General features: G+C 39.7%; 1 protein-coding gene across 1 annotated transcript; it reads left to right on the top strand.

Moving 5' to 3' along the window:
• Positions 1–15,847: 15,847 nt before the first annotated feature.
• Positions 15,848–49,111, top strand: SLC30A8 (solute carrier family 30 member 8; the record flags this gene model as incomplete). The annotated part of the gene is made up of 8 exons (XM_082601272.1): positions 15,848–15,918; positions 27,547–27,746; positions 33,569–33,715; positions 36,859–37,012; positions 40,910–41,060; positions 42,711–42,816; positions 47,291–47,425; positions 48,711–49,111. 8 exons carry the CDS (start codon positions 15,848–15,850, stop codon positions 48,854–48,856), a joined length of 1,110 nt encoding a protein of 369 aa, XP_082457398.1. The 3' UTR covers positions 48,857–49,111.
• Between the last annotated feature and the right edge of the window lie 22,978 nt (positions 49,112–72,089).

Genomic DNA, 72,089 nt, shown 5'->3' with positions numbered 1-72,089 from the left:
ACCCCCTCCGTTCATTCACTTTGTGTTAAGGAAACATTTGAGACCAGCTCTGAGCTAGAATTCTTTGGGAGTCAGTCCATGCTGCCTCTTTTCCATGTTCATAATTTAGACAGAGTTTGCAAACAAGAAAGAAGACTCCTGGCCAATGCCTGGGTTCTGGCTGCTGAAGTAACCCTCTTCATTTGCAACATTCACTTTAGTCAAAGAGGAAGCTAAGGGAAATGTGAGAAGAATACGTTCTCTTAAGAATTATTCTACTGTCTTAACCTGACCCCATTCAGCTCTTCTTCCTTCCTCTGTACTGCGACCTTCCCTGCCCCACAGTGTTGTTTCACATCATCTGGTCCTAAGTGTGGTCCTTAAGCCCAAGTTTCATTCTGCATGGCTTACACCCCATCCTTAAGATGCTCTCAGGAGGCCTAGTGTCTTGAGAAGTGGTAGAAGCTATAGTACTGGGAAGGCACAGTGCTATATGAACATAAAATGTCAAGTGTTCTTACAGCATCTTCTATGGCATGTGGACATTTACTGAAATGGAAAGCAGGGTATCAGAGTTATTTACATTTGACATGAGTCATTGGGTATTTATACTCAAGCTAATTACTTATTAGTAACTAAGGTTTAGAAGCAATGATAAGACTCGCTTTTGTCTGGCCTGTAGACTCACTCTAATTGGTCTACAGTAGGGACCTTAATGTGGGGAAATGAGATCGAGAGATCTATTTGCTGCTGCAAAGATTGGGCCCTGGCATCTTTAATAACAGGCAACGTATTAAGATCTTGTTTGTGGAGGGTGAGGCAATATTCTAAGCACTGTTCATATATTATCTCATTTAATAATCACAACAATCCAATAAATTAGATTTTATTATAATCATTGACATTTTACACCTAAAGACACTGATTACGCCACTTGCCCAAAGTTACCTAGCTCATGCGTGGCAGAACTGGGATTCAAACCCAGGTTTTCTGCTCCCAGGGCTCATACCCTTCACCACTGCCATACAGACCCTCCTTGTCTGTACTCATCACAGCCTCCAACAGCTGGGCTCACCATCTATAAGGACTCTACCTCTGAGGTTTGACATCCACTGAGGGCCCCAGATGAAGTCACAGTTGAGGCAGGAAAATTCAAAGATTCTCACACTCTCATTTAGTAGGACTTGGTATTAGGATCTACACCACACTCAGTCTCTGTGTGTTCCACTGAAGACCTCCGAGCTGCCTGAGCCCTGCCTGATCCCTCATCGAAGTCTAAGTCTCCCTTCTGACAAGTGAGGACCACAGCGCCCTGTGTTCCTGTTGAGGCTCATGCTCTGCCTTTATTCCACAGAGGACCTCGGTCTCCCTTCCCCTCCATGGGGCACTGCTCCTCTGTATGGGAATCCTTGAATCAATTGCTCCTTAAATCATGACTAAGTTTGCATGGTTTTTGACATTGTCCTGGGCATTCCTCTTTACCATTAGAATACACACTCCATAGGAGAGAGACCTGCGGACTTGGTTACCACTGCAGGCAGCAGTGAGCACATTTCTTGGCATAAAGTAGGTATGCAACAGACATTTGTCAAATGAACGAAAGGGAAGCTTCCGCATCTTCTGTCTCAAGTTAGAGGGCAGGCTTCAGGCCAGGTTCTGTCTCCTCTACCTATACTATTTGCTTCTTGCCACTGAGAAATTAACCACTCTCTCCTGGGCCGAAGTTTTAAAACATGACAATAGACAGAATGTGCCAATACTTAAGCTTTCCCATTTTACTCAGATGACACAGAGACTAAAGGTCTATTCCCCTGACCACAAGCCTTCATGTTTTAAAAATGTGACCTCCCTGATTTTATGCAACGAATAAACAGATGTCGGAATAAGACTAACGATGACATTTACATAAATAGGCCATCAATATTAAAATAACACACGATGGATGGAATCTTTAAATGTAAATTAATTAGAAACCTGAACTAATTTCATTCCTAGTCATTAATACCTGGGGGATATGAACATACTTCTTGAAATACTGAAATGAAAGTTTATGGTATCTTTTGTGTGTAAAGTAATATGAAAGTTTCATAACATAAAGCAGTATTTGGTTTTTAAAATTATACTTTTTTTAAAGAAATCATATATTTCACTTTGTCATTTTTAAGATTTTTTGAGCTTTGATTTACCACTTGTTTTATGTAGTCACTTCAAGGCTTTTTAGTACATCTATATATATATGCAATATCATCACTTTCTAATTTAGAACATAACATGTCATTCTTAATATACCTCACATACAAGATAGTTGCTTACTTTAATTTCTCAATTCACTTTGAGATGTGGTGGTACAGAAAGGACACTAAGACATCGGGAACTACTGATGAAGAAAATGAGCAAAGACTCTGCACTGGGTATTACTGGCCAGTAAAAATGTATATTGACTTGCTGTGGGGAAACCTCCCTTCTGTTCACAGTTGAGAAGCAAGTGCTTGGTTAGTTGCAACTTGATAGGCTCTTGGTAGGCAATGTCCAAAGCAGAAGCAAAACTCCGGCGGGGAGTGGATGGGCAAAAAGATCCACTAATTCCCGTGAGCAAATTCTCCAAAAATGATGCCTTTTCAGGCCTTAAGACTCAAAGAGAACACTGTCAAAAGGTAGAAACTGTTTTAAGTGCTCATTCCCCTGAGAGTAAAATCTGGTTTAAGGGGATGCGGTCTTTTACTGCAGGGAGAGGAGAGTGAGGTTTGTGTCAAGCCTTTGTGATAAGAACACTGTATAAGTCAGAAGAGGCTAGGTTATGCTGTAAAAACAAACAAGCCACAGATCCTAGAGGCTCACAGTAGTGAAGATTTGTTTCTCTTTGTTTTACAAGTCCAGTGCAGGTCAGTAGGGAGGCTCTGCTGATTCACTGTTGTCATTTAGGTACCCAGGATGAGGCAGACTCAACTTCTACGCAGATTTTTGTGGTTGTCAAAATCACAGGGCAAAATCAATACTGGGGGATCTCACACTGACATTTCAATACCTCAAACAGAAAGTAATTCATGTAACTTTCACTCTCAGCCCATTGGGCTGAATTAGCATCGAGTCTCAAGAGGGCAGAGAAGTCCTCCCCTGTGTCCAGAAAGAGAGGAGAATAAAAATCAGGGAATGGCAGTAAAGACTGCCACATATATAGCACTATTTAATGAACTGGGGAGGGGGGAGTTGTGATACTAAAATTCTAGCATCAGAATTATATTCAGTGAGAAAACTCTTCTCATTTGGGAAAATATCTTGATAGGCATCTCAGTGTGAGGGTTGAGAGCTGACTAATCAGGCAATAGAAGATTATCCCTGAATTACTCTGAGTGGGATAAATTTAAGAATTTGCTGTGATTCCAAGAGGAAGAAGAGAAAATAAAAGAAAAAGAATAAAGAGATAGATGTCAGCAAGATGCAGAGATTGAGACAAGATGAGTAAAAGATCATGGAAAACCTTAAGTCCTTTAGTAAGATAACTGATGTATCTTTTCAGAACAATGATGACTACAGGTCCAGTTTAGATTTTTTACATAGCTGAAATTTAACTTCTTTCTTCATTTTAGCCTGCAATCTTCAATAAGTCTGCTACATTCATCAATGCACTGTGTGCATAGATTTCTTCTGTGAAAAAATGAAGGAAAGTTTCTTTTCTGGTTTAATACATGGCTACATAGACACAGAAGCTGAAGGCAGACACCCGCCTGAACCTTATGCCCAAGAAAGTTGCCAAAATACAGGGGAGACTTTGGATGCCCATAGGCCATGGAATTTGGGATTAAAGCCAAATCTTTCAGGGAGCCAGGAGATCCCAAATTGGTTGTATCAGTATATACCCAGGATTTTGTCAGGATAAGAAATGTAGGTGTTTAAGAAAGTTCTTTGTTGCATTTATTGAGATTCTGGAATCTAGTCCCCAAATTTGGATATGTAAAACTTTGTCTTACGGGTTTTGGTTCTTTCCTTTAAATTTTTCCATTCTCCTATACTTTCATTATTCCTTCTCTACTTCACATGAAGAGACACCAGCCCAGATTTGCATGACTCTGATGTGATCAGTGGAGGAACCAGGAGTTTATGCCACCAATATTCATTTCTACGTCTGGAGTCTTAGATAACATGTATATTTTAGGAATTTCTTTTCAACTCAAAAAAATTCCCCAAATGCTGGTATAACTGGAGATGCACATGGAAAACTAGTGCCATCAATGGGGTGACATTATGGAGAGGAATGACTTCTATCACAGTGGTTCTTGAGGCTTGGGAAGCCAATGTGGCTAGGATGCTGGGAAGTGCAAAGCTTCCTGCTCCAGATTTTGCCAGGTGGTTGTGCCCTCTTTTAATTTCAACTGCAATTATAAGGATGATAAAATGGAAAAACAAATATTTGTGCAATGAATGGGAAAAGCCAATTAGTTCTGCACCAATGAGAAATAATGTAGAACTCCTCGCGTCTTATAATAAAATTGGCTCTTTCCACATACATTTTTAAAATGCATATATACTGTCCAAATGTACTTAGAAATTTAAATAGCACTGGGATAAAATATATTCTGCAAGGTTTTTTTTTTTTTTTTTTGGTGGTACGTGGGCCTCTCACTGTTGTGGCCTCTCCCGTTGTGGAGCACAGGCTCCGGGCATGCAGGCTTGGTGGCCATGGCTCATGGGCCTAGCCGCTCCACGGCATGTGGGATCTTCCCGGACTGGGGCACGAACCCATGTCCCCTGAATTGGCAGGTGGACTCTCAACCACTGCGCCACCAGGGAAGCCCCTGCAAGTTTTATTAAAAGAAATCAGCAATAAAGTTTCTGAATTTTAAGAAGAAAAATAATTATAATAGGATCTAGGTGTATAATAATTTAGTAAATGTCAGATTGTGTTTTTTTGCTTCCATAATATGTTCTCACATGATCTTCTCTTCCCTCTTGCTGTCTCCACCCGCATCCAAAGGAAGCATAGATATATCTAAGACTTAACCAGTTAGCAGTGCAATTTCAAGCTTAATACCCCTGCCAGCTCCATTTTTTTTTTTTTTTTTTTTTTTTGCGGTACGCAGGCCTCTCACTGTTGTGGCCTCTCCCATTGCAGAGCACAGGCTCCGGACGCGCAGGCTCAGCGGCCATGGCTCACGGGCCCAGCTGCTCCGCGGCATGTGGGATCTTCCTGGACTGGGGCACGAACCCGTGTCCCCCGATTGGCAGGCGGACTCTCAACCACTGCGCCACCAGGGAAACCCTCCAATTTTTTTTTTTAAGGTAGAGAAGTCCAGTCTATTATAGCTTTTTCTCCGACTTAGTTGAAACTTGACAACTAGATCTGAAAGTACTTTGTGTTTTTTTTCATATTTGATAAGACAAAAATTTCCTATGTGACTACAGGCTGGTTTTATATATGAAGTATTAATGTGGATATCCTTTATTTACTAAGCAGTTACTATTAGCTTTATATGTGAAATTCATTTTATATAAATTATTGCATTTAATCTTTATAACAGTTCTATGAGAAAAACCTAATTATCCCCAATTTACAGATAACAAAACAGGTTCAGAAATCTTATGATAACCCAGCTACTGAGGAGAGAGATACACAAGTCTACATGAGTGCAAAAGGTTTACTCTGAATCACTAGTAAGTACATTACTCTGAATGTAATTCTTACTAGTATCTTCTATCCACCCATCCATCCAATCATCCATTCAATCATTCCTTCATTTATTAATTTCTAAAAATTGTATTATTCACCCATGATATACCAGATACTGTGTACCAAGAACTGGGGATACAACAGTGTGAAACAGCAAAGCCCCTTCCCCCAAGAGCTTACATTCTTATAGGAATAGGTGAGGCCAGAAACAAAAAACAAAGAACGTAACACAGACAGTGATAAGGGCTCTGAAGGGAATGAAGAGTGCACTGTGGAGGAGAGAAACTGGATACGGCTGAGACCCCGCTGCTTTTCACAAAAAGATCTGAGAAGGACTCTCTGAGGAGGGGATATCTGAGCTGAGACCCTCAAGATGAGAAGGTGGCATCCACATTCAGGGCCAGAAGGAGGAGTGTCCCAAGAAGAGGATACAGTCTCGGGGAGGTGCCTAAGAGGGCCAATTCCAGGTAATGGAAGCTTCTCTTTTAAGCGCCTATTTAAAAAACCAGGTAACTAGTTCAGTGGAAATGATCCACAATCAATACCACACCATGCTGCTTTCTAGAAGAGAGGTCACTGGACTAGTCCTCTGGTTTCTGTTGATTACATTAAGGCCAGTATTACATCTTCAGGTGTTCATTTTAGATAACTCTCAAGTCTATTTATTGTATGTACCACATTTGTTTTTGAAACTTAGGAGAAAGGAGTCTCATGTGGAAGTTCTTGGGGAAAATGATGGGCAAGTCACACTTCTAATTAGTCTTTTCACATTACTTAATGTCTTAGTTAAATTACTTTTTTTTGGTATCCTTCCCATTTCCTCTCATCTACTGAATAATAATTTGCTGAGTGTTTGTAAACACTATGCTGAAGAGTAATAACTGAAATTCTCCATAAAAGAGATGTGCCATGTCGAGTGACAAGGATAATTTGGCCCTTAGGGTGTTGGAAGAGATATTATATCTTGTGCACTACCATTACTTCCGCAATAAGACTAAGCCAGACGAGATTCACCTTCTTGTGACATTTCCCTGAAAGACAGGAAAATATCTGGACTCATATGACAAAGTAAGCATTTCATTTTAAGTTGTCTAACTCTTCAGAACAATGTTATAAGCGTCAGTGTCTGTAATTTCAGGCTCCAGAGAGTGAGATTTTCTTTTAAAGCCGTGAGCAACTGTAAGATAACACATGATGTGTGATACTGTTTTTGATTGACAGAGCCAGATCTGATAATCCAAGGGGCTAAGATAGGAGTTCTAATTTTTAATGTTGGCATGGAAAGTGACTGGGGCTGGTGATATTCACCTTAATATTCACTCTGTTCAGGTTTTGTGAATAAATGCTATATATATTCTTCAAGTATAAATATGTTGGCAGTCCTGGGACATGTTTGCTGGTTTGTGATGACCTATAGTATGTCACCCAGTACGGTACCGAATGGATTGCTTTGCAAAGGCAGTTCTACCCTCGATTGTACATTCACAGAGAGTAGTAATTTGTCTGTATAATTCCCTAGAGCTTAGGATAAGCTTGGAGCTTAGCTATTAGCATCAGGAATTTCATCAAGGTTTGGGAGGAAGGGGAGGATGAGATGGATGCCAAATGTTGGGTTGAACAAAAAGCTGAGGTATCTCGGAGGGCTTTTTGCTTTCTTCTTTAACTTTCCTCCCAACGAAAAGCAACTGCTGGGAATTTTAGCCTGTTCAATTTGCTGTTAAACAAGACATGAGGTGGGGCATGGACCTGGACCTGCTGACTTGTGGAGGTCGTGGGACAGGAGCCACAACCATCGAATCATCTTGGTCCAGTAGGTGGAGGACAGGGCTGGCAGTCTCCCGGCAAGAGCAGAAGGAAGGAAAGGAGCTTTATTTTGATGCTACCTTAGGATTCACCAGACAGCAACCTCATAAAAATCGGGCAAATTTGGTGGATAGAGGTGTGTGTGAAAGAGTTTTTAGGTCAGTGAAACTACTGTGTATGTTACTATAAGAGTGGACACATGTCCTTATACATCTGTCCAACAAGAAAGATACAACACCAAGAGCGAGCCCTAATGGAAACTATGGACTTCGGGTGTACTACAGATGTATCACTCTGCTGGGGATGTTGATAATGGGGGATGCTACAGGTATGTGGGAGCAGGGGGTATATGGGAAATCTGTACCTTCCACTCAATTTCTCTGTGAACCTAAAACTGTTGTAGAAAAGAAAGTCTATTAATAAGTAAGAAATGACATGTAAATAATTAACTGTTGACAGGCTTATAAGTCATTCCTAAAATACACATTAAGTTGGACTGTAAAAAAAAGTTCGTGCATGTCTGCCCATAAATGCACAAAGAATTCCATGAAGATATTCAGGATATTCTTTAAAATGGTTTATTCCCTGTATCTTAGCCTAGGATCTTAGGTAGGAGGACTTACTGTCCATGTCTACCTTCTTAAATTTTAAAGATATTTTGCTGTGGATATATGTTACTTTTTAAATTAAAAATAGGCTAAAATTTTTATGTAGGTGGTATTCACCTTAAGGTATGTTTCTTTGATTTTTTTTTACATAAATGACTGCTCAATACTTAATGTGAGTATTTAACAATATTAAATACTTCGGAAGTGCTTTTTTATATCTGAAAGAGGATGGGGATTATTTTTACTCAGAAGAGTCTTCTGAAGTAGCTTAGTACTGTCATTCAACATTTTCTGGTTAGGAAATTGGGGAAGAAAGATGCAAACGTATTCATTGACACACTGAAAATTTGTAAAAAGGACAGAATTAGAACTCGCAGCAGCCAAATCACAAACTGGGCGCATTCAGCATGACAGCATGGTCAGTGTAGCAGCAGCATCAGTTAAAAACGGGCGGCTGGGCTGGATGCAGGTGTCAGATAAGCTAGCCCTGAGGGGCAATATCCTCAAACAAGAGTCCATCACAGGGAAGTATACCATGCTGTCTAAGCCATTAGGCAGAAATTAAATAATTGCATCTTCCTAGCAAAGAGTTTGAATTAGTAACAAATGACCATGTGGATTAGAGTGGAATGCCTGAGGCCTGTAATCTGGCCAGCCAATAGTGGAAAGGGTATATTTGAGCAGACAATGAATCCAGTGTGTTCAAATATTAGGTCTAACCAGTCTACCTCAATTTAGTTGGGGGCCTGGTCTTTATTAAAAAGGAGAAATGACTATGTATGATAAAGCAGATTAAAAAGAACTATTCCTGATATATTTTGGATAGTAACCCCTTATTGGATATATCATTTGCAAATATCTTCTTCCATGTGGTAGGTTGTCTTTTTGTTTTGTTGATGGTTCCCTAGGCTGTGCAAAAGTTTTTTAGTTTGATATAGTCCCATTTGTTTATTTTTGCTTTTGTTTCCCTTGCTTGAGGAGACATAGCTAGAAAGATATCGCTAAGACATGTCAAACAGCATACTGCCTGTGCTTTCTTCTAGAACTTTTATGGTTTCAGGTCTTACTGTAGCAGTGTTTACAATAGCTAGGATATGGAAATAACCTAAGTGTTCATCAGTGGATGAATGGATAAAAACGATGTGGTACATGTACACAATGGAATACTAAGCCATAAGAAGATGAAATCTTGCCATCTGTGACAACATGGATGGAAATAAGGGAAATAAGTCAGATGGAGAAAGGAAAATATTGTATGATTTCACTTTATATGGCATATAAAAAACAAGCAAGCAAACAAACAAATGAACAAACCAAACAAAAGCAAACATGTAAATACAGAGAACAGAGTACTGATTACCAGAAGGAAAAGGGGGCAAGGGGAGGATGGAATGGATAAACGGGAACCAACTATATGATGCTGAATAGAAACTAAATTTTTGGTGGTAAGCATGCTATAGGGTATACAGAAATCAAAATATAATATTGTATACATAAAACTATATAATGTTTAAACCAATGTTACGTCAATGAAAAATAAATTGAAAAAAGAACTATTCCCCATCTGCTGACAGCAACATCCATAATAACAATGTTTCTAAGAAGTGGTGGAGAACTAGTACTCACTGGGACATTACATTAATCATAGAATGGATTTCTCCTTCTGTTTCCTTCAGCTGAAAATGGCCAAGGGGCATCTGAGTTTACTATTTACCAGCTTTCTTGGAAACTAACTTGTGACTAGGAAATGCAGGTTATGACAAATCCCATTCTAGCGAACTTGTATCAAAAACTGTTCGTACTGTTTTGTCATGTTGATTTTTGTTGCATAAATAATATTTAAAATATAGGAGGACATTGATTGCCAGTGTCTGTGTCTTGGGGATCATTTTTGTAGCAGTTTAATCTGAATGTTTATACTGTTTAAAATGAAATGCTTATTCAGTGAATGATGAAGTATCACAATTCTGGTGAAGACTCAGAAAAATCTTAGTTTCAGATTCTGAAGGGTAAAGGGGAATATTAGGCACATAAAAAATCTGTTGCCAAACAGAATATTTTCAATGATGTGTTATGTGTTAGCTTGTTATAATTAAATATTTTTCTTCTCTTTCAGAGTTAGCTGACGGTGGAGCAAATGGAAATTCCCATCTTTTTCTCACTGACCAACATCTGGGTGACTGAGAGTCTTGGGGTGCAAAAGGTAATATGATGCCTCACTTGTCTTACTGGATGCAAGTTCAAAGAACTCATCCCCTGGTGGTGGTGGTGAAATTTGCTACAGTTGGATTAGCAGCATTTAAAAATGTGGACTGGGCTTCCCTGGTGGCGCAGTGGTTGAGAGTCCGCCTGTTGATGCAGGGGACACAGGTTCGTGCCCCGGTCTGGGAAGATCCCACATGCCGCGGAGCGGCTGGGCCCGTGAGCCATGGCCGCTGAGCCTGCGCGTCCGGAGCCTGTGCTCTGCAATGGGAGAGGCCACAACAGTGAGAGGCCCACGTACCACAAAAAAATAAATAAATAAAATAAAATAAAATAAAAATGTGGACTCACTGGATGCAAATTCACTGATACCAAAAGAAGAGGTGAGTTAGCTGTGATGTCTTGTGGTTGTGCTTCCAAGCAGAAAACCCTGCTGCTGTCCTCTGATGCACTTTGGGTTTGACATAAAAAGTGATGGCTCAGCCTTTCAGAGGAAAGCTTCGAGGCAGCTTTTGTCTTATCTCCTGGACTGTCTCCTGAGGCAGGCTTGTCAGCTTCGAGTCAAATAAATCCAGGCTGTGAGATTCGGAGGAGAAAATGAGCTATGCCTTTGCTCTCTTGGCAGTCATCTGGGGACTTGCTGTGAAAATCCTTTGCCTAAGATGAATTATCAACCCCTCAAGACTTTCACTAAAGGAAAGTAAACTGTACTCATGAAAATTAAATGGTGGCATTCCGGATAATGACAAGAGGGTACTTCTCTCTCTCTGTTTTAAATTCAGGAATTCAGTGCTTTGGTTTTCAGTGATGCTCTGTGCATTTATAGATCAAGGAGCTGGAATATTAGGAAGAGTGTTTTTGTCTGCCTTTCTTATTCCAATGCCTTAAAATCATGGCTTAGGTCCTTGGAACCTTTTCCTGCTTGCCAATGTAAATAAAATAAAGAAGAGAGACACATACTGTGGTGAGAATATGGAGTCAGCAGAAAACTGCTTTGGAGTTTGCAAGACACAGTCAACTATATCTAGCTCAGAAGGTGCATTTAAGGGTTAATTAGTTTAAGTTGCAGAATATTTGGAAAATGAAGCATGAGGCATGGAGACTAATCAATAAAATATACACTTCGTAAACAGTTTAACCACCTAGCCCCAATATCTCTCCCCACCGAAACAGTTTATTTTTATATTATTTATTTGCATCTATCAGCCTTAATAAAATATTTCTTTTATTGATTTAGTATCGATATTTTATCAAGTCTTTCTTTTCTCAACAAATACAAGCTGTATTTGCACTGGAACATTTCTATAGATCGATCTCTTTAAAAATAAAAATGCCCCCCCCCCAAAAAAAAAGAGTTAGTGCCAATTTATCAAGAAGAAAATAAAACTCAGATGGCTTTCAGTCCATTTTCAAGTAAAGTATGAAATATCAGGAGATGGTTTGTGTTTTATACATGTTCACTTTAGATTAAAATGAAATTTTTATAATGTTCTTTAAAATACAATCCAATTAAATTTCCAGTGTCTTTGTTTACAAGTTCCTAGATGGAACTTTTGAAAAGCTCATACTGTAGTAATAACCATAAAGCCACCTTGCTAAGAAAATGTTACCCAACTTAGAAATAATGTCTTTATAGTCTGTGTGGGAATACGTAAATCCAGAATCTTTAGTAGGTGGTTATACTGATTGAGTCTACATTTTCTCTTCTGTTGTGTCCTCTTTATTGAGGACACATTCTGAATGGCACTCTACTACCAAGTGGGGAGCATAAGGCAGGCACAAATCTATTATTTGAGAAAGTTGAGCCCTGAGAATTTGAGGCAGCTACTCAAAGTCATACAGCTGATGGCGGGTTCAAGTTCCCAGGTCTTGTTTTCAGAAACCTCTACTTCTATTCCTTGAGTAATTCTTAGCCTCTACTAAGGCTGGGGTCAATTTCTCAGGGACAGCCAAGGTATTATACTTAGACTGGCCAAGTACATAGCAACTCACATCTAGATAAAATTGGTTACATGGCAGATACTATGCTGAGAACTTTTATACACAATATCTCTTCTACTCTTCACAAGAAGTCTGTAAGATGGATTCTATTAATGTCCCCATTTTACAGATGAGAAATTGAAAACAACAGAGGTCAGGCAACTTGTTCAAGGTCATATATGTAAGAAAATGGCCAAACCAGAAACTGAAACTAAGTCTGTCTGTACATTTGAAAGTCCATACATTAAACCACTCCACTCCATGGCCTCTACACATAAACAAGAAAGATAGAAACCGTATGAAAATCCACATTTATTATTTAAAACAAGCACATTTTCAAATGTCTTTTTAAGGAATAGTCATATGCAAACAATGACAAGATGAAGTATTCCTGAAATACGAGTTTAAATTTTGGGAATGCAAACAGTGAGGACTCAGTACTTTAGTGTGTAGGGATGATTACAATGGTTCTGCATAAATACACACATCCTTTCCGCAAGTGAAATACCAAACTATGTGTAAGACGTGTGTAAATTATTCTTGCATACGTATTAGCTACCACTTGTAAAATCCTATTAAGAAATTGTTGTCGACAATAGCCAGCACTGGGGAGCAGAACAAGGTCTTTGGGTGTGTCAGTTATGTTCTCGTGGCTGACAGACTATTTATTCCCAGAGTTAACTGTTAAAAATTGTATGTTGCCCCTTCAGTTGCTACAAGCTTGTGATGGAGAGTGGGCAGAGAGGACAACCTGTAATTCAGGATGGTCTGGAAGCTGGTTGCCTAGGAAACTGGGATGAGCAGCAAATGCCCACCAAAACTGACTTGTCAACAAGATAGGGGATTTTCTTTTTTGATCTGCATTGCTTTCTGAATACATATTTTGTGACTCATGTGGAGTCTGATTTGGGCCATTAGCCCTTGGTGGGCTGTGTATGCCGAAGTGGGCCAAAGGTTAGTCAGGCAGGATGGGAAATTTTTCATAAACATTGTGCTGACAAAGTACTGGGGGGAAAGGGCATGATGGTGCAGTTAAAAAGGGGTTTATAAGATAAGCTAGTCAACTAGATGAATATTTTACATAACATGTTTACAATTCTTACCATAACTTTACATCTAAATTTGTAGTAGCAAAACTTACTTTTCTTTAACATAAAAGTTTTATTTGTTGTAATCCACTGTTCCCTGCTCTTATACCAGAAGCTTTGATTTATAGTAAAGTAGTTACCTCCAAGGGTAGCATTTGGAAATTCACAAAGCTTTGAGGAAAACAGTATCTAATTTCCCTATAGTTTTAAAGCATGCACACTTTATTTTTAAATGTATCACACATGTACACATATACATTTTATAAGTATGTATACAGGTGTGCATATATATTTAAGTAGAATCGCATGAAATTCCTGATTTTAGACTATATTGGGTCTACAAAAATGGCAATTATATATATATATATATATATATATATATATATACACTTCAAATTATAAACAGGAGAGATCATAGAATACATTTTTTTTCTTGTCCTTTTTTGCTTGGGGTCCCATTTCCTCTTTTCCCAGCTCCACCTTACTCTGTCTATATCAGCCCTACCCTGCCCTTCTCATATATCCTCACTCTATCCTTGCCTCACAAACAATTCACATTAACAAACTATCCCTAGTATATATCTTCATAGTCATAGAATCATAAACATATGTGCAGCTATATACAGGCTAGCGACCAAACTTGTGGTGTGGAACCTCAAACTTCCAGATTGCTTTTCCCCTGTTGAAATCTATAGCCAAATATTCTCTTTCCTGCATTTAAATAATACTTATCTCCTCTGCTTTGCACTAATCTTTAATGGATTTCAGCCTAGTTTTACGTAGTTTCTTCACTTTTTGACACTCATTCACTTGAATTCTTTTTCTATTATGTGCTAGAAACTACTCACAATTGATTCAAGCTGTAAAGTATGGCAACACATCACACGATAGATTAGTAATTGTTTTCTGGTTTCTTACTTTTGCCTCCACAGAACAACCTATTATTTTGCAAAGTTAAGAGTAAGAATATAAGAGAAGGAAATACTTTACTAGACCCAGAATTTCTCCTGCAAAGAAAAATGGCCTCCCAGAGCCATTTCTACAGTGGAATTCCATCTGTCAGAGCAAAGTTAATGACCAGGTAGGCAATGGGGACATATGAAAAGACCTTAGAATTTATGTTCCAGAGGAGAGTGTTTGAAATCTTAAAATCGACAAGAGGTACAGCTTCACGACGGATATGACAGAAGACCTGGCGTTCTCACGCTCAGCCAAAGGTGACTTCTCCCCTCATTGCCTACAGCCATTGCCAGGGAATCCCATTTTCCTCCAGGAGATAATATTTATTCTACTAGGTCATTGTGGGCGATCTCTGCTCAGCCGCATGGGCAGATTCCCAAGATGCTGAGCCCCTGGACCACTCCAGGACTACGCCACTCTGAATGCTCTCCCTAGGGAGTTAGTGTCAACAGGTGAAGAAGGAAAGGGGGACTTCGAGGGGGAGGGTCTACGCCCTCTTCTCCTCTCTGCACTCGCCTGCCCCTGCATGCATCTCTATAGGTCTTGGATGCTCTCTGGCCCACATGTAAATGCCTGCCGTGTGACGAGGCTGTTGTCCTTGGACTACAGTCCTTTCTCTTATTTGGAAAGGGAAGTTCTTTGTAAGGAAATAAAATTCATAGGAGTGTGGGGGTTGAAGGGCTCTTGGGATCAACTCAGAAGAGCCCATTTCTAAGAGTTGTGATGGGTTTGCCTGGTAGGGGTTCCTTGGGCTGGTCTTTTGTCCTCAGCAGAGGGTACCCTGGCCAGGGAGAACACAGCTCATTCTGGCTCTTTTGTGCTTGAGGGCTGTTATTTATTTAGAAGCTGAGACTGCCCTTCTCCCGTCTGTCAAAAGGGTTTCAAAGCTGCTGCACCAGGAACTGTTTCAGATTAGAGACTTCAGTAACTAATGATCCATGTCCTCTTCACTAGTGAAATCCCCAAATGGTCCTAGGAGAAGAGAAGTAAATCTTGACAGCTGCTTAGAGGGCATTTTTGGAATTAAATCCTAGGAGAAATGCTTTTAGGTTCAGAGACAGACCTCCCCACCCACCGCCAAAAAAAAATTAAACAAAAAAGAAAGTTAAAGAGGAGGGAAAAGATATTAGTGTACAGAAAGGCAGCTGTTTGAGCTCGCCCAGGTGTGCTCTGAAGACCAAACCCCTACAGCAGCAATTAGCGGGTAACCCTTGAGCTCCTCTACCTCCTAGACAGCACAGTGGAGTCAGATGGCGTGGGAAGTGTGCGCACACGTACACACACACGTCATGTGATCCTACCTGCAGGAAGGTAGTTTCTGTGGGTGAGAGAATGAAGCCAGGTAACATTCCAAACAGACTGTAGTTTTAGCAGATCTATCAAGAACATTGACGTGGGAGGCTTGTTATTGTAATCCCGGAAGGCTTTTCATTTTTTCTTTGGAAAGTTGTGTGAATAATCGTAATGCTGTTTGCTTCCAAAACTGGACAGTTAGTTAAAGAGCAGCAGCCGTCGCCACAGTAAGAGCACCACCACCATCAAACTCTTTTATCCTGGCCACCATGGAGTTTCTTGAAAGAACTTATCTTGTGAATGACAAAGCCACCAAGATGTACGCCTTCACACTAGACAGGTAACAGACATCTGATACTGCTTCACAATTCTCTGTGTCTTGAGTATTCACTAAGTCCCTAGATCCTACTGCTTCAGAATTGGAAAGTTTTGCTGTTGCAACTTGGGGGCGTTTTGTAAAATTTGATAAACTGTTGGCCAAGTTATATAATTCTTATCCTGAAAAAGGCAATACTCTGTCTAGTTGATTTGCTTCCTTAAATATCCTGAGTGTACGAAGGACATATTTTATTAGTATATTTTTCATCTGTAGACTTTCTTCTAAAAAACAGACATACACAATCTGATGTGTTTCCCTTTCTTTTTCTCAATTATTCACACTTTTAAGATAGACAGTAAATTTTATTAAATTATATTTAGAAAGAATTAAGGCTTTTCAACTATGTGGCAAATTGTGGTCACACTGATCTTAAGCTAATTGCTATTTTCTTAATTATATAATATCATTATCACATATACTCACCTATAATAAATATAGCTAAGCTTAATGTTCTACATAGCTCTAGTTCTTTTTACTATCTCCCACAGTTCCATGTGCAATATATTCATTCATTTCCCCCTTATTTAACAATAATTGATTGAACATGTGTATATATACTGGAGACTAAAATATTCCTAGTCCTATATCTCTGTCCTCTTGAAAGCCTGAGTCTAATGTGGAATGCATATAAGAAACAGGCAATTACAAAATAGCATGTGTGTTATTCTGGGGGTATACAGTAAGAATTTCTCAAGGGAACCTAGGTCTTTGCTGGACTTTGGGAGTCAGAGAAAGCTGTTCAGAAGTGATAGGCTGAGAACTGAAAAAATAAAAAGGAGTTAGAGTAGGGTTAGGGAAACCCTACATAGGAAGTAGGGTTTAGGAAAGTTTTCCTGACTGAGATAATTTCCTGGTAAAGACAGAGACAAATAAGAACGAGACTTTGGTGCATTTGGGGAATTCAATCCAAGTGGGGAGCAAAGAGAAACAGACTCAGAATACATAGATAAATGAATGAGAATCTGAAATAAATTCATGTTAGAAGCAGAATTTAAGAGAATACTTACCCATTAATAATATGTGTAATGTTTTTGTGTGTTTCATGAAAACAAATTAATATCCCAAAGAGTAGCGGCATTGCGTTTGATAGCATCGAATGTTTAAGCAGCTGCAAAGGGACTTTTTCTTAGGATATCTATAACTTTGCTTAAAAAATATATATGACAAAGAGTCTAGCACATCTATTATCTCACACTGTAAGAATTATTTTTCTAAGAAAATAATATTAGATGTGATTTATTGAGATCATAAATGACAAAGCCTCACATTAGGTCAGGCAGAAATTTTTTTTTTTTTTTTTAATGGCTCACGAGCCCAGCTGCTCCGCGGCATGTGGGATCTTCCCGGACCGGGGCACGAACCCGCGTCCCCTGCATTGGCAGGCAGACTCTCAACCACTGCGCCACCAGGGAAGCCCCAGGCAGAAATTTTGAACCACAAATTGTTAACACTGTGGACACTATTAATAGAGCATCTCTACGTTATTAAAATAGCAGGATTTCCCTTCTGATGAAACTAGACCATTAGCACTCTGTTATGCAAATAAAGCCAACTGTTTATGGTTATAGGGTCTCATTCACCTCATGAATTGGTATGGTTTTCAGGATACAGTGATGATAAAAACTGTCAAACTAATTTTTATTTTTTTTCCAAATAAAAACAATTGAACCTAGATGAGATTATTTATCCTGATTCCTCATTTCACCAGTTAGGAAAGTGAATTCCAGAGAGACTAAATGCCACTTTAAAGGCTGGCTGTCTAATTATGGCAGAGTTGGGGTGTGGACCACGCCTCCTGTTTGTGAATTTTGCTCCCCTCCCCATCTCCTGCACACACACTTTCACCATGTGGCCTCCTGGGTCCTTAATCTCTTTCCTCCTGAGCTCATATGAACCTTGATCCCCTCATTAATTCACTTTTCCTCACCTCTCCCAATCTCCTTTCTCATATATTTTGTTCTATCTCTATTTCAGAGGTAACTTTGTCCCCTGAAGGTCCTTCTCTTTTCTCCTTCCTTCTCTTTTTTTTCTACTTAGCATCAGCTTTCTATTTAAGTTGTTATCATCTGTTAAGAAACTTATCTAGAAGGAATCTGTATTCTCTAATTACACGACAAGAGTGCTTCAGTTATCTATTGTTGTACAAGAAACTACCCCCAAACTGTAGTGGCTTAAACGACGATCGATCACAGTTCTCGCTCCACGTGGAGTTATCGAGGTTTGCTTGTGAGGCTGCGTTCTGCTGGTGTCTGGAATGTGCTAGAAGGTCAAGGGTGGCTGCACTTACCTGTCTGGGGTCTTTGTGTTGGCTCTGATCGGTCTTTGTTCTCCTTCCCATGGCTTCTCTCTCTGTGTGGTGTCTCATTTTATCAGATTAGCTTGGACTTTTTTATATGGCAGTTCAGGGGAGAAAGAGAGCAGCAGTGGAATCTGACAGGTGTTAGACAGCCTAAGACCAGAACTGGCACAGCACCATTTTTACCACATTTGATGGGTTAAAGCAGGTCCCAAGTCTGAGATTCAAGGGGTGGCACAGTGGATTCCATCTCTTGCTGGCAGGTGCATATAAGATGACAGGAATTGTTGGACATCATTTTAGAGACATGTTACCACAGGAAGTAGTAATATTAGGCCCTGTAGGTACTACTGTGTAATCTCTCCCCCACCAATCCCTCCAATTCCCTTTCCAGTGATGTGATTCCCTATGCTTGGGCTCATGGTAGCAAAGAGGTAGTTGTATAAAGTTGACCTACATACTCAATATGGTTTTCTTGGTACTGGAAACAAGCTTTTCTTTTTCCCAAGTGGTATATTAAAGAAGTGCAGGGAATGTGAGGGCAGGACCAGATGGTAGGGACAAAGTACTGGAATCTTCAATGTGAAGCCTTAAAGTGTGTGTGTGTGTGTGTGTTTGGGATGGCAGGACTTCTGGAATGGTGGTGTAAGTAGCTCAACGGACCTCCTTCTCCGGTGAAACATTTTTACCATTTTACTGATAAGAATAATACTAAAAAAACTCCAACAGTTTAGTCTCTGGAAATTGTCTTAAGGGCATACAGCAAACTGAGATTTATTCAAGAAAATCTACTAAATCTCAGTAAAAAGCAAGAGTCTGTGGCATTTGAGCCATGATCTGCCCCACTAACCTCTTTCCCCTCCAAGCTTGTTGTGATGGAAGTTCTACTCTGGTTGGATGTGGCCAAAAGACAGGGATCTCTCTCCTCCCAGCTTCCAGCTGGGGCTACAGTTCACCCCTAGAGTAAAGGGCTGCTGGAATCTCTAATTGCCCCAGCTCCATATTATAGAACCTGTATTCAATGCAGACATGGCCAAGAGGACTGGGGCCCCCTTCCATCACCCAATCCCTACTCATAGTCCAGGAGCAGCAAGCTCCTGAACACCCCTGCCCTGGCTCACACATAGGGTGAGGTTCTTCACCACCCACTTATGGAGCAGAGGTGGCACTCCAGGATAAGTGGGTCACTGTTCCTTCTCTCAGTTTTGGGGCAGTGATGCAGAGGTTCTGCCCATGGGAGAATCAGGCTATAAGAACAGGGTGTTATGCATCTTTCCCTTAGAGGACTGATGATACATCAGCTAAAAGTTTATTTGGAACAGAACATGGGATATTTCAAGCATAAGGGCACTGTCAAAAACAATGAGGATTTTGCTGTTGAGCAATCAAGAGCAGGCTGGTTGTTTCATCAGAGCAATGAGCTAAATGGTAGACCAGTTAGAAGTTTAACAGAAACAGCTAGGGAAAGACACGTAAAAAGAGCCCTCCTGGAGTTGGCACAAGCCACAAAGATTAGCCTCAAATACTATCCCTGTAAGGAGGCTCTTATGGACTGAATGTTTTTGTCATTCCACAATTCATATACTAAAACCCTAGCTCCCATGTGACTATACTGGAAACAGGACCTTTAAGATGATTAAGGTTAAATGAGGTCATAGGGTGAAGTCCTGATAGATAGAACTGATATCTTTATAAAAGAGGAAGAGATACCAGAGAACTCTCTCTTTCTACCATGTGAGAACATAGCAAGAAGATAGCCATCTACAAGCCAGGACCACCAAAACCAGAAACCAAATTTTCCAGCACCTTAATAATGGATTTCTAGCCTCCAGAACTATGAAAAAATAAATTTCTGTTGTTTAAGCTATCCAGTCTGTCGTATTTTACTATAGAAGCTAGAGTAGACTAATACATGGCCCAACTTTAACTGGATAATATTGTAATTTATGCCTCAGGATACTGTTGAAAACATTAGAACAATCAGCAAGTGATTAAGGAGGACAAGAGCTGAGTGTGATACCAACACAGGCAGAGCAGCCAGAAGTTTAACAGTGATAGCATGGAAAAAGACAGTCAAAGCAAACATGATTAAAATGATCACCATCCCTGGGAAAGGGGGTAGGGGGAGGTAAGGATAACTGTGCATATGCCCAAGGCTGCACTCTCTGAGGAATGGCAACAGAGGCTACACAGCAGGGAAGGTCAAAGAATATACTCCAATGAACTAGACAAGCCAATTCTCTAACCAAATAAAAAAGCAAACAAGTAAGCAGCAACAATAACAAGCCCACTGGGGATCAGTATTCAGAACTGCTACAATATATTACCTAAAACATCCAGTTTCCAGAAAAATATGACAACCTATGCAAGGAACAGGAAAGAATAACCTATAAACAGTATAAAGAGCAGGTAATAGAAACTGCCTTTGAAAGGGCCCCCATGTTGAACTTAGCATTCAAAGATTTAAAGCAGCTATTATAAATATGTTCAAAGAATTAAAGAAAATCATGTTTAAAGAATTAAAGAAAGGCATGATGACAGTGTCTCATCACATAGAGAATAACAGTAATAATAGATAGAAATTATAAAAAGGAAGCAAATTCTGAAGTTGAAAAGTACAATAAATGGAACAAAGGGATTCAGCAGTAGATATGAGCTGGCAGAAGAAAGAATCAGTGACTGTGAAGACAGGTCAATAGTTATGCAACATAAAGTACACAGAGAAAAAGGAATGAATACAAATTAACAGAGCCTCAGAGAAATGTGGTACATAGTTAAATGTCCTACCATATACATAATGGGAATACCAGAAAGAGAGGAGGCAGAAAAGGAGCAGAAAAACATTCAAAGGAACACATTTCAAAATTTGGTGAAAATATTAATTTATACATCCATGATAGTCAACAAACTCTAAGAAGCATCAAGGCAAACAGATCTATACTCTGACACACACATCATAGTTAAAATCTTGAAAGCAAAACACACAGAAAAATCTTGAAAGCAGTAAGAGGAAAAAAGACTCATCGTGAGCAAGAGTTTCTCAGTAAGATTAACAGCTGACTTCTATCAGAAACAAAGGAGGCTGGAAGGCAGTGGGATGGCATATTTAAAGTACTGAAAGAAAAAACAAACCCTGCCAATCAATCAACTTTTATCCAACAGAACTATCTTTGTAAAATGAAGGTGAAAAAAAGAAATTCCCAAATGAATAAAAATTGAGGGGCTTCCCTGGTGGCACAGTGGTTGAGAATCTGCCTGCCAATGCAGGGGACACAGGTTCGAGCCCTGGTCTGGGAGGATCCCACATGCCACGGAACAACTGGGCCTGTGAGTCACAACTACTGAGGCTGAGCATCTGGAGCCTGTGCTCCGTAACAGAAGAGGCCGCGATAGTGAGAGGCCCGTGCACCACGATGAAGAGTGGCCCCCGCTCGCTGCAACTAGAGAAAGCCCTCGCACGGAAACAAAGACCCAACACAGCCAAAAATAAATATAAAAATAAATTTTTAAAAAATTGAGAGAACTTTTTGCTAGCAGATTCATTTTACAAGTAATAGTAAAGGAAATTCTTCAGGCTTAAAACAAATGACACCAGCCATGAACTGGAGTCAACACACAAAAAATCAAACAGCATCAGTAAAGGTAATTATGTAGATAACTATAAAAGACAGAATATTTACTCTCCTTTTTTCTCTTAATTGATTTAAAGATAAATCACATAAAATAAAATGCATGTAATCTTTGATGAAATGGAAAACTTCATAGAAAGGTATCAGCTACCAAACTCGAGAGGAAATAGAAATCTGAATAGACAAGTAAAGAGATTGTATTAGCTTCACACAAAGAAAGCCCAGATGTCTCACGATGACTTCTACCAAAGATGTAAAATAGACTTAATATCAATTCTTCCAAAAAATAAAAGAGTGAACATTTTCCAACTTATTCTATGAGTTCAATATTCCACAGTAGAAAAACAATAGAAATGAAAACATAAAATAGAAATGAAAACATACTTCCACAAAACCTTGTATACAAATTTTCAAAGCAGCATTATTCATAACAGATGAAAAAATGTAAACAACCTAAATGTTCATCAGATGTATATCCATACAACTGAGTACTATCTGGAAATAAAAAGCAATAAAGTACTGATGTACTGATATTTGCTATAACATGGATGAACCTTGAAAACACTATACCAAGTGAAAGAAGCCAGTCACAAAATCTAAATAATGTATGATTCCATTTATAGAAAATGTCCAGAATAGGCAAATTTATAAAGACAGAAATGAGATTTGCGATTTCCTGAGGTAGGATTGTGTGTAAGGTGACTGGGGATTTACTGGGTATGGAATTTCTTTTTGGGTTGATGAAAATGTTCTAAATTAGATTGTGGTGATGGTTGTATGACTTTGTAAATATGCTAAAACCCATTAATTGTATACATTCAATGGGTTTGTGGTATATGAATTATATTTTAATAAAGCTGTTTAAAAAAGGGCGGAGGGCTTCCCTGGTGGCGCAGTGGTTGGGAGTCCGCCTGCCAATGCAGGGGACACGGGTTTGTGCCCCGGTCCGGGAAGATCCCACATGCCGCAGAGCAACTGGGCCTGTAAGCCATGGCCGCTGAGCCTTCGCATCTGGAGCCTGTGCTCCGCAATGGTAGAGGCCACAACAGTGAGAGGCCTGCGTACCACAAAAAAAAAAAAAGGGGGGGGGGTGGAACATTGGATAGTGGGTCTGGGACAAGAAATTACACCTGTTAGGTGAACATTTCTATTCCCCACTCCCTCATGACATTTAATCAAATAAACGGTCTCCATATTTTGCTCACTATACTCTAGCCTTCCAAGCAACAACCAAAATGATCATTTTAGAAATGTGAACCACATAATGTTGCTTCCCTAGTCAAAACTTTCCTACTTCCTCCTTTTACATTTTGAAGAAAATGAAACCCTTTACAATGGCCCACAGAGTTCTGCATGATCTGACTTCTGCCTACTTCTTTGACTTCATCCAATTTCACTCTCTCTTCATGCTACAGTGGCCACTATGTAGTTTCCTTTCTGTTCAAGACAAGCTTCTGAACAAGACAAGTTCTTTCTTGCCTTTGGGCTTTTGCACCAGCGATGCCCTCTGCTTGTGATGTTCCTCCTTCCTGTGGGTCTGCTCCTGGTTATCTTTTAAGTTACCGTTGAGATATCACCTACAGAGGTGCCTTCCCCTACCACTCTATTTCAGGTAGACTCACCTTTCCTCTCCCAGCCACTGTCCATGATACTACACAGCCTCTGTTACTATCAGCTGGCTCGCTGTGTTCCCCTCTGCTAGGATATAAGCTTCTTAGGTCAAGAACTTTGCTTGTCTCAAAGGCATGGTATCATTAGCACCTCTGATGGTGCAGGCATACAACACATTTGTTGAATGAATGAATACATGAAGCGTTGGAAATGCATGGCGGGACCTAAGATTTTATCTCCTCTCCCAACAGGAGGAGTGATTTAAGGCTCTTGGGAAAGGTAATGTGAAAGTACAAAAACAAAGTGATTTTATATAGTCAACATGTGAAGTAAGAGTGTGAAAACTATTACCAGCTCCACTTAAGAGATATAGAACCAAAGGGGTTTGACTTCTACCAACAGACAAAAATAAGATACAAAATTTAAAAAAAAATGCTTCTCCAAGATCACAAAATAAAGCTCCATTTTCTAATTCTTATTTTAAGAGATGAACTCTAAGTTCTAGGCTATTGACATCAACTTTTGTAATATTTCCCTATTTTTCTTCTCTGTTTCTTCCCGTTTTTTCTTTTTGATGCTACAGTAAGTTTCTTTGCTCAGTCGTATTGTTCCTACTCTTCGAAGTGTCAGCCATATTTGAATGTGTGGTGACCTCTGGTGATTTATTCTTTGAAAGTAAATTCACATTTCATATTTTGATGCATTCTAGCATTTGCTTTTTAGAACCTTCGTTTTAAAATTCTTCTTAGAATTTGCATCACTTTTCAGATCAAGAGCCTGTACTGCATCTAGAGACACTTAGACCACTTTGCTCTTATGAGATGATGAGGAATATATTTTAACTTCAGTTTTTTAACTTCTTTTGGAATCACAGACTCTTTGGGGAGCCCAGCAAAGATGGTGGACTCCCATCTCCCCTCATAAAACACATACATACACACATGTGAACACACTGTATCCAATTTCAGTCCTGTTTTGAATTTCTGGCTTAGTGCTTCAAGGAACAATCTCAGCTCAAAATGTATCCAAACTGGTTAATCTTAGGTCTAGGACAAGGTAGCAGCATTTAAAAGTAAAAATTGGCCAGGTTTCTTGCACTTTTCCTCTTGTGGCATTGCTCACAGGCTGTTCCCCTGGTGGAATTCCTGCCTTGGTCTGCCTTCTAAACTGTTCCAGGATAAGTTCTCTCTCAGTCACTCACCACCTGGTTTTCTCTGCCCACAAGATTCATGAAAAATAGAAAATAAAGTAAAGCTTCATATGGCCAGCGTGGTCATATGAACAATGCCAGAATATTTGGTGACCCTGTTCTGCTCATACTGTCTTCTCAGCATAAGGAAAAAGGAAAGCTCCACCATGTTTTCTTATTAGTTCTCTGGCTCCTCTGCGTCGATGACCATTGGTGACTAACACGACTACCTTATATGGTTGTTTATTATCAGGGTATGTATCACATTACAAAGGTGAAAATTTATAGGTATGAGTACTCTATGTGCCTCTTAACAAATAGTTCTTATTCCAATACGAAGATTACTTAGAATTGCTCAAAATCCTGGGTGCTATTAACATCATCAGCAAAAACATTCTGAAGCCAATTTGGCAATATACATCAAAATCCTTAAAAATGCAGATACTCTATTTTTTAAAATAAATCTATTTATTTATTTTTGGCTGCGTTGGGTCTTCATTGCTGCACGAGGCCTTTCTCTAGTCATGGCGAGCAGGGACTACTTCTTTGTTGTGGTGCGTGGGCTTCTCACTGCAGTGGCTTCTCTTGTTGCAGAGCACAGGCTCTAGGTGCTTGGGCTTCAGTAGTTGCGGCACACCGGCTCAGTAGTTGTGGCTCACGGGCTTAGTTGCTCCGCGGCATGTGGGATCTTCCCGGACCAGGGCTCATGCAGGGCCCATGTCCCCTGCATTGGCAGGCAGATTCTTAACCACTGCGCCACCAGGGAAGCCCAAAATGTAGATACTCTTTAGCCAAGTAATTCCCCTTTCAGGATTGCATTTTAAGGAGATAATAATATATTTAGCAAAGGATAACTATAAGGATATGAATCACAGTGGTGCCAAATAATTAGAAAAGAGTCAATTGTTCAATGATAGAAAATAGTTACTTATGTTGTGACATATCTATACTAAATATAATGCTCTCTGTATGTTAAACTAATAATATAGAATATTTAATAAGTTGAGAAAATGTTAACAATATATACAGCTAAAAATTAGGTTCCAAAGCTGTATCTTTGGTGGAATCCTACTGTGACACTGCCATTTAATCCACAATCTATTCCAGCCCATCCCCACTGAGTTGCAGTCATGTGATTTGGGTAGCATTTACCCCCCTCTCAGCTCCAGGAGTCAGCGTTGTTGGGCTTAGCCAATCTTCTGGCTGTAACAAGGTCTAAGCCAATTAGCACATCCATAGTCCTCTGGCTACAGAGGCTGGCCAAATCAGCATGCAACTCAGGACTCCTGTTTTGCAGTTGGGAGAATGAACACTCTTTCTCGCTGTATAAGAAAAAACAAGTACACAGTCCTGATTAACTTGGGCAACTATTCCACTACATGAGGAAAACCAGCCTGAGGCTGAAGAGCAGTTGAGAACTGCAGAATAATGGATCTGGAGCTTTGATAAATCAGGCTGAAGCCTAATACTTCTAGATGTTTTCAGGTGCAGAACCAATAATTCCCATTTGTTAATTTATCTAGCATGAGCTTTGTTTTCTGTACTTGCTATCAAAAAATCCTAATTAATATGGACTCTAAGTAAAAACAGTATTTATTTATTACAAAGCTAAACAAAAAACTATCAATAGTAGTTGTCTCTTGGTGGTAATTTATTACTGATTTTTTTCCCTCTGCTTTGTGCCTTTCTGTAATTCTATAGGTTTTCTATAATGAATACGTATGTTATTTTATTCAGGAAACCCCCCCAAATATAAGGATAATTAGAATTGTAATAATAATCATCATTTAAGCCAAAACCATCAGATCTTTTTGTGGATGGTGATAAGACAAAGTAACTCTTCAAGTGGAGGAAAATAATTTATTCCCATTTTTATACCTTTCAGAGTCATGAATGTAAAGTTCTTATTCCTAAGAATCTTATTAATGTCTTCTAATAAGTTTATTAAAAAATACAAATCTAATTAGTTCAAGATCATGGCATCAGTAAAAATTGGTTTTAGGTGTACTGATGTTCAGGTAGAGAGGCAGTGTGGGCATAGTGGAAAAAACACTAGGCTTGGAGTCCCAGCTCTCCCATTTCCTGGCTATTTGACCTCAGGCAATTACTTAACCTCTCTGAATCTTAATTACTTCAGGTGGGTTGGCCTAAATGTTATCTACAATCTTTGCATTTGTGAAATTCTGTATTTCTATAAATGGCTCTATATTTCTATAAATGCTTTATATTTGAATAGAATTGATAGGCACTGCCTGCTTTGGGAAGTATAAGTAGGTTTAACTCTCATTACAACTTTGATAGATTGGTAGAGATTTCTGCAAAGCTGTGTTAAGAAGGTTTCTGAGGGTTCATATGGAGTCAGCAGGAAAAAGTGCTATGATCTATTAACACTGTTGCTGTGCAGAAGAAAGGGAGAGTGTTGCCATGCAATAGTGAGTGTCTGAATCACCAGGCTGGCTCATACGCACATTACTTGTTAATAATAATAACCTCATTACTGCTCCTTTAAAAATTTATAGCAGTGTCCAAAATGTTTTCAAAGTGAAGTGACTGTGAAGGAAAGGCACCAAAATGTATCTGCTTCCTTTCTCCTTTTCCTTTACTTTCTTTTAATCACTGGTAGCATAGACTGAATAAGAGCTTGCCTAAATAAAAGCAAAACTCTTTTTGTAGTTGAGATTTCAGAAGGAAATTTCTCGCTTGGTTCCTTACATTTGATATTTCTTGTAGAAGGAGCCATGAATTATAAGTTGCTAGCTAGTCAGCAAATGTCCTCATAGCAGTCCTGATAATGGGTAGGGCTGTCAGTGAGAGGTTTATTTGCAACCATGTTCACTTCTTGCTTCTGTTAAACTCATCCTCAGCATGGAACTCCAGCAGAAACCCTTGAATAAAGATCAACGTCCTGGAGAGAAGCCAGAGGAGCCAGAGTCAGGAGCCATGTATCACTGCCACAGCAACTCCAAGGCCACAGAGAACAGGGCAAAGGAGCAAGCCTATGCCAAGTGGAAACTCTGTGCTGCTTCAGGAACATGCTTAGTTTTCATGATTGCAGAAGTCATTGGTGAGTATTTCTTAAGACTTCTCTGATTAAACAAGCAAACAAACAAAACCCTGCATCATTACAGGAGAGTTGCCTAAGTTCTTTAAAAAAAAGACTGAATATTTTCTGTAAATATAAAGTAACAATATGCTCATTTTAGATAAGTTGGAAGGCAGAAGGAAACAAAATAAAATTAATTACAATCCTACTTTTGAGTGATAATCTTCAGTAACATTATGGAGTAATTTTCTACAGTATATTTTCTATTCATAGCTCACAATTTTTTTTTTACATAACTGAGAGCACACAATGCTTTTGGCCATGCCATCAAATACTCTTCAAAAACATTTCTATGCCTGAACAATATTCTATAATATGCTCTACTGTGATTTACATAACCATCTCTCTATTGTTAGAAATTTAGGAAGTTTTTTCCTGCTTATGGACAATGCTGCAATGAAAAATCTGGAATAAAACTCTGCTTGCTTTTCTGGATAATTCCTTCAAAGAGATTCCTAAAAGTGGAAATAACTAGTTGAAGGACATGAATAGTTTTATTATTTCTTTATGCACATTGCCAAACTGATATCCAGAAAGCTTGAAACAATTCCTATGTCTGCCAGCTCTACATGAGAATGATTCTCTCTCCAAATCTTTCCCAGAACTTATTTTAATCTTTCAAAAATCTTTGCTAATGTATAGATGAATATGCTTTATTTTAATATGCATTCCTTTGTTACTATTAATATTATTTGCATGTTTATTAACGATCTGTATTTCCCTCTGTTAATGCATTTCCTATTTGCCTCTTAATATCTGTGGCTCACTTATTTTTTCAGATAATTTGTAATTCTTTATATTGATCTCTGGGAGCTCTTTATATAGTTATTAAACTTTTGTTATATCTGTTATAAGTACTATTGTAGTTTGTTGTTTACTTTTTAGTTTTTAATTTTTGGTTTGACTTAGAGAAGTTTCAAATTTTATAGAGGTAATTGTATCAAACATTTCATTTTGAGCTGATTTCTTTTACTCTTTCACAATTTTAGTGCTTAGTAAGCCTTTCCTATCTACTGAGAAGATAAATATCATTTTGTTGTAGTTCAATTTTTTGCATTTAATTTTAAATCAATGTGAAATTATCTATGCTCTTAGCATTGAAATTCTCTTTCTAAAGAGCTAACAAAGATTTACACATCATTTATGGAATAATTCATTATTTCTTCCATTGATTTTTCTCCATATTACTTTTATCATTTATCAATTTGTGTGTGTGTGTGTGGTACGCAGGCCTCTCACTGTTGTGGCCTCTCCCGTTTTGGAGCACAGGCTCCGGACGCGCAGGCTTAGCGGCCATGGCTCACGGGCCCAGCCGTTCTGCGGCATGTGGGATCCTCCCGGACCGGGGCACGAACCCGCGTCCCCTGCATGGGCAGGCAGACTTTCAACCACTGCGCCACCAGGGAAGCCCACTTTTATAGCTTTTGAAAACTGGAAGAGAGCTTAGACCCAATCCAGTCCAAGATGTATCCAGAGTTGGTAAATAACCTTCCAGTTAACATTAAAAAAAAAATTGATACCACAGAATTTCTAGAGCCAGTGTGAGTCTTTTGAATGAATGACTTAATAGCTTGATAGAGCTGCAAAGAATTTACTTTTAGCAGCTCCAATCTGGAAAACTCCCTCTGGAAATCCATTGATATCTATACTAGAGGGGCATTCTTTTTTATTATTGAAAGTCACGAGACTATGGACAATTTTCAGTTGCTCACGTAAGAGATCAACAAAACGGAAAATCTAAAAAACATAATCTATTTGAAACATGATTTGAAAAGCTGATGTTCTGGACATTCATAGCCTTCCAAATAAAGTACTGGCACAACCCCATGCAAACACAGGTCAGCAGGATGTATAAACTGGCTTGTTTTCTGCACAATTTTCTTCTCTTGCTTTTCCCGGAAATCATGTGGATGCTGAGAATAGACGCATATTCTCCCCAGCTGATATCTAATTAATATTCTGAAACGAGATGGCCTCCCATTCACAAAACTCAGTTTTCTCCTTGTACGTTTCCTTATGACCTGTCAGTTTGTTTCTAAAATTTTTAGAGGGGAAATGGGAAGCTATTCACTTGGAGTGAGCAAATCAATCTCCTCCTTTCCTTCTCATTCCTAATAATTAGTCTATGAGTTCAAATCTGGCTTTAGGGTCAGAAGAAAGTGATGTTGTCAGTAAAGGAATTAAGTGGATACTGACAGAAAATCATTTGGAATTTGAGCTGTATTGATGTTGAGCTAATTTTCCTAAAACATTGCTCTCATCATGTTAATTCTGTTTTCAAAATTCTTCAGTGGCTCACCTTTGCCATTTCAGTCCTTCACAACCTTTTCCCCATCACGTCAAGCATAGGAAATTTTACTGAGCACAGCAGCAAACTGACAAGTATTCTTGTAGCAGAAAGAGGCTGGTTCAGGGGCCCTCTCTGTGGTAGGCCCTACTCAGCTGCACCAAGTGAAGAGAGATCAACATATTGGAAAACTCTGGTATCCTGCACAAAATGAAAAATTCTTACTTTGGCTTTCAAGTTATTCCACCATTTGCCTGCCAAACTGACTATCAATCTTTTTTTTTTTTTGCGGTACGCGGGCCTCTCACTGTTGTGGCCTCTCCCGTTGCGGAGCACAGGCTCCGGATGCGTAGGCTCAGCGGCCATAGCTCATGGGCCCAGCCGCTCCGTGGCATGTGGGATCTTCCTGGACCGGGGCACGAACCCGTGTCCCCTGCATCGGCAGGCAGACTCTCAACCTCTGCGCCACCAGGGAAGCCCCAATCTTTTTCTTTTACTACTTTCCTGTATGACTCTTCTTCTGTTTCAGCTACTTATTCATTCTATGCAAAATAATCATTGCACTTTAAGGTGTCTGTAACTTTTGCTTATGCCTTTTGATCTACATGGAAAACCCTCTCATTCTCCATGGTCATCAAAACCCTAACCATCATTCAAGACCCCAACCCACAACTCACCTCCTTCCTAAAACCATTTTTGACCATATCAGAGAAAGCAGGTAGTATTCTCAGATGACTTTTGGGAATTTGGGAGGTCCTCCTGCAGGATATGGGATCTGAGCAAAGCCTTGAAGGATGAGTAGGAATGGACAGGTGACTAAGAGGGAGATGAGAAGGGCCTTTCAGATGGAGGAGCTTGAATGCAGTCCAGGAGTTAGAACATATCAGCCTTACCTGGAAAGATTTTTGAGTTCTTAGGTCAGCAATAGGACAAGAAATCTGTATTCTTAGAAGGAAAAGCCTAAATACAGATCTGAACATGTCACAACCTTGCCTCAAAATCACAAAAAGATCCCTTTGTCCCACAGGATGACATTCAAATCCTTTAGCATTACGTGTGACACCGTACACAAGGGTCCCCAAGCCACCTTTCCAGTCTCATTTTCCGTTATTTCTCCAACACACCACACCTCCAACTTTTCCACAAAGGTGCCCTGTTCTTTCACTTCTCTCTGTTTTTGTTCTTGCTCTTATCTCTTTCTGAAAAACGCTTCCTTTCTAGCTAATTCTTACCCTTCCCTCCTGTGCAAAGTTCTTCAGGGCTCCCAGTGAGAGTGGCTTTCTGATCCCCTAGCCCATGATGCCTGTTTTCTATACAGTGAGTGTTAGACAATGGGATCATTGAAGAGAGGAACTGTGCTTTGTTTAACTTTGTTTATTTTTGTATACCCTATCCCTGTGATGTGCACAGTAAGGTCTCAATACATCCTGGCTGGATGATTGAATTAACTGTCGCTAATACCCCATGCTTTCAGAAGCAAATGCAAATTCAGTCACAGACTACCTCTTACAAACAGTTTACTCCATAGGATTCAGCATGATTCCCCACAGTGTTTTGGATTGTTCTTATAAGCAGCATGAATGCTTCTCAGTTCCCGGGTCTCCATATAAACATTCTTCTTCCAAAGCAAGCCCTTCTTTCCCAGTTACCTCCTGACTCAGCTGAGCCTGTTGAAGAACCCCTGTAAGATTTCATTTCCTTGACTTAAGCTACAATTTTAGCCCAGCATACCATCATCCATCACCATCATTCACTGCTAAGATTGCGGCATGCTGCTTATCTGCATGCAGTCATTCCCTGGGCAAGAAATAATGCATTATTAACACAGCTTTATTATCAGGCCCAAGTTTGGCAGACAGAGCAACATTAGAGGATAATTGGAAGGACAGCTGATTTGTTAGCAAAATGTTGCTTTTTGGCTAATGAATCATTCTGATTTTTGCCCTGACAGCTCAGTAACAAGCTTGAACACTACTTTGCTTCAGGCCATTGAACTTTGACAAACCAGATATTAACTATAGCTGGAGCCAGCGATCTATGGGGCTTATTGCAATTATGAACCTTATATGCAATTTTTAAAAATCATTAGTTGAGACAAGGTGAGTCTGATGATGGAGGGGCTGATGACTGACAGTCTCCGTCGCTTTGCTGCACACAAGGCAATAAACAGCTTCTGGGAGGACTAATCAGTCAGTGGAAGCTCTTTGCTGGGAAGATCTAGTAACAACAATAAAGGTTATTGCACTCAAACAACAAGCCCTGTTTGGGAAGGAAAAGACAAGCTTGTCCTTTTGGCTTCTATTTTAGAGGCTGGAGGTCTTTTCACAAAGGAGAACTAGACAGAAGTACAGGGAACACACCAGATGGAGAGAAAAACAAGGCAGGTGTCCTATGGCTTGGGTTCTCTTCCTGTGCTTTATTGGACTGTTGGTGCATTCAAGATTATCATACTAAGTGAAGTAGGTCAGACAGAGAAAGACAAATATCATATGATATCGCTTATATGTGGAATCTAAAAAAAATGATACAAATGAACTTATTTACTAAACAGAAACAGATTCACAGACGTAGAAAATAAATTTATGGTTACCAAAGGGAAACAGGGTGGGATAAATTAGGAGTATGGGGTTAACATATACACACTACTATATATAACATATACACCCTACTATATATAACGTATACACCCTACTATATATAACATATACACACTACTATATATAAAATAGATAATTAACCAGGGCCTACTGTATAACACAGGGAATGCTACTCAGTATTCTGCAATAACCTATATGGAAAAATAATCTGAAAAAGAATAGATACATGTATATGTACAACTAAATCACTCAGCTGTACACCTGAAGCTAATGCAACATTGTAACTCAACCATACTCCAATATAAAATAGAGATTTTTAAAAAAGAATCTCATTGGAAGGTACCTGCCCTTTCTTCTTACTCCTTCCCACTATTCATAACAGCAATCTCAAAACCAGGTGGATAACATAAATTAGCAGAGCAGAAGGAAGTGGTAAAGACTATGGTAAAATTACAAGTCAAATAACAGCACATCAGTGGGCCAGATTGTGTCATTTGGTTTACAGACCAAAGTCCAGGTCCTCAGTCTGGAGACCCTTTCAATCTGGCCTGCACCTCTCCAGCCTCCTCTTTTTATATTTCTTTTGAATCCTCATGCCCCAGTCTAACTGGGATGTTCTTCAAATGTTCCCCACATTTTCTTATCTCTGTACCTTAGCTCTCCCAGGAATGGCCTCTCTTGTGCAATTCACTTCTACATGTTCAAAGCCTAACCACTCTCTGGATGTTGGTTTCTTTACTTGTCAAATTGGGGAAACGAGGTGGATTAAATCAAAGTTAAGACCCTTTCTCGTCTTCAGTTATGTGAGTCTGTGGCATTTTCACCAACTGCGGTTAGTATGTATACAATCTAGTTGCACGCTGGGGCCCTAACCCCATATCCTATTCTGCATCCCCTAGGTGGATACATTGCTGGGAGTCTTGCTGTCATCACAGACGCGGCCCATCTCTTAACTGACCTGACCAGTTTCCTGCTCAGTCTCTTCTCCTTGTGGTTGTCATCGAAACCCCCCTCCAAGCGGCTAACATTTGGATGGCACCGAGCAGGTACAGTTCATCAACTGAGCATTGACACAGAGTAATGCTGCAGAGTCAAACCGAGGATAAAAATGGAAGCGACCATGCAAAGCCTTGTTTGAAAATCCCTTAGAGGCACATCTCTGGTTCACAGAGTGAAAGAGATGTGTACGTGGTAATGTGTGTTCTCAATGCTAATTCTGCTAACAGCCAGATCAATGGTGCTACCTCTACTCCAATGGGACAACAGGAACACATACATCACTTTAGAAACCACCCCAGTCCAAGAATCTCAGTGTGTGGTAACAGCCATGATACTGTTCATTAAATGACTCGGCATCTGGGAGAGAGGGTGGGTGAAGCTTCTACCATTTTTGCAAAGTAAAGCACAGAGAGCCCAAAAGAGTTGGAGAGATTGAAGAACTTCTTATAGGGGGGTTGGGAATAGAATATGGACTTTCCTGCTCACACAGCATTTAACCATTCAGTGAATGGCTCAGCTGGATATCTTGTTCAATCAGCCATCAACAACAACAAGAAAAGGAGAAGGAAGAGAAAGAAGAGGAAATGAAAACTTATTTTTCCTCTTTCCTAGATCTGGTTCTCTGATGAGTGATGGCTTGCTCTTGTCTAGGAATAGGCCCAGGTATGATGAGGGTTTACTACCTGGGAAGCTTTTACTTTGGCTCATTTTTACAATCCACCCCTCTCTCCAACACATACTGTCACTCCACTTCTCCTCCTCTGTATTATTCCTTATAGCAGCTGGAGGAGCTACTGGCTGAATGTACAAATCATGTGTACAAAGAGTTACAATTCCCTATTTTCACACCAGTTGAGAAAATCATTGTGGAGGAGATCTGAGGGCAGAGCTTTGGGCAACATGCTAATACGGCCAGCCTTCACTGAAAGGTGCCAACAGACAGAGACCACAGCTTGTAGGCTGACAATTGTGGATTGTGGTTTTTCAAGTTTAGAATGATAGGAAGTTCTAATTTCATGTCAAACAACTTATCAACACAGGTGTTTTGGATTGCCTTTCCTTTAATACTGAGTGAGTGAGTGAGTGAGTGAGTGAGTGAGTGAGAGAGAGAGAGAGCGAGGTGAGGCAATAAACATCAATAAAAAGGCTTGGCGACAATGTGATTTAAGGTGCTTTTCAGTCCCTGAATAGGGCTACACTTGGAAAACATGTACCTTTGGCTGAGCACCCATCATTTATCTGCATAAATTTTTACATGTATTTTACCCTTTCTGATACCATTGGTCAAAGCTGCTTTGTAAACACAGGGAAGACTCAGAATTTAGATTGCTGCTTGAACTCTCTCATCCTGGTGATGGAAGTCCATGAGCATTGACACTGTAGAAGACCAGGGCTGTTCAATAGGGCTTTCTGCTTCAAGGGAAATGTTGTATAATAGATCATACAATGTGGTCATGGAGCACTTTAGATGTGGCTAGTTCTACTGGAGAACTGGATTTTTAATTTTACTTATTTTAAATTTAAATAGCCACATGTGATTGATGGCTACCATATTAGGCAACACCTCCATAGACATATAGGTGAAAATCAACTAGCACAAATCAACTAGCACGTTTGTTTACATCAAACATGTAAATTCATGGATAACTTTGTTTAGGAAGAAGCTAAGTACAGAAAGTGAGTTTATGTAAAGATAATGGTAATACATGCACCCCAGTGTTCATAGCAACATTATTTACAATTTCCAAGATATGGAAGTAACCTAACTGCCCACCAACAGCTGAGGGGATAAAGATGTAGTATATATATACATATATATACATACGTATACATACACATACAATGGAATCCTACTCAGCCATAACAAGAATGAAATTTTGCCATTTGCAACAACATGGATGGACTTGGAGGGCATTATGCTAAGTGAAATAAGTCAGAAAGAGAAAGACAAATACTATGTGATATCACTTATATATGGAATCTAAAAATTACAACAAACTAGTAAATATAACAAAATAGAAGCAGACTCACAGATGTAGAGAACAAACTAGTGGTTACCAGTGGGGAGAGGGAAGCGGGGAGGGGCATGATAGGGATAGGGGATTAAGAGCTACAAGCTATTATATATAAAATAAATAAGCTACAAGGATATATTGTACAACACAGGGAATCTAGCCAATATTTTATAATAACTATAAATGGAATATAACCTTTAAAAATTTTGAATCACTATCTCATACACCTGAAATTTATATAACATTGTACATCAACCACACCTCAATAAAAAAAAAAATAGAGTGTTAAGTGGCCAATGAGACAGGGGGCATGTGAATATGGTAAAAATCATGAAAGTGTATGTAAATGACTGAAGTCTGAGAAATAATATGTTACATTGCTCTGCTTTAAAAGGGGGAAGGTTGGAATTATGAAATGTGCCTGACCACTGACTCACAGAATGTTTCTAGAGCCTTGTAGGCTTTTAGAACCTATTTACAAGGTTGAGTGAAAGTTCAAGGTGAGGTGTAAGGAACTTCTAAGTGAGCAAACATACTTCACTTACAGGGAAGCTTGAACACTATGTTATTTTAAATGTTCATGTAAATGTCTCTACTCTGACACTTCTTTTCCTTACCCTTGCTTGTAAAATGCAGTTAGAGTGTTGATATACCTTGGAGTTTGTCTCTGTGTTTACAATATGTTGGGTTGGCATATGAAACTCATTTTCATTAAGTCTCTGAAGGCTTTCCTTTTTACTATTTTACAGTGCTGGCAAGTTGTAAATGTTTTATGGCAAAATTAAGGGTTTCTAAACACATTTTACTCTTTGTGTCCCAATATTTCATCTCCTAATAAGTTTCGATCATTTTAGCACCTGTTTAAATTAAAATCCCTCAGGAAAACAGCAAGGGCAGGCAGCCATTAATATGCTTTAAAAATTCACTGAAAATTACTTAGTAATATGGAGCATAATGAACTCAGACACTGGTGTTTTATGAATACAACATTAAAGTGTCTTATCTTAGTGCTAAAATCCATCCACACTTTTGCTCTGCAAATCACCGAGTGAGCTAGTGTGAAGCCTCTCTTTTTTTGGGGGGGGGATGGAGCATTAAAATCTTATTACTCTTGGGGAGGTTAAGGTGATTCACAGATTCTTTGTGTATGCGTGTCTGTGTGCTTGAATCCCTAGAGATCCTTGGTGCCCTGCTGTCCGTCCTATGTATCTGGGTGGTGACTGGTGTGTTGGTGTACCTAGCGTGTGAACGCCTGCTGTACTCCAATTACCAGATCCAGGCGACCGTGATGATCATTGTTGCGAGCTGTGCGGTGGCGGCGAACATTATGTAAGTCACCCCACACACTGCCCATGAAGCTTGTCTGGACATAGATTTGTGGGTTTGTTGTTGTTCTTATTGTTTGTTTTTAATTCCTCCACTTGTGAGGATGGTAGAGACCTGACAGAGTGTTCAAATGGCTCCAAGACTGAAAACAGGGCTGGCTGTGCTAGCTTAAGTTACAGCGTGTTTTAATATTGGCTTCTAATAGCTACCATTTTGAATGCTTCCTATGTGTCGGAGATTGCGCTGAGATCTTTTGATCTATTTACGTTATCAAGCTCAATGTTCACAACACTCATACCATACAGATTAGGAAATTGAAGCTCAGTCAGGTTAAATAACCTGCCAATGAGGCAGTGCAGAGCAGGATTTGAAAACAGACCCACCAAGCCCAGAATTGAGCTTCTAGCCATTCTACTCTCTCACACAAATTGATGGTTCCACGTGGGATGTGACTTACTCCTATTCTTTTTGTTACATGAACACATTACGAGTTCCCAGAGACCTGGGTTGGAAGAGATCATAAATTTTATTTACTTCAGTCCCGTTTCTACTTTTGAATTCTCTTTTGCAATACCCCCATAAAGTGGTCATTAGTTTCATATATCTTAACAGAATAATAGTGAATTTATTTCTCTCAAAAGCAGTCTATCTTATCTTTGCATCATTATGATTGTATGAAAACTCTTAAGCTGTGCTAGCTAAACTCTCTCTTTAGTTTCCATCTCTTGGTCCATTCTCTCATCCAGGCAGTCTTAAATCATTCTTAGAGGAAATGTGATCATGCCCTGCTGGACATGTGATCATTGCCATACTGGTCTGGTCTTCCCAAATGAACTATTTGATTGCTCATGATAATGCGGAGCTGAAGCCAGGGCTTTGATCCTTTTGGGTTGATTTGATCTTTCCTGTTTGATAGTCTGATTTTGGGCAACCTTACTTAAACTCTATCTATCTATCTATCTATCTATCCATCCATCCATCCATCCATCCATCCATCCATCCATCCATCCATCCATCTACCTACCTACCTATCATCTGTGGTAGACACAATAATGGCCCCTCAAAGATTTCCACATTCTAATCCTTGGAACCTCTGAATATGTCAACTTACATGGTATGAGGAACTTTGCAAGTGTGGTTAAGGATGGATCTTGAGAAGGGGAGACTATCCTGAATTATCCAGATAGGCCCAATGTAACCACAAAAGTCCTTATAAGAGGGAAGTATGAGGTCAGAGGGAAGAGAAGATGCTGCATTGCCGGCTTTGAAGATGGAGGAACGGGCCTGGAGCCAAGTAATGTAAGTGACCTCTAGAAGCTGGAAAAGGTAAGAAAATGAATTCTCCCCTAGAGCCTCCAGAAGGAATGCAGTCCTGCACACTCATTTTAGACTTCTGACTTCCAGAACTATAAGATAATAAATTTATGTTGTTCTAAGCCACAAAGGCTTTGTGGTAATTTGTTACAGCAGCAATAGAAAACCATCTATGTATCACCTGTCTATCTTGCAACGTAACATGATACATTCAAGGAGGTAGGTTCACGAATGGAAGTGAAGAAGACAGTGATGAAGAATGGCATTTTACACAGCGTTTTTTTGTTTTTGTTTTTTGAGAGCGAGCACAAAGGAATCCCTGGAATTAGAGGGTAGTCTGAGCGTGTGTACTTTGAGTAAGTTCCTCCAGGCGCTTTCATGTCCTTAGCTTGTACCTGCCTCAGTTCCTCATCCCTTAGTTTGGGACCCATTGCTCAAAATCTCTAAGCTAAACAATTAGAAGAGTGGTATCTGATCTGCTGTCACTGACTAGATCACTATTTCTACCCAGTTAACTTGCAAATGTGTTTCATATTGGCCCTGGGAGAAAAAGTATGGGAAGATCAATGCAAATCTATCACTACTAGGAGACAAATAAGCCAGACCACATGTCCTGCTGACTGGGAGTCAATATCATCATCTTTGCATAAGAAGAACAATATGTCCCCAGGGCAGCAGGAACAATAAAAATGTTAATAATTTCCCAAGTCATATGTCACATAGGTTGTGTGTATACTGCATAAAGATGAAGAATGCACCCAGTTAACTACCACATAAATCTGGCACCTTGATGACCAAGTGTGACTTTCTAAATAGATACCATCCAAATTCTCTTTTTACTGCAACTGCTTTTGAACTTCGACCCTAATATTGCATGTGCTTTTCATGCTTGCACAGACCAGGGAATTGAAAAGCATTGACTTCCCTGTGCAAGCAGGCAGTTATTTATGGATAAGGATACTGAGTGACTAAAATGCTTACTCCCAGAACTGGGATTACAGGTTTCAAGTTCTGCTAGATGCTGTATTGTCTGACCACAGAGATATCAGAACCATAATTTGGGAATAAATCTATTCCTTGGGAGCCCAAAATCAAGGTAGAAAATTCTAACAGAAGTTGCTCAGGGATTCTTGGATGAAGATTATTGGCAGCACCTTAAGGCTAAGTTTTTCTCTATCTGCAACATTTCCTAGCCTATTTAACTAGCCTATTTAACTCTAGTATAACCTTTCAAATCCAACTCAATTGCCTTGTCTGTCTAACTAAGAGTCCCCTGTTGTACTATCTGTAGCACCAGTTCTTAATAGACTTAGTATAATTAGAATTTTCCATTTATGTGTGTCTTTCTAAAATCTCTGCCATCTCCATCATACTTAAAGCTACAATGGGGGAGGGACTACATCTATTTTCACCTTTATGCCCCAAGCATTTAATACTGCCTGGCATATAAGAATCCCTAAGTAAGTTTTTTTTAATATAAAATGGGTAAAAGAATCAGTAACAATGTGATGAGCATACATGGCAGACTTAGAAAGAAAGTCTATTAACTTCTTTCTAGGTCTGCCATGTATGCTAGGCATGTTAGGTTGTCTGAGCAACTTTAAATGGTAACTCCTAATTGAGGGTGAATTTCTGCCCAAACACTGACAATCTAAAAACTGTAAATTATGTAATGTTCACATCTTGGTGGTTAGCAGTCTCTCTGCTTTGTGATGATGGCCTGAGATTTAACAGACACTTTACCTGCAAATAGACTGGGATACATGGTACTGAAAAATTATTTTTTTAAACCTTTGTTCCAAAATGTACAGAAAGTGTTTCTAGGCAAAACATAAGAGATATTACTCCTAAAGTTGTGGATAAATAGAATCAGGTACATAATTTATAGGGCCCACTATTAGTCTCTTTGACTTGGATTGGAGCTGTTAAATTTTGCAATATGTTATATATACATATGACATTTATATACATTATAATACATTAATATACTTCAGTCTCTTGATAAAGAGCTACATATGCATAAGCACAGTACTCTCATCATTGGCCATTAGGGAATTATTCAAATTTCCAATTCTCATGGAAATGAACAAAATTAAGTCAAATAAAAGATTAAAAAATCCAACTTTGATGAAATTCACTATTTATTTTGTTTTATTGTTTTCTGCTGCTTTTTTGCATTTGAAACCAGCACATTTAATGAAGCTCCCACCAAAGCTCAGCTTTAAGCCTAGCTCAGTGTCTGACATTCAGTAGACCCTCAATAAATGATATTTCCCCTCCTCATTGTCAAATACTTGGCATTTACCTAAGAGGTGATGGTTTCCAGTTTTAAAATGAAACAGAGTAGCATTAATTAGATGGAAAAGAAAACTGGGGTGAATCTTCATTGTCTATCCTTGTGTGAAATATTTTAAATTCCATGATACCCTTGTGTTCAAAATTAGTTCAAAATAGTCCACCATAAAGCATTAATGTTTCAACTCTTTGCCATTTTGGGTCATACATGCTGTCGTCAACTCCCCTGTTATGCTGCATAGATTTTTAAGGGTTAATCTCGTGGGCCAAGGACATTGTTTTTTCTTCCAGACTAAGTGTGATTTTGCACCAGAGACACCCTGGCCACAATCACAAAGAAGTGCAAGCTAATGCCAGTGTCAGAGCTGCTTTTGTACATGCCCTTGGAGATCTATTTCAGAGCATCAGTGTGTTAACCAGTGCACTTATTATCTACTTTAAGGTGAGTATGTTTGAGTTTACTCACTGTCTTAGTGATTTTATAGATTAGGTGGTACAGAAGCTGACCCTCCATTATTAACTTAAATGAGGGTGGACTGCCGGTTTGCCTACACAAACTACTTTACAAGGTTTAAACAAAGAAACGTTCAAAGCTTGAAACCTTAGACTTTCCAAATTCCTAAGAGCTATGTCTTTAACTGTAGGGCTGCCAGTCTTTCAAGAAAGTAGTTTCTTCTGTTCTGCGGTTAAGATAGATTGCAATGGAACCATGAATAACTTAGGATTCTTGGGTTGTAATCAACAGAAAAGATCTGTAGCTCACTTAAGCAAAAAGTAGACTCATTGGCTGAAATTTATTGGATGGACTCCTCTACAGAAATCAAGGTAGAATAAAGAGCAAATTTTGGTATCTAGATTTCAGAAACTATCCAACTTCTGTCCGAGGCACCATGCTGAAATGAATGTGACTCAACTAATTTCTTTCCTGTTCTTGTCACTCTGCTGAGGATTCATATTTCTGGGAAATGGAGCCCAATTGACCTAGGTTGGGTCTTGTATCTGCTGTTTGGCTGGGGAGGGTACAGCACCTGACTGACTCTCCCACCATGGGAGGCAGGTAACTTATTTCCAAAAAGTCAGGGTGTCAATTGAAACTTGGAATAGATCCTGAGTGGGCCTCTGACCCCAAACAAATATTCACTACAAATCTCTATTTGGTAATACCAAGAACCAACAGAGCTGGGTAAGCGTGGAGGTAGGGGGGCAATGGAGGAGAGGAACGTATAGCCCTGTCTGTTTGCATCACGACTGCCCAGTTAGCAAGGACTCTATTATTTTTACTGGAAAATGAAAACATGTAAATAAAAAATTACAAAGACATGTCTGAATTCAATTGAGCAAATCCTCACTAAAAGCTTTAAGTTTAAGACAAAATCGTTCAAAATTGTAGGGTGAGTGAAGTTTGAGAGTACTCTTACCAAGGTTATTCTTGCCGGGTGTCTTAGAAGTAATGAGGCACAGATTTTTCTGTGGCACAAAACTTCATCAAGGGCAGAATAGCAGGTGTTTTACCCTGAGGCCAAGGGCTCCAGTGGTGAGAAAGCACGAGAATGAGGCCTCAGTACATATCCTTTGGACTGTATCAAAGATGCCTGCCTTGACTATGTGTCATATTTAAGAGGGAAAGAAGTAAACTAACCCAGTCTGCCAAGACCAAGCTCTGGCTATACCTTGGTTACATGCAACCTCTGCACAAAAGATATCCTTTCTTTTCATCATAATTAAGGTTGAAAAGTCATTGACTGTTGTACAAATGTGTGCATATTTTCATCACATTCTCTGTACTTCTATTAATTTGAGAGAAGTTAACTCAGGCCTTTTGAGAGAGCACTCAAGGATATCTCTCTTTTTACTTCTTAAATTGTGGGGAGAGCATGTCCTATGGTCTCCCTTTCTTGAGTCACTGAGAGCTGAAAGCTTAGAAGAAGGACTGGGTCTTCAGGAAGTCTTGCCTCTGAGTTGGATGTTTAGTGTCAGGAGGGTGAATGGGTGACAGGGCGGGAAGGAAGCGTGAAGCTTTACTTATTTTATCAATCAGACTTTCCGCATGGGAGGCCTGGATTCAATTAACTGAAATCCCCATATTTTCCAGCCAGACTATAAAATAGCTGACCCGATCTGTACATTTGTCTTTTCCATCCTGGTTCTGGTCAGCACCATCACTGTCTTAAAGGACTTCTCCATCTTACTCATGGAAGGTAGGAATGATTTTCTTATTATTCCCAGCATCCGTGTTTTCTTTTCCTTATAATCACAAAAGGGAATGGCCTCAAGGCATGCTCACTGTGAGTTTGCATTATAGGGAAAATGTAAACTTACAAGAAATTTTTGTGAAAAAAATTATGATTTTTATTCAAATGGGAATACATAAATAAAAAGGATTGGCTTCTGTTTTCTTCAGCAACTGTTAAATGATATGGCATAGTATAAAAACAATACGTACAAACACTAGAATGAGTGATTCAGTGAGGGAGATACAGCAAAAATATAAATGTATCCCTAAATATGTGGCAAATACCTAAGAAATATTGAATAAATCTATCCCTCAGGCAGCATTACAGCTACTATGAAGGACTTGCCTAAAATGCTCATTAGACTAGGCCAGCAGTTCTCAGACAGTGGCATCAGAACCACTTGGAGGGTCTGTTAAAACACAGATTGCTGGGCCCACACAACAGTTCCTGGGACAGTAGGCCTGAGGTGAGGCCTGAGAACCTGAATTTTAACAAGACGTTGTTCCTGCTGGGTGGAGGCCCGTACTTTGAGAACCACTGGACTAGTCTCTTCATACCCCTGAAAGGGTTCTTCCATGAGGGCACTGGGAGCGGCGCTTAGAAAATTCAATCACAACCAGAGGTTGGCATCTTATCAAACATTCAGATGATCAAAAATAGCTATACGTCGGCTGAGCTTCTCTTTCCTGTCTGGCACATTTTGACCGAAGGTAGACACAGTCTCAGAGTACAGCTGCCTTCACGACAGCTCACCCTTCCCTAGCTTAGCATTCACTGCCCAGTACACGTTTAAAGGTTTTGTTCTCAGAGGGCATGATAATCGTTGGTAGGTGATAATGTTGATTGACCACAGGGAAACAGAAAACGGAGTCAAACATCACTGAGTAACAAGTGAATGTCCTCGCTCAGAAGGGGACAATGTTTGATTTGTCAAGTCACAGATGCATCCATGTCCTTTCCTGAGGGCCAAGTGCTGAGCTGCAGCTGTTACTGCTGTCACGGAACTTACTGACTTGACGGTGGAGAAAAGACAAATGTGTGTACAATGTGAGATGACTATATTCCACTTTATCTCTCAGTACAGACCTTCTCTCATGATTATCTTTTTTTTAATTTAAGGAAAAATATAGCTAATTATTGAAACTGGCAGGTAACTCCTATCTGGAAGATGCTTAATTTTTTTTTTTGCTTTATAACAAATTTAATCAGTTATACATATACATATGTTAGATGCTTAATTTTTAAATTAGGTTTTCAAATTAGGTTAGCATAAAATAATACTTGTACTTGGTAAAATTTTTTTAAAAAGATGGAAAGGTACAAAATGATAAGAAAAAGTCTCTCCATTTTTCCACCTTTGAATTCTCAGTCCCATTATTCAGGAGTAACACCTACTAATAAGTTGACATATATCTTTCCAAAAATATCTATGCTTTTACATATATATATAGGTACATGTAATATACATATATACATGTGTGTATATGTGTGTGTATATATATAGTGTGTGTGTATGTGTTTTTTATACAAACTGGGATTACATACATATTTTGTTCTGCACCTTGCTTTTTTCAACTGGAGATCTTTCCATATTAGTACATACATAGATACACCTCATTCTTTTTCATGGATACAAAGTATTCTATTCTACTGCAAGCATGTATCGCAACACCTGCTTATTGACAGACATTACAAATAATGCTGCAATTATATTTTTAGCACTTGTATATCTGTGGAATAATTCCTAGAAGTGTATTGCTGTTTCAGAAGTTATGTGCATTTAAAAATTTGATAGATATTGCCCTTTCTACCAAAGATACCATATCAATTTCTTTCTTACCAACAGCCTATGAGAGTGCTCATTTCCTCACATCCTCACCATCACTGGGTATTGTCAAACTGTTGATTCTCTTCTAATCTGATAGGTGAATATTATCTTATTGATTCCATACACAAGTCTTTAATTATGAAGACTACTGAGTGATTTTCATATGCTTATTAGCCTGGGTAATTATCTTTTTGAAAACGAATCTGGGTATTTTCCTGGATGCATTAATATTTTTGCAGGCTCTCCCCCAGAAAGAAAAAGCTTTCTAAGGTGTGATGAAACATTGAGGCCAATGGGAACATATCCTTTTGCTTGTCAATATTATTTCATAGAGTAAAATAAGTAACAGTGGACTTGCATTCTCCATAAAAGTCAAGTGATCAAGGAGGCAAGAGAAAAAGAGGTCGTGGGATCATGTCTTCATCTCAAGGGTCCTAGATGAATGACAGCAGGTCTTCAAAGGGTCAAATGAAACTCTCCAGAGATGACACATTGGGCATAATAGTCAACTTTGGGTTACAGTATGTGGAGTCTAGCATTTGCATGACACTCCACACCCAGAACACGTACCTTAGAATCTGACATCCCACCTACCTATGTGGCCTTAGCAATTCTTCTTAACCTCTCTGACTCCCACTTTCTTCTCCAAACAGGAGTTGTAACACTCATTAACTAGTTCTTAAAGTTCTTACAACTATTAAATAAAATAATTACTATAAATAAAGTGCTCAATACAAACCTTGACATGTAGCTTCTCAATAAAGGTGTTATTATGATGATGATGTAACATTTTCACCCATGACTCCATGCACATTCTCTGGCTAATCTGAGACAAGAACTTCTTTGTTTCTAGTATCCTGAGCTTTGTGCAGCTCACAGAGTAAAAAACCTTGGTGACAAGTTCTATGAAATATGAAGTGGGACTAAACTAAACTCAAACTGTAGCGAATTTTAAGTTAGCCTCAAGGAGGAAATCCTCATGAGCAAGGTTCTTAAATCCTGAAAAAGGAGAGTTAAGGATTCCCTATTCCTTTTAAGTAAGTGGTTCTCTACTAGCTGCTCATTACAGTCATCTGGGAAGCTTTTAAAAAATACTTATACCCAGGCCCTCGACCCAGAGATTTTGATTTAATAGGGGCTGGCTTTGATGTTCTTTAACATGCAACCAAGCTTGAGAACCACTGCAAGGTAGAGCTGCCCAGTAGCTGGTAAATATTAGTGTAATGGTCCTCTACCTTGACTCAGTTAGAATCACCAAATGAGCTAAGCAAATACTGATGCTGGGTCTTATCCTCAGAGAATCTGACTTAATTGGTCTTGGGTGTAACCCAACAAATCATTTTAGAAATTTCTAAATTTCCTGATCATTTTAGAAATCATCAGGATTTCTAAAAGCCCCGGTGACACTAATGTGCATCCAAGGTCAAGAACCACTATGAAAGCATATAGATTTCAGAGCCTCATCCATAGAAATTTTCTTCAGGAGCATTTTAATGGAGCCAAGGCATACTTATTTTTAACAAACACACCAGGTGTTTGTGATGTATGTATACAATTGAAGTGGAAGCTAAAAAGTGTTTATCCTTAGAAATCTCTTCTACAGCATCCTCTTTGCATCACTTTTAGTTGACAAGGATTCACCTAAAGCATCAAATGGCTTTACCACGTTTGTACTAGTTGAGTTGATTTTTTTTAAATTCTTATATCAAACTGATGTCTTCTATGATTTTAACCAACCATTGACTCAGGCCCTTACACTTTCATATCCTGTCATCTTCTATGTGACAATCCTTGCAATGTTTGAAAACAGTGATCCTACTTCCCTTAGCCTTCTCATCTCGAGGCTAGAGACACCCCAGTTCCTTCAGCCCCAAAGAATAGCTGATTGGCTGCCAGACTTCCTACCTTCCTGTGTGTCCCACACTGTTCTTTTAGAAACAAGGATGAAAGTCAAACTACTACATTCTGTGGCCCTAATATTAAACCCTAAGATACCTAAAATAGCAGAAATTCTACAGACTGAATAATGAGATGGTATTACAACATTAGGATCCCCTATTAACACCGCTCACTAAGTGACCTGTTGGGTAACTAACACTTGTATAGCAGTAGAGTTCACAAAGGACAGATATGTTCTGAGATATTTTGAGTCCCCAAAGGACTCTGTTAACTACATATTTTTCTTACCATCCCTATTTTACTACAAATGTTCTAAGGATTAGACACGTTCCAAGAGTTGGGTAAATTCACAATAGTTGTCGTCAGAATGCCAACCCGCGATAATTTGATACCAAATCCCATGTGATTTCCTTTTGCTTCCCAGATAATTTCAAAGATAACTGGGTAAACCATACACTCTGAAAATGAAGGGTGATGACTGTTGTTGATGATTGCCTAGTAAGATCTGCAAATATTCTTTGTGAACCTGTGATTGATGGTAAAACCTCTGAAATAGTCAGGTGAATCTGCTTTGTAAATATTTGAAATAAGAAACCATAAATGGAGAGGACAAGTTAATATTTTACTAAGGACTTTGCGTCCTCAATTGGCCATTGCGCTGAGCTGTATTTAGTGAAATAACAACAGCCTCCCACTCTGTCCTCTTGGCAGGTGTGCCAAAGAACCTGAGTTACAATGGTGTGAAGGAGCTCATTTTAGCGGTGGAAGGGGTGGTGTCTGTGCACAGCTTGCACGTCTGGTCGCTAACAATGAACCAAGTGATTCTCTCAGCTCACGTTACTGCAGGTCAGTGAGTTTTGTAAACACCGTGGATGAAACTCAGTCCTTGTCCTGTAAAGTCTGTAGTTTCCCTCCTTTTGGTAGAGGAGCCCTGAGTGTCTGTTGCCCCTGCCCAAACAACTGTAAAGTGTTTTGTGGGACCAAGGGCCTTTGGAAAGCGTCCCCCTTGCCAGTGTCATCATGGCAACACTGATACTTATGACAACCCTGGAGGCCGGCTGCAGAGGGTTAGAGAGTAGGACAAAAGGCTAAAATGCCACTCAAACTTCAAGGCCTTAAACTCCGCTTGACTTGATGTCCTATCAGTTGAATAAGAGGAAGAATTTAAGAAGAAATCTTCATTGAGTATCTTTGGTGTGTAAGATGCTTTGCCTATCACCAAAGAGAGAAAGATGGTCCCATCCTTAAGGTTCTAAAAAGTTAAAAGATATTCTCGTCAGAATTAATGGTGGTTCCTTTCCTGAATGGTTAGAAATTCTGTGACCATGTGAGATAACTCTTAGGATTTGGGGTTTATCCTAAAAACTACTTTTTCAAGTAGAAGGTGACTTTGTTCATGATATATCCTAGGGCTGAGAAAATGGGCACTGCCTCGGGAGACAGCTCAGGCTAAGGATGACGTATTAGGCTGCTAAGAAATCACTCATGAAGTTACTTAGAGGCAGGGAACAGAAGAGTCATCTGAGGGCTGTGCTTTCTCAGACACCCTCATCTTTGCTGAGAAGCACGGATCTGGCTGCAGGGAATTTACAGCCTCTACTACACCAATGTTTCACTGCAAATGGAAGAATCTAGTAAACAATCAGGTTACTGTGGAGGGAACGTTACAGCCTCCTGATACCTTTTGGGACAAGAGAAAAGATGGCAGTGAGGTCTGCTGCTCTAAATGCTTCCTGGCTCTTGTCACTATCCTTGATATAAATTCTGATTAGCTATAAGGGTGGCAACCCAGAGAACCCAGGGAACTGGTGAGCAGGGCTGTATAAGAAATAATCGTTTTGACTTGGCTTTTTCATGGCTTATCTCCACTTTCATACTCAGCTCCCAGGAGCGCCAGACTCCAGAGAGGCTGTGGGCGAGAGGAGTTCCCATAGTGACAGGGTGCTTTGCAGCACGAGGATGTCCCCTGTCTTGTCTGTGTGAATGTAGCTGACTGTCAGAGCCATCATGGCTCCTTCTGAGTGCACTGTCTGTGCCCCACCCCACCAGGTCAAAGACAAAAGCTGGAGATGAGACGTCACCCCTGTGTGTACAAATCAGTGCCAATCTCACTGTGGTTTTTTATCAACAGCAGCCAGCCGGGACAGCCAGGTGGTTCGGAGAGAAATTGCGAAAGCCCTCAGCAATAGCTTTCCTGTGTACTCACTCACCATTCAGATGGAACCTCTAGCCGACCAAGACCCCGACTGCCTTTTCTGTGAAGATCCCCGGGACTAGCTCAGTCACACTGCCAGCTCCCCACACGTTTGACGTGCTGCTCTGCAGTTTCTAAGAAACCAAAGGAAGAAGTTTGAGAAATTCATGATACAGTTCAATGCACATTTTATCCTTCTTTATTTAGCTCCATCCACCATGAATGAAAATGCATTTAGATTCATCAGTCCATTGGATGATCAACCCATCAGTAGCTGTGTTCAATTCCAGGAATGTGTGTATAGATTATTCCTGACTGGGGCTGAAATAACAGCTGTTTGTAACCACAGGTGATAAAAAGTTCACCTTTCAATAACGCATCCCGAGGCTGAGTGGGTAAAGTTGAACTCATGAAAGTCTTATCAGGAATCAGTGGCAAGGAAAGAGTCACAAATTTTTTCCGAAACACGAAAAGCAAAAATGACAGGAGCCGGGCTTCCCTGGTGGCGCAGTGGTTGAGAGTCCGCCTGCCGATGCAGGGGACATGGGTTCGTGCCCCGGTCTGGGAAGATCCCACATGCCGTGGAGCGGCTGGGCCCGTGAGCCGTGGCCACTGGGCCTGCACGTCCAAAGCCTGTGCTCCGCAACGGGAGAGGCCGCAACAGTGAGAGGCCCGCGTACCGCAAAAAAAAAAAAAAAATGACAGGAGTCAAGTCAGGGGTAAAAGGGAATGTGGAGGTCTAGTACTCCCTTAGAGCTTGACTTTCCCCCTAAGCTGTAATATAATTGGGGGCATTATCTTTCTACTCCTTATCAATATCACTATTCACTAAATGGGATAGAATTCCCTCTCTTTATCTTGCTTGCACACTATGTTGTGATATGTCTGAAACTGCTGAATTATATTTTACTTCCCTGTATAAAAGGCACCTGTACAAATGAAAAATGATGAGACTGCTGCTTTCTGAGTGTTTTCATATGGTGTGGCCTAATAATAAAAGAAAACGAGGAGGCACAGAGAGGCAGAGTATTTACCCCAAGTCACATGGAAAATAATTTAGTCAAAGAATTAAGCTAAGAGTTCCCAGGTCTTGAATAATATTTATGGAGCACCAATTATTGTCCTAGTTGGCTCTTATCTTATACTGGGCTCTTTAGATATGTCCTCTTATTTCATTCTAATGATACCTTTAAAAAGTTCAAATTAATACCATCATTGTCTAGATATGGGTGTAAACGTTAAGTAAAGTAACCAATGTCATTTATTCATTCATTTAAAAATACTTTTTTGATTCAGGCTATGGGCTGAACATTGGTTAAACCAAGCTGACATGGCCTTTGCCCTCATAGAACTCTTTCCCCTATGTGGGGAGCCGGGCATTATACTAATAAACACCACCTAGAATGTACTACAAATAGCAGCAAGTGATGTGAAAGAAGAGGCTGATTGACATTGGGGGAGGTCACTGGAGGGCCTCTCTGAAGAAATGGCATCCAAGTTGAGACTTGAACGAAAAGACAGGTGATAGCCAAATGCATTGCAGAGGGAAGCACATTCTAGAAGAAGCCAGAGAACGAGTGGACACCCTGAAGAAAGAACTGGGTGCATTTGAGGAATTGAGGAAGGTCCCTGTGGCTGGAGCGTACTAAGTGAAGGATGAGTTAGAGACTAGGAAGGACCAGAGCAGGAGGAATAAGCAAGTCCAAGTGAGAAAGTAGCTGAAACCAGATCTAATTTGGCCACAATCCCATCTACACTTTCTCTTTGAACACTTTTTTTTTGACCAAGTAATCTGCATTGACAATCAACCATTATTTCAGAAGTGCCTGCTAAAGACGAGCCTACATTCCTCCAAGAATGGGATGAATAAATTGCTGAGTTTAAAAGTAAAGGCATGACACGGCTTCTGTAATGTATCCTGTCTTAGGTAACACTAAATTTGTATCTTGTCTACACAAAAGTCTGGTAAAAGAAAGAGGAAACCTAAGCTAATGGAAGTGGTTGTAGGCTGACCTACCAAAAGACCTTGCCCCCAGAGACCCTGAATTATACCAGTGACAATGGGGACATGAAAGGGAGAGAGTAGTGACATGGTGGAAACAGGGGACTCTGTGGTGGAGGAATGAACGTGAGAGGGAATTAGAAACCCTGGTGTGAGTCCCTTTCTGCTGCCTTCCAGATCTGTGACCTTCAGGGGCTACTCCATTTCTCTGAGCTTTTGATTCTTCATCTGAAAATGGGGATTATATTTTCATCAATGGGTTTCTGTTAGAATTACATGGCATAATTTCTGTTAGAATTACATGGGATAATGTAAAGAACAAGGTTCTTGGGACATCCCTGGTGGTCCAGTGGTTAAGACTCCGAGCTCCCAATGCAGGGGGCCTGGGTTCAATCCCTGGTCAGGGAACTAGATCCCGAGTGCTGCAACTAAGAAGCCCGCATGCCGCAACTAAAAGATCCCACATGTGCCAACGAAGATCCCATGTGCTGCAACTAAGACCCGGCGCAGCCAAATAAATAAATAAATATTTAAAAAAAGAACACGGTTCTTTGTGTGGTAAAAAGTGAGTGTTCCATAGATATTCTTTCCAACCCAGGGTTTCTCAGCCTTGGCATTATTGATATTTGGGGCTGGATCAACTCTTTGTTGTGGACGAACTGTTCCAACACAACAGCAAAAAGTTGTTTCTGTGCATCATAGGATGTTTAGCAGCATTCTCGGGCTCTACCCACTAGCTACTACTAGCACTCTCCAACACACACACACACACACACACACACACACACACACACACTTATAGACTAAAAGGGAAAGTACAGCAGGTGAGTGGGGCATGGAGGTCTTGGCCCTCAGGATGGCTGCCTTTTGACAAGAAGCCAATGGGATAAGAGGAAGTAATTTCAGGCTGCTCCTTACATTCCAGGTCCACTTCTGTTCACTTTCCAGATCCTCCAACAAGGGGACAGGAGTATTTAACATGATTTGTCTGAGACTAGGACGTTCTTTGGGCTGTGGTTTTCTCCTAGACAGGGTTACTGTGTCTTAGAGCCAGGGACACATGATCTCATTTTTTCTCTCCTTGCCTCATGGTAAATAAACCCAGGCACAGTGTGTCTCCTTGGTCCAGGCCAGGCATGCTTCTCTTCTTTTCTTTTCCAACTCCCCTGAGCAGAGAGCTGAGTGGGTAAGTTAGGCCAAGGCCTTTTGTGCAGATCTGGCCATCCATCTTTCCTTCCCACCCCATCTTTGCACAGGGGGAATTGAATGTGCTGGTCTCAAGATTTAGATGTAAGTAGTAGGAAGGAAATGGAAGGCTCACTTCAGCCTCCAGCTGGAGCACTGTGTTCTGAGTGTGGAAACATTTCACTAGGTTATTGGATCTTGCCTCAGATATTAAGGATGTACTCTTTTGATTTGTATTCTGCTATTATTCTTCGTGTGGCTCTCACTTGTGGAGAGTAAAATAAAGATGTGCAGGCCTCAGTGGGTCTGGTTTGGAACCTGAACTTCTGTATTTTTTAACATACCTGGAGATGATTCTAAAGAACAGCCAGAGTCTAGAAGAACCTCAGCCAAAGGAGGTCACTAAGTGGGGGATTCAGACACATACCCAGATACCTATAATAATTTCTTAAGTTACAGCCATGTGGATGGGGTACGAAGGGAGCATAGAGTGGTGGGGATTGCAGTGTGGACATGGCCATTGAGACTTCATGCCACTGAGCTGACAGCCATGCTAGACTTTGAGTTATATATGGAGGTCCTCCAGGCAGAGGAATAAAAGGGCATTTGAGACAAAGGGAAGACTATGTGTAAGTCATACTTGTGTTTCTCTGCTGGTTTTTAATTTGAAAAGCAGAATATATGTGGCAAAGAAAACGATCAACTCTGTGATGTTTAAAATGATGTAATTTTTGCTACTTTGTCATTATTAATATTGAGGAGAACAGGAGTTCTGCCTTTGATGATCTTTATGTCATTGTCAGCATCTAGCAGGGTGCTGGAAACCTAGCAGGCATTAATAAGTGCTGAGGCAATGACTCTGGGGCTATATGTGGGCCTTGTCATTATTTTTCATTTACATTTGTATTTTTCTGAAACTTTGAGGGCCAAGAAAACATTGACTTTGACTGAGGAGGTCACATCTGTGCCATCTCTGCAAATCAGTCAGCACCGCTGAAAGAGCTACTTAGCATTCTGCTGACGGCTTGCCTTCCTCAGTGGAGACAAACAGACATGTCCCACACCCCAGGAAGCACGCTTAGGCAACCAGAATGAGGGGCACTCAGGTTCCTAGTGGCCCCTGCCTCAGCTGGTTCTCGGAACAGAAGGGATGGTTCACGCCAACTCATGTCTCCTGTCTGAAGGGCCACTGAATGGTTTCGCTTTTCTATATTTTGTACAGGACAGAGTTCTAAAGGACAGATGACCTGGCAAACACATAAGTTCTAGTGGCATTGTCTGTTCTGCTTTTTTTTTGAAATCGTGTTAATCTTTGATTTTATGTCAGAGACACATTGAATGCCAGGTAATCATAAGGGAGATGGACTTGTATGTCAACCAAAGGAATGGCCCATGGCTCCAAGCCATTTCTACTATTCCCCTGAAATTCTCCTTCTTTAGTTGACTAGATTGAAAACTCTGGATGGTAGATGTTTTTGTGTTAAAGTCAAGACAATCTGCAATGGGGATTTTAAGGATTTGAAATGAAAGAGCAGCTGCCACCAAAGGACTTCACGTGCCAGGCATCACTGTTGAAGGTCTGTTGCTCCCTCTTCCCCCTCCTTGGCATGGTCAGAACTCCAGGCCATTGAAGTTACTGGAATAGTGTAGTAGAATTCTTTACTTCGTGGCATTGTACTCTCTCTGGCTCTTGAAACATTAATAATCTTTCATGACTTTCAAAGCAACATGCTTTGTTCAGCAGAATACTAAAATCAGGCCAATTGTACGCCCGCCCCCCTCCATCCTTAATATGCTTCACTGTCATCCAGTACCCGGTCACGATTTATCTAGGACTCTATGGTGATGTTAGGGCCCCTAAAAGAAATGTATGGGTTCCATATGTTTGGTTAGAGATGGAAAATGGGAATGTTGAAGGACACGAAGGAAAGAATGCTTATCCTTTAAACAGCAGTTCCGTCAACTGCCTGAGTTTGAATCTTAGTTCTTCCCTTTATTAGCTCTGTGACCTCAAGCTAGTTACTTAAATGCTCTGTCCCTGTTTCCTGATCAGCAAAACTTCCCTATTCAGAGGCATGAGAATTTAACAAATGAGGACACTTAGGAAGTTGCATTTGAGCATAGCAGGTAGTTAGCACTCAGTAAATCTTAACTGTTATTTATTGTTATGTACAAAACGAGTATGTATGCATGTGTGCACAGAGATTTTTTTAACATCTTTATTGGAGTATGATTGCTTTACAATGGTGTGTTAGTTTCTGTTTTATAACAAAGTGAATCAGCTATACATATACATATATCCCCGTATCTCCTATATCATGCCAACTTTTAAAAGGTTTTGAGTCGTCAACACACTCCCACAAGAGAATGGCCAAATTATTGGTGAGAATTAAACAGGGCTTTCTCTCACAGGGGAGCGACTGAGGCTTGCTGAGATGAAGCCTTGTCTGAGAGAGTGTTACCTAGTAAGGGAGTCCTGGATTCATTAAAATAGTTAAGTGCCTTTCTGACATGCTTTGAAAACTTCTACTTTTATCTTTGAAGTAAAAGCTGAATGAGTCACTCAAAGTGCGTTTGTTAGCAAAGTCTAACTGTCCAGTTCAATGAAGGCAGAGTCATAGACCCCCTAGACCTTGTACCCTGTTCCTATGAAACATCACTTCCTTGGTTTCTTGGTGTCTCTTTCTCTCATGGAGTTGAGACTTGCTCTAACCAGGTGCATTTCCTTCTGCTGGTCTTTAAATTGTCATTGCCATATTCAGATCATTTACTTACCTGTTAAATTTTGCAAGCCAACAAAGGCCTTTAGCACTCTGGTGTCAAAAAAAAAAAAAGTGCTCCTGGGCATATACATTTTCTAGGTTCTTGGAGAATGTTGCTCTCCTGCGCCACCCCCACCCAATGAAATGGAAGCCAGAGAACCCCGCAAAGAGACAGACCTCATTTTCTGCAATTAGCTTTCAAGTACCTTAAGGAAATGATTTTCTCAGCTCATCTCCCTGTACTCCCTGTTTGGGATCACAGGGCAAACTGCTTAAATGACTAATTACAGAAATCATTAAAGGCACCAAGCAAATGTTGTCTTTGAATACCCACCTCCCCAGTTTTACAAGTCCTGCTTGGCCTGAAAGTGATGAAACCACTTAATAGTCCAGCGCAGGCGGATGTTAAGAAAAAAACGGTGACCATATGTGGTTCAGTTTCCTAACTTTCAGATTTCACACTTCATGTTTGTCATTCTGTTACTGGGCATCTGTTTAAATTCTATTTTAAAATGTTAATATATGTTTAAAACAAAATGAGGAAAAAGAGAATTTGGGTTAAGTCATCATCTTTTGATCACTAAAATCATGACAGAAAATGTTTCTCATGACACCAATCAGGACTGTATTGAGAATACACACATCCACTCTCAGTCTTTTATTGGAGGGAAGAACCCATTTGAGGAGCAGATTAGCCTAAGAGAGATCAAAGGTGACCTAAGAATCAGAGGCACTTCTGAAATCATCCTGGTCATTGCTATGAAACTCCAGTGGGGGAAGAGGATGGTGGTCAGAGGTTATGGTAGCCCTTGACAGTTGTAAAAAATCAAACACACTTGTGCTTCTTTAACCCTAAAGGCCAGGAAGTGATGAGAGATGTCAAACTGAATTGCACCCTTTTCAGGTATGTCAAGCAAGACCCAGGAGATAATGTATCAATATAATTGCCCTATATTTCCTTTCTTCAAAGGGGTACCCATTCACTGAAAACATAATTGTCCTATTTGCAGCCATTAAAACCACGTGGTTGATGTACACAGTCCAATGGCACTGTCACATGCTATTTCCCTAGACCTGTAGAGTCTAGGAGTGTTTTGGGGTACTACAGAAGAAGAAAGGGTGCCAGCTGCACGGAAGATATTGTAAACCATGGTGAGTTAACCTGTACAATGGAATCAGCTTCAGATGTGACCCTGGGGTCTTCTTTGAAGTTGAACCGAATTCTTCAAATGGGATTCAGCAGGAACTTCATAAACTAATACCCTGTTTCTTTTCCATCCCCTCCCCTATTTTTTTTTTACAGAGATGAATAGGGGATTTTCTTTGGCCTCTACATGAAATTTATCAACAAGAATTTCTTTTACTGTCCCATTCTCCACTCCAAATGTGTCTCTGACATGGCAGAAGCCACAACCAGAAAAATATGAGTACTCTGTGTTGATGTTTCATTAGAGCAATACCTTCTATGAGTAATTAATAGCCCAGAAAGATGAAGCCTCCTTTTTTGGTTTCCACTTTCTCATAGAGTTCAGCACCTGGTATGAATCTGGATGAGGAAAGGACAGTTCAGATTTCCCTGGCTCAGTAAGCCCTGAATTCATAAATAAGACGCAGGTTCTTTTTCCATTCAATATCTAATCCTTTATAAACAGCAAACCACGGAGAAGGTTTCTCAGGATCCTGGATGAGATCATCTTTAATGTTGACTAAAGACAAAATTCTGAAGGAGGCACGATGATCAAACATACCTGATGAGAATATGTAATTATTTTCCTTCTCCTTCTCCTTCTTCTCATAATTAATATTATTTTGATAGCTTTTAAACACCCTAGACTTTACTACTTATACCCCAACTATGGAGGATGTTTTACCTGGGTATAAATATTTGCACAATATATACTGCAGTATATAGATTTTTAAAGAAAACTTCTAATTCCCTACCCTGAGACTTTTAATTAACTCATTAATTTATGTAATTCATTTTTTCAACTGATTTTACTAATACTTATTGATCAAACACATGTCAGGCACAGTGTAAGGGAGTACGATATTGGTCAGATACATTTACATTAGTCTAGAAGACTTTTATTTATATCAAACATTAAGAAATGACTGAATAACTAAACCCTGGAGGTCCTGAAAAAATCCTAATACTCATATGCTAGACATCAATTCTGCATTGCTTCGCCCTTAAAAAAATGTATTTTATGAAGATATCGCTCAGGTGCAATCAAATCATGAAATTAGTCACATTTCCTAATGAAATTTTACTGACAGTTCTAAAACTTGGTGAAGTATTTCACTTCACTTCCTTCTCCAATTACTGAGATATCAGTGTCTCTCACTGTACAATAGCAATTATCGGGCAATGACTTGAGGTTTAGATAGGCTTGGAATGTTAGTGCTGGAATAAACAATAATGAAACACTTAGGAATAAATTTAACCAAGCAGGTGAAAAAATCTGTACCTTGAAAACCATAAGACACTGATGAAAGAAACTGAAGAAGACACAAATAAATGGAAAGATATCATGTGTTCATATATTGGAAGAATTAACACCGTTAAAATATCTATACTACCCGAAGTTATCTACAGATTCAATGTAACTAATATCAAAATTCCATTGCAATTTTTCACAGAAATAGAAAAAGCAATCCTAAAATTCATATGGAACCACAAAAGAGCCTAAAGAGCCAAACTAATCTTGAGCAAAACAAAGCTCTAGGCATTACACTTCCTGATTTCAAAGTATATCACAAAGCAACAGGAATCAACAGTATGGTACTGGTATAAAAACAGACATTTGACCAATGCAATAGAATAGAGACTCCCGAAATAAATCCATGCATTTATGGTCAACTGTCCTTCGGAAAGGTACCAAGAACACAAAATTTGGAAAGGATAGTTTCTTTAATGATATTGGAAAAACTGCAGATTCACATGCAGCAAAATAAAACTGTACCTTTATCTCACAGTGTGTACAAAAATCAACTCAAAATGGATTACAGACTTAGAGGTAAGACTGGAAGTTGTAAAACTACTTGAAGAAAACATAGGGAAAAGGCTTGACATTGGTTTGGGCAATAACTTTTTTGGATATAACCTCAAAAGGAGTTATAATGCAAATCTGTAGGACCTGACAATATTTGGAGGGTATTTAAGGCAAATTGCATTGAGATAATGCATCTAAAATGCTTAGCACAGTGCCTGTTTTGCTAGGGCACTAGCCCAGATAATAAGTATAAATTACTTTCCTATTGTGCACAGAAATAGAATAAACTGGGAAAGTGGAGATATGTGGTGGAGAATGGGATATGGTAGAGAGAAGGGTAAGAGGTTGAGGATAATAGAGTAAAACTGATTCATAAGTTACACATATCCTGGATGGAGGACATCAAAATAATGTGACGCAAGTGTAATAAAAGACGGCTGTTTCCCTCCATTCTTAGCAAAGTCAAATAGAAATTGGGGTACTTTAAATACTAATGCCAATGTAGGGCAGAATTTAAGTCACCTAAAACTGCCTTTGCTTTTTCATCCACTTGTTTATTTAATGAGATTTTAAGGGTTAATACGTGCCAGGCTCTGTGACAGACATGGGAATCCAGGAGGGACGATGATCCATTCTAGTAGGGGATATGGACAATAAAGAAATAAACAAAGGCCTAAATAAGACATTTTTCAGATAGGGGTAAGTAGTAAGAAGAAAATGAAAGCAGATGATATGGTAATGACTGGTGTGGGACAGAGGGGGGCAGTTATCCATACAGGGTGATCATGTAGGTCCTTTATGAGTAGATGACATCTGGGTTGAGCCCGGATGTTAGGACTGAGCCAGCCATGCAAAGTGGTGGAGGAAAGGGGAGGGCAGCATGTGCAAAGGCCCAAGGCAGGAAGAACTTGGCACGTTTGGAGAAAAGAAGTCAGTGCGCCTGAGCACATGAGCAAGGCCAGGGAAAGAGGGACATGCTGGGCTGGACTGTCAAGGAAAAATAGCTGGAATTTTAGTAAATGCAAAGATCTCCACTGGATGGAAGGGGGAACTACACCAGAAACTTGGTCTGCTACAGCTCTGTAGCTTTGCATTTTGTGTTTTTGCAAACTACATTTTCAGACAAATTCATCAAAGATTTACCAAGTATCAAAAAATCCTTTGTAAAGAAATCCTTCATTTTTAAACACACACACACACACACACACGGAGAAAGTGAAACACTACACTCAGGGAAACACACCCCATGATCAGTGTGAGGAGAATCATCAGGTGGAAGCGGGAGACAGGATGACTAGATGACTAGTAAAACTCCACGCTCCAGGGATGCATCTCTCCTTTGGAGCTTTTCTCCTATCTGCCTTCACCAACATTTAAACAAGATTATGATAAAATAAACCCAAAGTTGGTTTTCTTTTTCTCTTTGTTTTGATTTGTTTTGGCTTTTAAGGCATGAATTCCTCCTCTGGGTCTGTAGGATCTGTCCCTTTCCTTCATGCAGCCACCAAGGAAAAGGCACGGTACCCAGACAAGCCCCACCATTGACTTCAAGGCCCATACCTTATCCATACCTGATCTGGGACAATCTTGGCCTTTCTCCAGAGAAGGTATTTTAAAGTTTATTATTCACAAACCTTGTTGCCTTTTAAACAACTACATTCTGAACATATACATCATACACAGGGTTAAAAGCTAGACTGCTCAGTTGAGGTCATCTGGCCTGATTTCACCTTCTAGTTTCATCTCTGATCACTGTTCACAAGTATCCTATACTGAGAGTCTCACCTGTTCACAAGCAGGCTTTCACAGTTCACGGCTCTATGCTTTGGCTCATTTCCCTTCCTGAGCTGCCCTCTCTTCCTTTTTCCCTCCTCCCCCAAAATCTCATAGTCTACAGATTTCCAGTTATAAGACAAATAAGTTCTGGGGAAGTAATGTACAGTAGGGTGACTATAGTTAACAATACTGTATTGTATATTTGAAATCTGCTAAAAGAGTAGATCTTAAAAGTTCTCATTACAAGAAAATGTGACGATGTTGATGTTAACTAAACTTATTGTGGTGATCATTTTGCAACATATACACATATCAAATCATTATGTTATACACCTTAAACTTATAAAATACGGTATGTCAATTACACCTCAATAAAACTGGAAGAAAACCACCACAAGAAAAACCCTCCTATTCATCCTCCAAAGTCTTGCCAAAGATTGACTCTGAAGTTTCTCTGCCTTCCTCCTTCAGACGTTAGTTCCTCCATCTTCCTTGTTTATTCAACACTTTGTAGGAACGTATCACATTCCACAAAAAATATTTATTTACATAAATATTTAAATATTTAAAATTTGACTTTCCCAGTTAGATTTTGAGCCCCTCAAAAGCAGTGATCTTTACCTTATTTAGCTTTTTATCCTCCCCTAGAAACTGTCATTGTGCTTAGTTATCATCTAAGTAATCATGGGATAGCTTGTCAAATGAATAATAATGGAGTATATCAACTTCTGAAATGTAGGAGCAGCTCAGGATCTCTGATCAAGCCCTTAAGGAAGTGCAGTGTAGGAAGCAGATGAGAATAGGTGACAGGAAGTGTAAGAGGACAGGTGTCAACAGAGCCAGTTCTGTCCTTGTATATTAATCACAGCTGACTCTGGAGTTCTGTCTCCCCACAAGTAAAATGGGAATAAGAATCTCCCTTCAGTTGTTACAGAGACCAAATGGGATAGCGTAGGCGAAAGCACTTTATGAACTGTAAACCATCATATAATCAGCAGATATTATTCTTATTATTATTATTATTACTAACTGCAGTGGTTACTGCATGGCACTCTATTGTAGAAAGTATACAATAGATTTACCTGTGTCCACAAGGGTATAGCTGCCTCCCCTCCCCAACCTTCAACTACCGAAAACACACACTCACATACACACTTTTTGCTTGTCTGAGTTGTGGAGAATCGCTTATTGAGATCTTCCTGTAAGACTACTTGACTGAGGGGCTGCAAATACAAATCCATGGAGGCTGAGAAATAATTCTTCTGGTAGTAACTGTTGTTCTCATTTCAGCAAACGTGGACGGAGCAGCTTTATACGCCTGGCACTGTATCTGGGGAACTAAAGGTAATTCAATGGAAAATAAGGCAGAGTCATCTCAAGTCCCCCGGCTCCTGCCCCAGCACTGTAGGCCAACTTTATAATACAGGGTTTTATAATATGAAGGTCCTGCTTAACTTTTTGTGAGCATGTTGGCACAATTAGACTTCTCTGAATGCCATTTACCTGGCTGAAGCAGGTAATGAAGTAAAGAAAGCAATTACAGGATGCATTTTGTGACTTAGAATAGAATCTTACCACTAATAAACATGATAGAGGAGACAGCTTCTGTACTACTGTTATGTTGAAATTCAGGACACCCTTGGCCTTCAGACAATTTTTAGAAGTGTTGGAAGTCGAGAGCTGGGTGGTTCTAGAAGGTACGATTGGTTCAAAAACCCTGACCACTTTCCTAACAAGAAAAGGAATCTGGCATCTGTTCCAGGAGAAGTATTATTGGAGTGACAAAGCCATAAACCGCCAAACGCGTCTCTTATTAAAGTGAGAGTTTGGCAGTGGTGTTTATTCAAATTAGGGCTTTGCTTTATTATAAAGGAAAAGTCTCTGTTTTCCAGTGGATCAATCCAGCTGACAGGAGTGAGATGAAGCAGAAGAAAAACCTGCATCCTGATTGATGTGCACGTCTATATACCACATACCTCTTTAGGAGGAATTAGCATCTTAGACAGGAGGGCTGGGGGAATGTTAATGTTAAGTTGATTAGAAGCCAAATAACTTGGCTTAGTCAGAGCCCCTACAGGTTTCCTGAGAGCCCTGACTGCACTGGTCCAGATGGTCTTTTTTGGCTGTGCTACCCTCAACCACACATCCAGCCAGCTTCATGCTCCCAGCTCAACTCAGAGCAGGAGAGGCTGCCCCTACCTCCTCATGTGCCCCACAAATGCTGCACCATCTCAGTGCTCAGTGAATATTAAATAATGAAAATAGCAATAACAGCCCAAACTTGGCATATCCCTTCAAAAGTCTCGGACAGGGGACAGGAGATACTGAATTGACAGCTGGAAGGAGAGAATAGGGTCCAACCTTTTCCTCATTATAAAGGATAATCATAATAGTGATATACTGTTGATATAATATAGGTAATGACATTAATAGGGCCTGGCAAGGTGTCAGGTACTGGGCTAAGAAATTAAATACATTTTCTTATTTGACCCTTAACCAAATTTCATGATGCATGTATGATAACCTCCACGTTACAGATGGGAAACAGCCCAAACTGTATGAGTGACCTTCCCAAACCTAACATGTAATAGAACTAAGATGCAAACCCAGGTTTGTGACATTCCAAAACACATGCTCTAAAACTTTACTTTATAACCCTCCCCCCACCCCAGCTCATTATGGCTACATGAATAACATGAAAAATGACTTGAGGGTCAAGAGGGGGCCTTCAATCCCCTCATTTGTCACAAAAGGAGCAAAATTTCTCGGTGAGGTGACGAGATGGGGGCTGAAGTGAGCAGACTAGAAGCGAAGAAAGTCAAGTGATGCTATTTTTTTTTTTTTTTTTGCATTCTGTCTCTTGGACCCACTACCCTGAGGGGTAGTGAATTTTGCCTCATTTGAGAATGGCAATTATACTAATCATAATGGAAATGATGATGACCACATAGTTTCAGAGAAAATTTTCTCAGCTGTCGAATAGTACTCAAAAGATTATCAAAGTTCATTAGCTATAGAATTATAAATACAACTCACACATGCAATGTCCTGAGAACACTGAATGTCCTAAGAAACCAGCTGATCTTGAATATGCCTCAATTTTTCTATTTAAAGAATGAGGAACTAGAATTTTGTTTATGTACATATGTATATACATATATGTATTTGGATATAAATATATACGTATAATGTTTCAGTGAGATGGGTGGGAAATTGTGTTTGTGTGAATATATTATTTATTTAAAAATAAACTTTGAAAACCAGTCACTCTCAATAGTTTGAAGTGCTAAATTAAAATACACTTACATCTGTAGAGTTCTACATCTATTGTCTGTCGACTTTCTGTATACAAAAATACACAGAACAAAATTAAATGATTAGCTTTTTCTACTATTATATTCCCCTTGTTTCTCATACTCAGGGATTGGGTGGGACAGAGTTTTACCTAGAATTTCAGAAAAGGCACATTTGCCTGTGAGAGTGATTATCACTGCTCTATTGCACAGTTCATTTTGGGGAAAAGAAAAGCTCAAAACTTTCAATATTTTCTAGCCTTCATTAAAGATTAGGTACAGTTGCTCAATGATTCACAATCACCCAAGGGCCCAAGATCTGGGTTTGACCTTGTGCATCTCACATTAAAATTATTAGACTGTGATAGGAGTAGAATGCAGGATGGTTGCGCAGCTGAGAGGGGAAAACTCTTACTGAGTGAAAAAGATCTTATTAATCCAAGGTCTGCGATAAGGCGGGGAATGCAGGGAAGGTATATGACAGCTTAATGGAAGTTGCTGAAATATGGACTCTACCTCTCATTTTTGCAGAGCATCTTAAGTGCAAAATGTCTAACAGGCGCAGAAAGTACTTTGTGCTAGTGATGGTTGCGTTTGTCAAAAGGCCTCCTGCAGCTGTATGTACCCAAGGCAGATAGATGACCAGTGATTTCTTCTTGAAATCTTAGTCTACTCTTGTTTGCTCATGTAACCCACTGATGACTGATGAATGGAACACGCTTACCGATGACTCCCCTCTGAAACACAAAGCTAATCATTAGAGGCCGTGTCAGGTAACAATTCAGCTGGGCTCTAGAGCTAGACTGCCTTGGTGTGAATCCAAGTTCTCTCTGAAATTCTCTAAGGCTGAGCTTCCCCAGGTATAAAAGAGAGAAGATCAGATTTCCACCTGTAGAGTTAACGTATATAAAGTGTCCTTAGAATAAAGTCCTATGTCAATCATAGAATAAACTACGGTTGCCAATGTCTTCCATGACCCATATCTTCAGCCTCAACTGGCACCTCTTTTCTTTCCCTCTCTCCAGCCATATTTCTACTCATCCCAGTTTTCTCCTTCAGGGACTTTGCATATTCTATTCCTTTGCCTGGAAGATTCCTACCTTCTTTCTTACAAAAAAGGGCTAAATTCTCATCCAAGTCTTGATTTAAATGACACACAATTAGGCCTGGTATAGATCCCCCGCACTACCTTCCCATAGCATCCTGAACTTCTCCTTTGCGGCACTAATCACATCTATAATTAAACACAGACTTTTAAAATGTCTGTTTCCTGCGACCCTGTGTTGACTGTAAGTATACACCAGTGACGAACACAGTATCTGACATTTAACAGAGGCTTGAGAAATATGTATTGGCTGTATAAATAAATGCTATTTGGCTATGGTTGGTGTTATGCAATAATAAATATGGTTCCCAGTCTATCAATATGGGCCTGTTATTACAAGTATTTGGAGAAAGTTTTTGAGATTATAGATTGCTTTACTACATAAATTGTGGTGATAGTTTCTTCGGTGGACACTTATCTCCCAACTCACCAGGTCGTATCCATTAAATATGTACACCTATTCGTTATGTCAACCATAACTCAAGAACGTGGTTCTTAAAAATTCAACTACAATACCTCTACCATGCTTTATAGATCCCAGTAGTTGTTTCTGTGTCTAACTCCCCAGTAGATTCTATAGTCTTTAAAGACAGAAGCCAGTGGTGGAAACATATTGAATCTAACATAAAGTATGCAAAGAGTATTTAATGAAAAGTAATAAAAGGGTTGGTTATGCTTTGTTCTACACAGCCACCTGGCCTAGTGAACAACAATCACAGCTATGAATGCATGTCTAATATGCATGATCTCAATTAGAAGTTGACACTTTGGGGGTGTTGTGACTTACAAGGATCTGAGTGCTGATAGCGCCCAAGGCGAAGAGTGTGGCACCTGACCTACCTACGCCACATTCCCGATAAGCAGCCATGGCTGCTGTGGCATGTCAACTGTCACTTTGTCCTGCTCCTTTGCCCTAGTAGCTGTGAAAGTGCTTTCCACTCAGAGTCAGCCTGGCTCAAGTTTCCACACACTCCAATGTGTCTTTCTGCCCAGGCGTGATCTATGCTCCATTATGGGGCTTCCTGCCAGGTGTGTGGCTCTCCTTTATCCGTGTTCGGCCTGTCCTGCCAGGTGTGTGGCTCTCCTTTATCTGTGTTCGGCCTGCCCTCGTGTCCTTTCTGTTCCCTATGAGCCACAGCTTGAGCATCTTTAGGTAAAACCGCCAATAATCTTGGTCCAGTATGTCAGCCTAGCACTTGCGCAAATGCAAATTAGCATGATTTTTGTCTCTCTAGGAACAACACAGAGAAGGAGTTAAGAGCGTGAGATGAACCTGGGTTCGATCCTGCCTCTGCCACGTGTTAGCTCTATGGTTTTGAAAAATCAGAGCCGGTTTCTTCGGCTTTTAAAACAGCTACCTTACGGCTTGTCAAAAGCATTTAGTGAGACAATGTGTACAAAGGGATCAAGATGGTGGTGAATGTTATTACTACTCTTACTCTTACTCTTACCCTTACTACTTCTACTACCACCACTTCCACTACTATTACTGTGTACTATGATTATTATTATTTCAGGTTAAGCCTGAGCTAACTGGATTTCACCGATTGATACGACATATGGCAGGTGTCCAGAGACCATTGGCCTACAGTTAAAAGTACCCTAAAATATCCGAATAGACGGTTCTGTACTCCTTAGGGAAGCCTTCAGGCAATTCCTCAGAAACTTCATGCTGATGGAAATGCTGTGGTTCAAATAACGTTGAAAGGAAGAAGGGCAGATAAAAAGTGAGGACAGATGAAAGACTTGTAAATTGAAAGTTATACTTGAGAATAACACGGAAGCCCTTGCTGTCTATTTTGCAAATTACTTTGCTTTTTAAATTTCCAAAAAGCTTAGCTCCCCCAACTAGCAAGTCAGCAGGAAGCAAGATTTTGGTGAATTTCTTAGGGATACTGCAATTTCATAAGTATATAAACACACATATGATATATCCTTCTGTACAAATATCAATATATAGGCTCCTATATGGGGGTTGATTTTTTAAATTATCATTTGTTAGCACTAGACAACTTTGCCCCAAGGCTATTGGGGCCAGCGGAGAACAGAGACAGAGGCATGTTGGCCTTCTTTACATGTGGTTGTTACGCTCCCCTCCTGTCAACTCCCGACTTGTAGCTTTCAAATGGAGGACTTTCCTCTTGGTGACAGGGTAGGTCCGAGCAGCACTTTAGGCTCCTAGGCAAAGAAGCCACTAGTAAGGGTGTTTCTTGTGGAATTTCAAGATAGAGAGGCACATAGAGAATTTTCCATCTTGGATGGCTTGTTTGAAGCTTTAATCTGCTCAGTCGGGCATGAGTGTGATGGTAAAGTGACCGGCTCAAGGGCTGAATACCTATTCCAGATGTGAGACTCAGGTTAGGGTCAGCTTTACCTTATCAACCTGTGGGGCTTCCCTGCTAACCTTCCCACCATCATGCTGATTTGTACTTAAGCTTACAGATAACTTTTAAGTCAGGTTGTACTGTTATAAGCACTCATGTCAAGAACAGTAGTACTTGGAGGCTAGAAGCTGTTGGTTTGGTTGAGAAGTTGTCTCTCTTAAGGGCCCTGGCAGTCTGATCTACTGTGCTTCATCTGAATCTTGCTTAGCACAATCAGGAAGCCCCACTCTGGGATCTAATAAAGTGTGAGCCTTAGGGATTTGTTAAGTCCCATTCTGAAAAGTCACTCTGAAAGTCAAAATAAGCTAAAATGTTTCAATCTCTAAATAAAAGATGCTTGTAAAGATTTCCAGTATACAAAAAGATAACATTACCAACCGTAGCACCTATCGATGGCTTATGATAACAATGTCCTTTGCAATGAATCTGTTCCAACTCTTCTGTGAAGAGGTGGGGTCTCTTCCCCCAGTCCTTGAAACTGGATTGACCCTATGACTTCATTTAGTCAACAGAATGTCCTGGAAATGTAGAAATGCTAGTTCCAAGTTTAGGCCTTAAAAGGTCTTGTGGATTTCTGCTCTCTTTCTTCTTCCTTTCCCCAGGCTAGTCTTTTAGAGGATGAGACACATGGAGCAGAACAGCCAACCTGGTTATCTCAGTGAAGCACTGATCACGTTAGAGAGACCATTCCAGATCAGAGGTCCCCAGACAACCTACCAGGTAACTGCAGACTCAGGGTGAGGCCAACCACCATCAGCCAAGCCCAGAGAGAAATTCCCAGATGATCCATAAACTTGTGAGAAATAGTAATGCTTGTTTCGAGCTACTAAGTTTTCTATATAGCATTATTGTGACAATATTGATATATACAAGTGTATAGAAATTTGGAGAAGGAGCTATAAACAAGATAGAAAATATAGTTGTCAGTGGGGTAGCTGATCATCAAAACCCTGTAATTTTCTACTATGTTGAATGTAAAACAAGAGAGGAATGTGGGTACCAATAACTAAAGTTACTTTTAAGTCCTACCACTTTCAAAAATGGGCTACTTGGAATATGATCCAACAATTCCATTCCTGGGTGTAAACCCAAAGAAAATGAAAACACTAATTCGAAAAGATATATGCACCCCAAAGTTCATATTGACATTATTTACAATAGCCAAGATATGGAAGCAACCTAATTGTCCATCAACAGATGAATGGATAAAGAAGATGTGGTACATATATACAATGGAATATTACTCAGCTATAAAAAAGAATGAAATTTTGCCATTTGCAACAACATGGATGGACCTGGAAGGTATTATGTTTAGTGAACTAAGTCAGACAGAGAAAGACAAATACTTTGTTATCATTTATATGTGGAAAGTAAAAAAATGAAACAAATGACTATAACAAAACAGAAAGAGACTCACAGATATAGAGAAAAAACTAGTGGTTACCAGTGGGGAGAAAGAAGGGGGAGGGGCAATATAGGAGTAGGGGTTGAAGAGGTACAAACTATCATGTACTGTATAAAATTAGCTACAGCGATTTCCCTGGTGATGCAGTGGTTAAGAATCCACCTGCCAATGCAGGGGACACGGGTTCCATCCCTGGTCCGCAGAGCAACCAAGGAAGATCCCACATGCTGCAGAACAACCAAGCCTGTGTGCCACAACTACTGAGCCTGTGTGTCGCAACTACTGAAGCCCATGCGTCTAGAGCCCATGCTCCGCAAGAGAAGCCACCGCAATAAGTCCGCGCATCGCAACGAAGAGTAGCCCCCACTCGCCGCAGCTAGAGAAAGCCTGCACGCAGCAATGAAGACCCAACATAGCCAAAAATAAATAAATAAAATAAAGTAAGCTACAAGAATATATTGTACAGCACAGGAAACAGAGCCAACATTTTATAATAACTATAAATGGAGTATAACCTTTAAAAAATGTGAATCACTGTATTGTACACCTCTAACATAATATTGCATATCAATTATATTTCAATAAAATAAATGAATAAGTAAGTAAATAAGCTATAAGAATAGATTGTACAACACAGGGAACACAGTCAATATTTTATAATAACTTTGAATGAAGTATAATCTATAAAAATATTGAATTACTATGTTGTACTCCTGAAACTAACAATATTGTAAATTAACTATACTTCAATTTTAAAAATTGCACAGGAAAATATACGTTATAATACTAAGGAAAGTGAAAATATGACATGAAATTGCACATACAGTGTGCTCCTAATGGTGTAAAAATATGTAATATAGTTAGTAAATTTTTACAGATTGCTAAAAAAAAACAATAAAATTAAAATGGGCTACTTGGAGAAGCAATGTCTAATGTGTGCTCCATTCTGTGATTCTAAGAATTGTCTATGATTTGGTGTATGTACCTGCCCACTGCACAAAACTCAGACACTCTCAAAAACGTTCATGCTGGAGCACAGGCCACGAGAGTCTCATGGGGAAGTTAATGCGTGTTTGACCAATTGCTCAGAGGGATACATGATTCTGATGACTGAGAAGTTACTTTCTTGGAAGTCAGAGATTTCTGATACAGTGGAACACTCTTCACGTATAAAATAAACACCAGAGAGGTTATTTATTTATTACAAATTCAATAAAACATGGTTAAAACCATTTCAAACCAAGATGGGGAAACAGAAGCTGCTACACAGTGGATTAAGCCCACTGGGGCCTGGAGTCATTACAGCTTGGCAGTAATCAGAAAGCAAGCTCTAGACTCCCCGCCCCACCATCATAACTAGGGAGATTCAGGCCTCCACTTTGCCCCTTGTCTCACAAATCCCACTTGGAGGCTGTCTGTGCCAGGGGTTGAGGACAAATGCAGCTTTTCTACTTCTTGGCTATAGGGTAGGAAAGTGATGTCTCCTAAGACTGCAAGATGTGTTCTCTGTCCATTTCTTCCATCAAGCTTCCTGGCCAATTCCAGGACTCTCAGCTATTTGTGACTATTAGGATTCTGCTTTTTCAACCTCAGAAGCCTTCTGTGGATTGATACTTAGAAGTTTTCGGCTCACTAAATATGACTTCTGCTGTCTTTGCTCTTCTGACAGCAAGCAAAGACAACGTGTTTTGGTCCAGATGGTGTCAGTTTACTCATTGGCACCTAATGTAGCATGATACACTAGTGTTGACCTAATGTACATGATGGGTAATTTTCTCAGATTTTGCTTTGGAAAGGAGAATGCAGAACAGTTTGGAGAAAAAAAAATACTTGTAGTAGTGTGAAAATCTGATCTAAGATTTTTATTTTACTTTTCTTTTTCTAAACTGGAATTAAATATACATATATTATTAATGTAATTGTAGTATTAATCTTTTGTTAAAAACCTGACATGTGCTATTAAATGTAATTGTTTATTTTATTTACTTTTAATTTTAAAAAGTTTATTTTCTTTTTTTTACAGCTTTACTGGCATAAACTTAAATATACAAAAAATTGCATATATTTAATATATACCTATTGCTGAGTTCAGACATAAGCATACACCCATGATAACATTACCAAAATCAAGGTAATAAACATATCTATCACCTCCAAAAGACTTCTTGTGACCTCTTGCTTTCCTGGTTTTGTGTGTGTGTGTGAGAGAGAGAGAGACAATAGCAGTTAACAAAAGATTTACCTTCAACACGTTTTTAAGTGCACAACACTGTACTGTTAACTATGGGCACCATGTTATAGGACAGCAGATTTCTTGAATCTTCCCTCTTGTATAACTGTAAACCACTCCCCATTTCCAAACTCCTCCTGCCCCCATTCTATTCTTTGCTTCTATGAGTTTCTATTTTAGATACAGATGGGATCATGTAGTAGGCATTTTTCTGTGTTGGCTTGTTTCACTTAACATAATGTCTTCCAGTTCATCCGTGTTGTCACAAATGATAGGATTTCCTTCTTTTTTAAGGCTAAAAAATATTCCCACTACATATACACCACACTTTCTTTATCCATTCATCTGTTGATAGACACTTAGGTTGCTTCCATGTCTTGGCTATTGTGAATAATGCTGCAATGAACATAAGAGTACAGTTAACTCTTCAAGATCCTGATTTCAGGTTTTTTTGGTTATATATCCAGGAGTGGCATTGCTGGATCAACTGGTAGTTCTATTTTTAATTTTTTGAGGACCGCTATACTTGTTTCAAAAGTGGCTGTACCAACTCACATTCCTTCCAACAGTGTATAAGGGTTTCCTGTTTTCCACACCCTTGCCAACACTGATCTTTTGTTATTTTAATAATTGCCATCCTAACAGTGAGAGGTAATATCTCTTGTGTTTCTGATTTGCACTTCTCTGATGATTAATGATGTTGAGCACTTTTTCATATACTTCACTGTATATGTCTAGTCCATTTGTATGTCTTCTTTTGAAAAATGTCTATTCAAGTCTTTTGCCCATTTTTTTTATCATTATTTTTGAGTTGTAGTTTTTTATATATTTTGGAAATTAACTCCTTTTTTTTTTTTTTTTTTTTTTTTTTTGCGGTATGCGGGCCTCTCACTGTTGTGGCCCCTCCCGTTGCGGAGCACAGGCTCCGGACGCGCAGGCTCCGGACGCACAGGCTCAGCGGCCATGGCTCACGGGCCCAGCCGCTCCGCGGCATGTGGGATCTTCCCGGACCGGGGCACGAACCCGTGTCCCCTGCATCGGCAGGCAGACTCTCAACCACTGCGCCACCAGGGGAGCCCGGAAATTAACTCCTTATGAGATATATGGTTTGCAAATATTTTCTCACATTCCGTTACTGTTGAGCACATCTTCTTGCTCATGGCTCTAGGCACCATCATAATTATTTACTTTCTTGCATGATATCTGATTGAAATTGAAATAAAAGCTCCATAAGGGTGTTTTAAAGCCTTTCTGTTGTTCATCACTGTGTCCCCAGCACCAACTACATCAGGTGCATAGCAGGCACTAAATAAACAGAAGTTGACTAAATGAGCATCTTACTTTGTTTAATATTCCCAGCAGCCCTAGAGGAGAGCCAGTCATTTTCTCTGGTTATAGAACTATTGAATGTGTCAGAGTCAGAATTCAAACCCATGTCTACCTGGTTATCACACCAATTCTCTTTCCAGGAACACTGCTTCTCACAGAAGGAAGGCTCAGTTGGCTGTTCTCAGAAGTACTCTCTATTTCAGGGCACGGAGGTCATGACCTGCATCAGGCTAAATGATCTGTTTGTCACTTCCACGGCAGCCAAGGATGACTGACATTAGCACTCCCCCGCAAAAGCCAGCTTTTCCATTTGATTCTCTCAAGAAAGCCAGAAACCAGGATGTTTGTCATTACCCTTGAGTGAATTCATCTTCAGTGATGAGAAATTAACTTCATTCTGCTGATCAGTAAATGGGAAACTCCAGCCCTTAAAATACTTATTAACAAAGCGTTTTCACCCCAGAGATAAGGGAGTTATTTTCCTCAGAGTGAGGACTCCCTCTAGACTCAAGTTAGTTGTTTCTAAGCATGATGTCTAAATTACAGTTGAAACCTGATTTGTATATAAATCTTGTTTATGAGACCCTCTCCTGATACAACTTGTATCAAAGAAACTCTTCACCTGGGTCTCTAGTCCTTAAAAGTGACTCAGACATCAGAAATGAATTAGCTGCCTATCTCACCCGCTCAGCACTTCAAGACTTAGGCCTCCTGCACACCAGAATATTCTCATCTGAGTGCTCTGATTGTGTTCTTTTTTCCTACTCAGGAAATTTCACTCTACATCTGGAAGGTTTTGTTGTTGCTGTTTGTTAATATGTTTGTCTGTTTCTCTGTCAGCCATGCTTCTCT

Source organism: Mesoplodon mirus (assembly GCF_964341445.2).
Source record: "Mesoplodon mirus genome assembly, chromosome: 16".
Classification (NCBI taxonomy): domain Eukaryota; kingdom Metazoa; phylum Chordata; class Mammalia; order Artiodactyla; family Ziphiidae; genus Mesoplodon; species Mesoplodon mirus.
Note: the sequence above shows the minus strand (reverse complement) of the source record. Positions and strands in the feature narration are given on the sequence as shown.